Source organism: Lytechinus pictus, chromosome 3 (genome assembly GCF_037042905.1).
Source record: "Lytechinus pictus isolate F3 Inbred chromosome 3, Lp3.0, whole genome shotgun sequence".
NCBI lineage: Eukaryota > Metazoa > Echinodermata > Echinoidea > Temnopleuroida > Toxopneustidae > Lytechinus > Lytechinus pictus.
The window spans coordinates 36,771,736-36,829,123 of record NC_087247.1 but is presented as its reverse complement, the minus strand read 5'-3'; the positions used below and the strand labels follow the sequence as shown (position 1 = coordinate 36,829,123).

General features: G+C 36.2%; 2 protein-coding genes across 3 annotated transcripts; one reads left to right on the top strand and one right to left on the bottom strand.

The window, feature by feature from the left end:
- The first annotated feature begins 8,845 nt into the window (after positions 1-8,845).
- On the top strand, positions 8,846-51,960 carry LOC129257329 (leucine-rich repeats and immunoglobulin-like domains protein 3). 2 transcript variants are annotated; one of them, XM_064096954.1, is made up of 16 exons: positions 8,846-8,911; positions 10,982-11,056; positions 23,067-23,204; positions 25,601-25,744; positions 39,361-39,864; positions 40,065-40,217; positions 40,737-40,808; positions 41,037-41,200; positions 42,579-42,712; positions 43,089-43,269; positions 43,635-44,192; positions 44,547-44,678; positions 45,150-45,260; positions 45,655-45,837; positions 46,035-46,499; positions 46,847-51,960. In XM_064096954.1, the coding sequence occupies exons 5-16, from the start codon at positions 39,464-39,466 to the stop codon at positions 47,395-47,397; spliced, it is 3,105 nt and encodes a 1,034-aa protein (XP_063953024.1). In that variant the 5' UTR covers positions 8,846-8,911; positions 10,982-11,056; positions 23,067-23,204; positions 25,601-25,744; positions 39,361-39,463; the 3' UTR covers positions 47,398-51,960. The 2 variants fall into 2 exon arrangements, with proteins under 2 accessions (XP_063953024.1, XP_054751604.2); XM_054895629.2 differs by lacking the exons at positions 8,846-8,911; positions 10,982-11,056; positions 23,067-23,204; positions 25,601-25,744 and having other exon boundaries at positions 39,308-39,864.
- A 1,578-nt stretch (positions 51,961-53,538) lies between these two features.
- On the bottom strand, positions 53,539-57,172 carry LOC129256342 (dynein light chain Tctex-type 5-like). Its single transcript, XM_054894577.2, has one exon. It carries the CDS (start codon positions 56,561-56,563, stop codon positions 55,835-55,837), a length of 729 nt encoding a protein of 242 aa, XP_054750552.1. The 5' UTR covers positions 56,564-57,172; the 3' UTR covers positions 53,539-55,834.
- Between the last annotated feature and the right edge of the window lie 216 nt (positions 57,173-57,388).

Genomic DNA, 57,388 nt, shown 5'->3' with positions numbered 1-57,388 from the left:
ATGAGAAAATGCCTGAAGAGACACTGGTCAATTACTTAGTCTGAATTGAAGATGGGAGATCATATTCTAACATTTTCTTTAAAAAGTATGTTGGATCCTTCTAGGAAGTAGGACTATGCCAACTTGTTCAATTATGCCTTGCTGGTATACATGTAGGCCTTGAGCACATGGAGGTGTTAGGCCAGCAATCATACACAGGTCTGGAAATTTTAAAGTATCAATATTATGTTTTGATTTAATATATCAAGTCAAAGCTTGCATACCAAAGACAATGAAAGCGACTGCCATGAGTGCCAAGCTCAAGTGCTTTGCAGCAAAGATTGTAAAACCAATATGAATATTATTTAAGTAACAAACCAGTAGGCCTATATTGAGAAAAAAGAAATTCAATTTTTAGATATTCATATGCAGGGCACAACACTGGCACTGGTCCGACAGTCCCAGACCAGTAAAACTTGCTGTCGGGCCAGTAGTTTTTCAGAAATTGCCAGATTTACTGGTCCGACATGACCAGTAAAAATATATCAAACTGACTTGACTTCTACCATAATTTGTAAAACAAGTTTGGTGAGGTTTTCTTTCATAATTTTCCTTTGCTCCATTCTAGAGTGTCATTCACCCAAGTAATTATGTGACAGGTCTTTTTGGTTGGAAAGGGATCAAGGAGGGAAAACAACCCTAATTGAATTAAGAAAGGCGGAGTTACAGGATAACCCCTTGAAAAGGTGACGCTTACACAATTATGAGATTAGCAAGATTGTGAGGATGGGAAAATAAATTCAGGTTGACACGTGTGGACACTCACCCCTCCTTTGCCTCCCTCTCCCAATATTTTTATTCATGAATAAAAAAAAATCTCTACTAAACACCACTGTACATGTTTGGTATAATGATAATTGTAGCTTTTAATAATCCATGTTTAACTTTATAAAACCCTCATTCTTTGTAAGATATCTTCACTTCAATATTATGAAATACTCTCTTTAGATCAAATGTTTAGTTACTGTTTTCCTGCTTTTTAAAAGCGAATTTGAAGTGATTTACATGTACTTCCCAATTTACAATCATTGTATGATTTCTTATCTGTGGTTCATTGTGTTCTTGGGCATGGAAATGAACTTCACTTCAATACCACATGTGAACCTTTCCAAGTTAACTTGTCACCACATTTCTGACTCTGTTGATTCAGGCATACCTCTCTTAATACACAATTCTGTTCCCTGTGCCACAATTTGTGAGAGTAAATGGTTGGCATGCTGTATTTTAGTATTTCTTCTTTTCTTCCTCAACTTCGATCATACTCCACCTTATAATTCTATTCGCCCCTTACCTTTGAAAGGTGTTGTTTACTGCTGATTTGGAAACCTTCATTTTTAGCCATTTAGGGGCGATAATCAAAGCAGCGGTGCATCTTGTACCCCATCAATTGAGTTCTGATCTCTGACTGGTGGACTTTGATGTGAAAGATGAAGAAGGCAGCTTTCTCAGTGGGAAAGGGGTGTATAGTTTCAGTGTTGGTATGTGGAGTCCCACTGGGTCCTTTCACACCTATGGTCTTGAAAGGAGCAATCACTTGCTGTGGTTGAGCCAAGACTCCACTCCATTTCTTATTGAAAATTGTAGATGCCATGTAAGCAAATTTATTATGAACTTGATGTAATTTTGGCCATAATCATACATATTTCTTAATGCAAGAGTATGATGGTATCAAATAATTCACAAAACGTAGGATGTGAGTGTAAAAGCAGTGGACCCAATGTTATAAGAGAAAGCCCACTGCACTTCAACATCCAAAACACTTGAGCTTCCACTGCATTTGTCTGTATATGTGACAGAGCAAGTGATATTTGTGTTTATGAAATAGTGATATCCAAAACAAAGATTTTTAAGGTCGTAGAGTGCACGGTTTACTGTTTTCCCCAAATCCCACTCCATACTGTACATGTACATGTAGCTTAATAATCAAGCAATGGCGATTTTCCAATGAGCATTAAGTACCAATTTTTAGTGCTCACTTTGTTGTGTGGTAGTGTGTTGTCCCCCATTGCTTTCATAAAAAGTAATCCAATTTGATAAACAGTGTTGGCCTATGCCCCCCCCCCCTCCCCCGCCTTCTCCCTCCTCATCATTACATCACTATGTGAAACATGGTTTATGAACGATCATCTGAATGAAATCAGATATATGTGTTCATCATTCGAATGAATTAAATGATTAAGAATGACAGATAAATTCTCCTATGTATATTCATTGTGAATGCGGATAGGGATTTAGAGGACATGGAAATGGCATTTTGTTTGTTTCGATAGTGAAATCACCAGCTACAGGAGGCTTTTGTGTAGGATCTGGCAAGGCTCATAATACCTGAAGACACTGTGTGTACCATGGAAAATATGATTTGATCATGCAGCTATTTAATTCACTGAGATTTTATTTTTGTTGAAAGGGCTACACACTGTCATTGGGTAATCCCAGCTATGTGCTGAATAATGTCACCAGGACAGCATCTCTCGCATTCATGTTCTCCAACTACCACTATGTTTGGCCAACACTTTTCCGTCACTCAGCAGTCACCCTGCCGCTCAGTGCCAACATCTCAACCCTAATTCAAGTTGCTTATTTACTGCACCTGTGATGAACCCTTCCAAAACTTGTCAGCGGTGACACCTTTTGTGTTTGTACTTTGTGGCAAGGCATCCAGAGCAAGAACAAGGAAAAGGAAAGTGGAGTTATGCTTCTAAACAATATCTAATCCGTCAATTTCTTTGACTGTTTTTCTGGTACAGGACTATTTGGTTCTAAGTTTTAGGGAATTTTGTGGGGCTGGATCGGGCCACACAGCATGGCGGGGGTTGCATAAACACCATGCAGTAATCCATCTCTGGTTAATATGATTTTGGCAAGTGTCGGAGGAGGAGAGGGCTCTGCACTGAACTGTCGTCAAATTCAATTTGTTGAATGCCAGAAAAGTGATTATGAGGGACCCACGCTATCTGCATGAAAAGTGACAACAATTCTATTTCCCAGCAGTGCAAAATATCAAACTCTTTGTCTCTTTCTCTTTGCATACATATTTTTATCAGACAAAAATTCCACATTCCACATGTTAAGAGTTGGTAACAAGATACAAAATTAAATGAAATTTCAAAAGCAAAGGTATTTAAATTTCTAATGGGTTAATGGGTTTGTTTTTAATTATCGGGTGATGATTTAATCAGACATCAGATAACCGGCACTTTGTAGCCAATTTTCATCACAGCCGCCCCCTCCCAACTTCCTTTCTACAGCTTTGCTCATCCACAGCAATGACTACCTTTATACCCATGTAATCTGTGCATCGAATCTAATTCACAAGATTTATTCCTCTCTTTTTACTATATTTTTTTCTTGGTCTGAAGACTAGTGTAAAGCCACATTGTGTGAAGCCAGTTTATTTCACATTCTCCCTGAGGGAAACTCCTTTGTGTCGTTTGATCTCTTTCGCACCCCTCAGCAGGGCCCGCCTTTGTTGGGCCATGCTCCATGAAAGGAGTGCTTTAGAGAAGAGCCACAATAGGTGTTGTGAAAGAGAGTTCCCCTATTGTCAGCAAGCACTCGACTCTGATGGAATGTGATGGGAGGGAAAAGAGCGAATTGCAAGGGAGAGAGAGGAACGAGGAGAGGCGCGAGTGAGTGTGCCCAATCCAGGAATGGATGGTGTTAGTGGTGGGTGCTTAGAGTAATGAGGCATTTTCAATAGATTTGGGGACTGCGAGATGTGATAAGAAAGGTTGGTTGGTAGAGGAGAAAAAGAAATCAATTGTGTTTTAGATTGGAAGGGACAATGGACAGGCCCACTTTGAACAGGGAACACAGCTGTGTGTTGTGATCAGAGGATAGCCATAAAACAGCACGGGTGCATTCAAATAAAAGCGCACTCTCTGCTAATCATTTAGGCCTAAATTCTAAATTGAGCTGTCAGTAATTTAGAAGAAATAATTGCGACAAGCCTAATCTAATTCCCTTTGATTTACCATTTATTTTGATTTTTTCCTGTCTTTTTTTTAAAGATAAATACCAGTTTTGGTAATTATCTCAAAATGAGTTCGAACAGAATCCAATAAAATTACCATCCAAGTGTTTGTATGTAATACGTGCCAAGTGGCTCTGGAAGAAAATGCGTAGTTGCTGAGAAATGAGGAAAATAAGCATGGAATTCCATCAAATGTTGGGTATTTTTCTGAGCAATATTGATACACTTTTCCACATATGCTTTCCTGTGTTAATGATATCAGAATTATCAGTTTTCTGCTAAAATTTCAAGATTTCACAAAGATAAGTTTATTTCTATGTACCAGATCTAGATATAAATGTATGATAATATTGTGGCAATTAACCTTGATTATAAGACTTTCTCATGAAATAATTGTTTGCTGCAACTATTGTCTTTTACCTTTAATTTTGGGTTTTTATGTACAAGACTTACATCATTATATATTCATAGCACACTCTCGTGGTTGAAATGCGTAACACAATTAGATTCCAGTTGCGATATCAACCATAAAATAAAATTGAATAGAATCCATCAAATGACCACCAAATTATTCGTTTTTGAAAACAAAAATGTGTGCCTTGGATATAAGATGCAAACACAATCAAAGGATTCTTTGTTATCTATTCCCTGCCTTTAACAGTTTTCTTCACAAGCAATTGCTTATTTCTACGCATACTGGTTGAAGCACAAGGCTAGCAAAAGGAAGGGATTAAAAAGCAACTGCTACTTATTTTTTGCATTGGACCCAACAGCTTTTCCTTCACAAATGAAGATATACACTTTATAGTCATTTTATAGTGATATATTTTACATAAATTCCATTTGTGGTAACAATCATAAAATGAGTTTGAACTAGTAACTTCGAACAGAATTAGACAAAAGATCATCCAAGTGTTAGTATTGAAAACCCTTTTTTTTTTTTGCTTGTCAAATTTTTTCGGGTACGAAATATCCTTAATTTGTGGTTGAAAACGTTTTTTTTTTTGGCTTGTCAAAATTTTCCTCCAAAAAATTTGCCCCCTCCCCTTTTGGACAAAACTGGATCCGCCCCTGAGTTCAAAAGTAGATGAGTGTGTGCTGAGAAATAAAAACTGAATTCTATTGGATGGACAGTCTTTTGCCAAGCAATAACACATAGCCCCATGTATGCTTATCTGTGTTGGTGGTTTTCATCAAGTAAGGTTACTGTCTAGATTCCATCGTTTCACAGCATTCGGTTTACAGACCAAACTTACCAGATATTTATCTGTCTTTGCTGACAGTTTATCCATGATTTTACAACCCGTCTCGAAATATTTGTTCATTGCTATTACTCTAGTTTGATTTTAAAATTATATTTTAAAACAAAATTTTAAGTATATAGGCTAGGCATTCATTTATTTTATTCAGTATTTTCATGTGGTTCTATGTATAAAAAGATGAGGAGCATTTTGTAGATATATATATATAGATATATACTGTATATAGATAAAATGCATCACATAGCAAAGACATCCCATTATTATGTCTGCGTTCATCTGCGACTTCATGTATGTGTGAGGTAAGGGGAGAAGGGAGAAAAATCCATAATATCTGTTTTCTTCCTCGGGCATTTTGAAATCTGGGTATGCAGCTTGGCATGTATTGAGCAGCATCAGACTAGGCCTATACAGGGGCATTCGATATGCACCAATCCAGTTAGTGGGCTAATGCTTATTAAAGTTCACGCCATGCAGTGGAGCGCTTTATTTTTCTTCTTCTCTTCATTTCCCTGAGGTGCATTTCGCACCTGTCCCTTTGCCTCTTATTAATCTTCCTCTGTGCTCAGCAAGAAGCAAGATGATGTTGAGGGGGGGGGGGGTAGAGTAAGAGAAAAAAAGAAATGAAACGCAGGTATTACACTACGTCAGTCAGCAAGCGAAAGTGGACTAAAGCTGGCTGGGAGGTGCATGCGAAATGTGATCCCCGCGGAATTATTCTTGGTTCTGTTTCCGATCGGTACCAAATTTGCCCAACGCCTACATGTTCCATTCTTCTTTGTCTACCCCTGTTGTGGGGGCCTATGTCCCAGATTCCAATTGAAGATCTTCAATAACTTTTAATATATGCATGTAACAACAATATCAACGGGCTGAATTTGTTTCCACGTACAGGTTTATTGAGAATTTTAAGTGCAGTTACACCTTCATGTACACAAGTATTTTGGGGGGAATAAGATAAAACGATGGAAACAAAAATATTTTTATAGGCGTATGCATAAACTGTTATTCATAGTAAGTTAGTAACGCAATTATATAGGCCTATACAGTAATGCATAAGCTATGAAAAGAGATCAGCCTGTTGCCTCGACTTGTATGTCTACATCTTTATTTTTTCTAAAGTTATCGTTTATATTTTGTTGTAGGTAAGGCAAGGTTCTTAGGGTGGGGTAGTCCCTGTCTTCTCCATCAGGGTTTGCGATAACCAGGTTCTGTCTGGGGTAGGATTACCAACTCCATACAGGCAGGGATTATCGGAGCGTGTTTTTAGAAAGGGGGGTGATGATGTAAATGCCGCTCAGGGTCTATGGTTCCAGTTTGGAAGTGCAAAGCGCAGATTAAGGTTGCTGGGATTAGGGTGGATTCCGCCGACCCTGAACTAGGGGGAAAGAAAAATAAGGCATGGGTTCCCTCCACTAAATGGATTCCCACAAGAAGGTAGTGTTAGAGTGGAGCGAACACGATCGTGATGGGGGTACGGGTGCACCGGAGCTGGGTTGATGACATGCCAGCCATACTCTCCAGTAATCCTCATGCACCATAATCACTACATCATGTGATAGTCATGTAAAAGATGAATGCCAGAAATTGATTGAAAGGTTTAGATTTTACTGGTCAGTTCTGAATATATAGCCTGTTGCATTGTCATTATTTTTATAACTTTCTTCAAACATCTCAGAATGTGTATTCAATTCATACATGAAAAGAAATTACATTCGGTTTCAAAATATAATGATTCCAATCAAGATAATTTGAGATCAGTTACATGAATTGAATATGCTTTAATTACCTGCAGCCTACTGATAATACCTAGAATGCCAGTTATTCGTTTTAAGAAATGTTATATTGAATTCACATAATTTCTCCAAGTGGTTCAATTATCTCCAAGTTAATTTTGTACTGGGTGGGGAGGATGGAAATTTTTGTAAAGGGTTATTGGTTTATTTAGTCAGGTGTGCTGGACTAAGGACCATAGCCTGGTGTGTTTGCTTCCCATTTTAATATCCCGAGATGTATGTGGTGTGACCCTGTCTTGTTATTTGATGTGGAGAAAGACTAGCCTAGTGTGTGCGATGTGATAAAAAAGTGTGAAAATCGTGTGTTGGGTGGCACCTCAGAACAAGGCAAAACTAAGGTCTGTTTTCCAAAATACAATCAGATTAACTGCTGTTTGAACAGTACTTGATATTTGCTCGCCAGTCATGTGACCGGGGTATCTTGATTACTTATTACACATTGAAGGAAGATAGCGACTCTTTACCAAAGCCATTTGTGAGACAGTTATCGAAGAACAGTTGATTATTCAGCTCAGTTCAAATCCCCATTATCACATTTAAAACTTTATTTGAAAATTGTGAAGTAAACTCAAGGACAGTCCGATAAGTTGTTTGGAATCTCTTGAAAATATTTCCTGTCATTGTTGGCAAAAAGTTCAGATGAATTATTCAAGGGGGTCTAATACCCCTTTCATAAACCCATCCTCCAATTATCCGCCTAAGAGTAATGCGGATAATTCAATAAAAATTGCATTCACAAAGTCCGAAAATAATCCGCACTATTTTTTACGAGCGCCCGACCTGAAAAGGGCGGATAATTGTCATGGCAACTGCACACACCCCCTCTGATGGGGTTGTGTTGGAAAAGGGTGACCTTGTGACCGCACCATGGCAATTATCCGCATTACTTTGGAAATGCGTTCATAAAGTCAAAATCTGGTCCCGATGCCGCTATTATGCGGATAATTGCAGCATCGAAATAATGCGGATAACTCTGGTCCCGCTCCGATTTTACGACCCAATTATGCGGATATTATCCGCATAATTGGGTTTATGAAAGGGGTATTATATTTTGACAAGATATAGATCTATTGCCCTGTGCATGAAAATTATGATTTTGCCATTATTTGCATATTAAACAAAATGGCTGTTGACCAGTGTCACAATACAGTTGACGGTAAATTTACCATGACACTAACTTTATGCATAGCTCATCATACATGTATATCAAGCTTGTAAATGAATATGAACTTAATTCATTACAAGATCTCTAGTATGTACAGTAGGCATATGTACATTTATATTACAAATAGTTATCAGTTTTTAGACAAGCACATACAGTAGGCTCTACATTTGAGAGTGATGCATATCATGGAAGTTTACAACTTTTGTAAGTACCTTCTTTCACAGAATATATGCTGTTTCTGCTGGTCAGTGAAAATTTAAAAAAAAGAGAGAGAGAATTTTGGGGGTCGTTTGTACATGTATCAAGCTCGGGACCTCCGCAAAAATGTTTATATTATAAATGACGACTCTCAATGAAATTGATCGGATGAACTATACAAATTATGTGTTTCATTTTGTAAAATTATTAAAAATAATTATGTCAGTTATAAATTCTGTAGAGCTCCTCTCGTATCAAGTGCAGTTTCATGAAATTTAGGCTCAAGATTGGCTTGTAGTGGTTTAGTTGTCTTTGTTCATTTTCTTTATTTGAAAGAGAGGGATGTACAGTTATTTTGAATTTAATTGTTAAATATTATTGGTTTCAATCTCTTTTTTGTTTCTTTCAGGGATCTGAGCTCCAACAAATTAAGACGATTAAATACGAGCATTTTTGATGGCCTGTCAAATCTTCAACAATTGTAAGTAATCAGTAAAATTCCTGTTTGAATACAAAGTCAGGCTTGGCACATACTGGACTAAATTCTGAGTTTAGTCTGAATTTATTCTAGTTTATTTGATTTATCATGTTCTTTTGTAAAAAAAAAAAGTTGAATATTACCATATTACCTTCATGAACCTGCACAACCTATTGTATATGTACACACATGGATATACCTAGTATACCCCCCCTCCAGAAAAAAACTTTACTCAAAGTAGAATAAGCCATATTGCCCATTGTGAGTAATGTGGAGATATTCTTAATGTGAGACAGAAGAGAAGTAAAAAAAATCAGAGAAAGAGAGGCAAATGACTATTGGTATGCTTGGACTCAAACTGTATCAACATTTGTATTGTTTATTATCGTATAACGCACCAGCTTAAATAATTCAACATTTTTTTCTGACAATGATGAATGTCCCGTTTGACCCATGCAATCATGGCCTACAACAAAGTTAACACGCTTTCCCCATTGCGAGACTCGGTTGCTTGTCACTCATTGGTTGTGATCACATATCTGTCGTGTTTGTATTGGGACAGTTCAGGCTGTTGCCCTCTCTTCTCCCCTGTTAGTCATATATCTCTCTTTTATTGCTCTCTCTATCTTTCTTTGTCTAATTGATATGAGAAAAAAAATATTAGGCCTATTCTGAAAGAGCAGCATTCTACATGAACTGTTATAGAAATATAAATAAATGATGAATACACATGAACCAATCAAATAAATATGAATTATAATATATTGATTAAGTGGTGTGTAATTTGTCAACTTCATTTCCTTGGGGGAGGGTTCAACTTGAAAAAAGAAAATCATTAGCAGGCAGCATTAATGTTATTAATTGTTATGTTCTTTCATCAATTATATCTATTATGAAAACAGTTAACATGCCTCTTGATAAAAGACTAAAGTATATATCCATACCCCCCCCCCCCTGATCCCAGCTGATGATACCCCACCCTCTCTGGGCATCCGAGCCATTCTTGTTTTCTCAAGTCCCCTGTTAGCTGGCAGCGGGGGCTTCAAGGTGTGAAAGTAACTCCCCTGGTGAGGAAGATTGCAAGAGGTCAAAGCAACAGGCCTTGTCATCACAGGCATCATTTGAAACCCTGAATTGGAGTTGCCAATCTGATATGCTCTGGCATGCAATTACCTTTGGTTAGCCGGCCATGTCCTCAACCCCAAAAAGAGCTCTCCATGAGCCTTATGTTCTACCATCATGATTTGTTTTGTTTTTTTCTTTTTATTGAGAATTAAACATTTAAAGGAGAATGAAACCCTTGAAACTAGCTGAATCCATATCAAAGAGAAAAATCAAAGAAACATATTGTTGAAAGTTTGAGGAAGATTGAATGAATAATAAGAAAGTTATGAGCATTTGAATATTGAGATCACTAGTGCCATGTAGATCCTCCCATCGGCAATGCGACCAAGATCTGTGATATCACACACGTACAACTCCCTCATTACTTTAGTACTTATTTCACTTATATTCTCACTTTTATAGAGTCTATCACAAGGTTATGTGTTTTCTTTATGAGATGACAAGTACAGAGGTTTCACAACATTATATCATTGATGAATCGTTTGTCATATGATTAGAATGAGCAAAAAGAGATGTTTTGGGGTATATTTTCAGTGTCCGAATGGGAGAGTTGTACGTGTGTGACATCACAGATCTTGGTCGCATTGCCAATGGGAGGATCTCCATAGCATTAGTGATCTCGACATTCAAATGCTCATAACTCTTTTATTGCTAGTCCTATTTTACTCAAAGTTTTGTTGATCTTATTCTTTGATTTTTCTGCTTTCACAAAAGCTAACTTGCTCCAAGAGTTTCATTCTCCTTTAAACCTCAGAGAGATAGGATCCCCTTTAATACATGCTGTGAAAAAGTACTTTGCTGATGATCTACTGATAAGGATATTGTAGGTTACATAAATATTTTTCAAATGTATCATGGGCTAGTTAATCTCCTTTGTTTTTCTTCATGATGTGAACATTTTGAAATATGTTGCATGTGTTTTATCTTTCCAATTGTTTTCTTTTTCAGAAAATTGGCATCCAACAAACTAACATCTGTACCCATCCTTGGACCATCTGCAAGAAACCTGACTCAATTGATATTGTAAGTAGGCCTAAACAGTGAGACATGAACAGATATTGAAGAAGAGTGTCTAACCAAGGAGATAGAGTGATATCTCCTTGGTCTAACAAATATTTTGCAGGTTGTTATACATTTATATATCTTTGTTTAATGGTTAACGCTGGAATGAGGCCAAGATATTTTTTAGGACACTAGGAATGAACTATCATGAACTGCTCATGTGACAAATATCACATGGAGTGCCTTTCTGGAAAAGTGTAAGTAACCTACCTTTTCAAACCAACAAGAAATGAAAGTGAACACCTTTGTTACCTGTACATTTTAAAAGAGATCAAAAAGAGACAATTTCCTGCTTGCTAAGAAGCCACTTGAGACAAAGTGTAGGTAACCTTCTTGCTAGTGATATTCTGTGGGTGTGATATAAACTAGAGAGGAAGTTGACTCTTGATAGCTTTATATAAAGGGGTAATCAATTGTATGTCCCGTCTTTCCTCTTTTTGCCCATTTATACACAGGATGTTTAAATGAAACAGTGCAAACAGGGTTGCAGTTCATGGACATAGTATTGCCATAATAAAATACATTGATTTTCCTTTAGTTCAGAGATAGATTAATAATTAGCAATGAATTTACTGTATATCAGTACAAAGTTCGGTATTTATGGACTAAACACACATTTTCTACTGATTTTCAATATACATGTAATGGAAGATTAACTCTTTCAATTTTAAAGCAATAAGAAAGTGGGTTTTGTCCCCTTTGCAGAAATTAAATGGCAATAGTTTATTCACACATCAAAAGTTGAAATACAACATTGTTGGAGATGATGTAAGAGTTACGTTGATTTGAAACACAACATTAAAAATGAAGATTGTTCTTACATGTACTTTACCTTTGTGCACAATTACATTGTCATATTTATTATTTGGTAGAAATAGTAAAAGGAAGTTCTACCAGAGAAATTAGCAATATTCATAAGGAGAGCAGTCCATACATGTAGATAAAGTGATATCTCTTTCCAGTTCAGCGGTGATAACTCTTTCTTTTCCGAGATGGTTAACTCTTCCTCATTGCTCCTCATGAATGAATTGATGTTGTCTATTAATCATCGTGCAAATCAGGAAACCATCAGTTAGGTCTTTCATCTCCTATCCCAGTCCCTAGGTGCCCATTCATTTAACTGCATAGTACCCAGTTCATACTTATCAGTCCTTGATGAGGTTTGGTAGGGTTTTGCTTTTGCGCCCGCACCTCGTTACGGCTCATAACTAATTGGACAACCCATGGAGAGGGGAATGCAACATCTGAGAGGTGCACTTGCACCCTGCCATTCTATGCACAAAATCTGTTAATGATGTATGAACTCTACTTAAAAAAAAATGCTTGGCTTTGTAGCACCCTGTCTCAATGACAGACAGATTAAGAATTTCATGAATTTCAATTACTAAGCGTGATACTCGCAACAAATATTGGATTCATTCATTCATGCAGCCATGTTGAAATCAATAAATATAGGAGATTGGGTGAATCGGGAAGAAGAGAGATTACTGTTGACCCAGATCCATGCTAAAACTGTATGACCCAGTTGTTATAACCATTATGAAGTGATTAGAATTCATTATTAGATTTGTCTCCATCCATATTTAGCTTCTCTCATGTGATCAATTTTTTTTTTCTTTTTCATTGTAACAAAAATTTTTTTTTGATCATTGTGCTAAACTTTTTTTGCATATAACATTAAGCATATTCCCATATGATAAATTTTGAGCTTTTAATTTGCATTGGTATTTATATACATGTAGGCTCCATAGGGTATAGAAGGCAACATACGCCTATTTGTTCTATCCCCTCTCTGGTCCTCAATGACAAGTACATTACAGGCCTACATCAAATCGTCTTCCTACATGAGAGCAGTGCATGGTCTCTGATCATCCATCTTCAAGGTTTGTAGGCTACTTGGTTAGATGGGGAGATGCAGCCTTGATGCAATATAAATCTTGATCACATCATTACATTCCCAAATTTCCTCACATAAATTCCAGTGGGCAAGACTTCAAAGGCACAGAGTGTTATAAATTGAACATGCAAGGTTTGTTGGGGGTCATAAATGATTTTATATTGCTGTCCTTTCCAGCTGCTACCCCCACCCCATAAGATTTGTCATTAGTATATCTTTCATTTTTTTATTATTTTAATTTTTTACCCCCACTCAAGCACACCTCTTTTTATTAAAGCCATATAGATAGGTGTCTATAATTTCTTTAGCCTTCTACTTCATTGAGCCAGTATTTGCAACTAGGCCCTTTTGATATCAAAGCCTCTTTTCAAAACAAAAATGAACTGAAAAGATTGCAATATGTTGAATATGGATATTTGATGTATGAATTCTGCTCGGGGCTTGAACCAACATTGGTTACCTTGCCCTGCTGCATCATGCACAAGGATGAGGCAAGACCAACTCTAGGTGGTTCTTCATCAGCCCAAGTTGCTTAAATTACAAACTGAGATTAAGCCGGATCAACTTTCAGGATTTGAGAACCCCTTTTCCTATCCACACAAGTTGGAGATATTTTTACTCTAGTGTTTATACTAACTTGGGCTAAGGAGCATTTACTCATTGGGTCCTAGTTTAAATGACACACAAGGGTATGGTATCGTGAATGAACTACCCTAAGCCAAACTGGAGTGTTTTTTTTTTCTCTTGGGAAGTGCTGGATAATTTTACTAATATAGATTTTTCTACCAAAAATCCTGAGTTGACCCTGGAATGTAACTCAGATAAATTCCATGAAAAGCTCCATAATTGTGTCTTCCATTTCAAATAATCTTGAGATGGTCCTAATCAGGATGATCTGGAGACTGATGGAGACGGGCCTACACCTACTGTCACGTGTCAAGGAGTACCTTGGTTTGACCATCAATTAAAATACAGCTTCAGGGTACACTCTAGATTCAAGACTGTCACTCATCTCGTACCCCTTTGACTAAATAACAGGACCCTGTTTGAACTAGGCCCCACTACCCGAATAGAAAATAAAGAATAAGAAACGTTCCTGACCTCCTGTTTCAGGTAAATTTTGTTGTCCTGTCCATTTCTTTCTCAGTTCAGGATTGACCCTGAGGTTGGCAGAAGTTCTGTGCTGTTAGTAGGCTTTCTTTTTGGCAGACTTGTTTATGATGGTGCATTGGAAAAGGGAAATTATGATAAATGGTTCAATATAGATATGTTTTTCAACAAAAGATTAGACATATATTGTGAGTAAAGTTTTAAACAGAGGAACTTCTCTTAATTTCTTCTTGAATTCCCTGTTTAGTCACTTTAAAGTACTGAATCCTGTACTCTTGTAAAATGATAAAATGTGAATACTGAATGGTTTTCATCTAGTTTGATAGCTATCTGTCCCTTGTATATGTTCCTACATGTATTCTTAAAATGGTTTTATTTCTGTTTGAAGGTTAAACAGATAGACCTACTACATGATGTAGGTTTCTCATAATGCAGAAAAGCATGGTGGTAAAATGGTGATAAAATCATAATTTTTTACATGGTATATTTATTTATGAAATTCTTTGAAAGTATGTAGGCCCTATAGGTCTATATCAATTCCCCTCATGAATTATCCAAAAAGTGTCTTGCTATGCAGTCCTTCTTTGACATCTGGTATCTTGTGATCTTCACATAGCAGCAAGGAGTTCCTTTAGGAGTGAATGACCTCCTTATAATTGAAAGTGAAAGGTGTGCTGAGAGGGAAGAAAAACATTCCATATGTGCCGAAAGGAAATTAAATCTTGGCAGTCTTGAAGTGCATGGAGAATACGCCTCTCTTTGATCTCCTACACTGTAGACCGAACCTGGTGTAAAGTGAACACCTGAGCAATCTGGTATCCTCATTAGAGAATGGTTAAGTGATGAAAGGCTTGGAGTGAACTTGTTCCTTGGCAATTTCTGTGTGTGAGAAGAGGGTCATGGCAATGGAAAAAAAAACCCAGACATGCTTATAATTCATAAAACTTTTAATATTAAGAAATCGGGCAAATTGTCAACATAGCTTTTGTTTTAAAAATCTGTTAGTTTGTAAAGTTATCAATGAATTGAGAAGATTAAGTGATTGGAAATTTTAAAAAAATACATGTACAGTAAATGGCAGCATCAGACAGAACATTTTGAAACCTGGACATAGATTTAAATGAAAAATTAATGCTGTGATGTTTTTATTCCCATCTGGAGGGTCCTTAATGCCATTCATTGACAAGTTTAGAGCAGACTCAGCAATGTGATAGGCTCTAGGGCAGTCGGCCATGTTTTCACTCTCGATATCAAATCTAGGAGATTGAAGAGAATCTTACCTTGCGGTAGGAAACAAAAAGGGAGTGATCTCATCCGTGTGATTCCCTTGTTTAGGATGAAAACATACGTTGTTCATTGATACCACATGAAGTCAACAATCTGCAGGTTATCCTAGGGAAAGAAGGTGAGGGGGAAAAATATGGTCATTCAGACTGGCAAGGTTTCTATATATTGAAATAACATTCATATTTAGAAACACTTCTTTGATGTAAACTCCATACATCCTGTTGTAAAAGGAAAAATCTAAATTCAGTTTAAAGAGAAAATACATGTATGTGGCATTACTGTGAAAATTCATAATAAGTTATGACTTGTAAAGTTTTGCTGTATGTCGCAAAATACTTATCTGCAGAACAATAGTAATGATACAAGATGTCATACACTTACAATTTGTATTATGAAATATTTTTCTTTTTGTTGATTTGATAATAAATGGGGCCTAGGCTAATTATAGACTTGTCTCTTTTAGTTACCGGAATCCCAAATGTTCAGGAAAGGTCAAACTATGCTTTACATGTAAGATGGAACCAGTTGAAATATTTTTGTTTTAATATTATGAAATTAAGAAGAATAGTGAGAGTGTGACATCATCGCTTCCCATTTGTATTGCTTTTATGTAATAAACTGAAACCAAAAATAAGCAAAAAATTGGAATGTCATTTGTTTTTGTACATCCAATATTGATAAAGTTTTAAGCGTTATGGTTGGTTAATTCTCCTCTTACTCAATTAATTTTCTGTTTGGGTCAACTGTTCATTAAATATGTCAAGCAAGCATGAGATCATTTAAACAACCATGTGAGGTACTGAGGTTATTTACATGTAAGATTCCACCCCCATCCCCTTCGAATGCCTCAATCTGTACATGTTACGTCTAATTCGTATTTACGGCACAATTTTGGGAACTGCAGAATCCTTGCTTTTGAAGTATGCAAGTTGGATGGTTTCTTCTTATTTGCAATAACATGTAATGAATGCATGTACCTGTAATGTGAGATTAGTAATTGGCATGTTATGAGCAGGATAAAAGGGAGCAAAAGAGGGTGATTTGGGTCCATGTTCTTGCATCCATTCTCAGACTACCTTGCCTTGTGCCTAAAAACTGTGACTAACCTTCGGTCGTTCACTCAGCACTGGTGTTCGCTTCAAGTGCCCTGTTAGGAGTGTGTCATTCAGTGTGGGGATTGAATAATGCATGAGTGCTTCTCAAAAGCACCCCATAACCTCGCGACCTTTGTATTGGCCAATTGGCCAATTGGATGGGGGCTGTGTGAAATTCACAAAAGGTGATTTGCTCCATGGTTCTTCTGAGGTGAGAATGTGGCAGGCTAAATTATGTCTTTGTGCCCCGATCAAAACGTTGGCGATCAAAACAACTGAATAGGGAGTGACCTCTCTCCTTCTAAAGCCTCCCTTTCAGAACCGTTTGAGAAATTGAAAAGTTGTTGTGTGCACTACCTTGAAACAAGCCTGCCTGGGCCCATGGCTGCCATTCTCAACGATTTTATGTCGACATCATAAATTATTCACTCCTTGGAGCAATTTGTCTCATTGACTTTCAAACGACATGTATGTTATGCAGGGCATGGTGCCTGGCTGAATGAAGCAGTGATTACACACCTCTATACATGTAGGTACTTTCAGACAACTACTTGATAATAAAAACACCAAACGTCAATACCATCATGATATCAAAGTATAAATTGTAACATAGCCTACCTGACAAAATTAGTACAAAGGTACATGTAATTTCCAAAATTACAATAATTCTTTAGGGATTTTGCCAATGATATCGCAAGGATATCTAACAAATAAGCAAATTGCAGGAATTTATTAATCGAGTCTTGTGCTGGCTCATAACTGAGAGAACTATCTTGTTCAGTCCAGTGTGAATGCATTGTGTATTTTGAGGCCTGACAGATTTCTTGTATATTGGCCCTACAGGTATTTTCACAATCTGGCCAGTGTGAATGCTCCTTATGTAGGGTCAGTACTTGGACGAGGCACAAGATATTCAAGCAGGCTTCTCAACAACCATGAATAAAACAAAAACAAAACATTACCAGAGAATAAAAAATGTACAAACACATTATCAGACCCCTTTTCATGGGAATGAATGGATATCTTTTTTTCCTGTATTCCTTATTTATTCTGCCAACCTCCTGAGCATTTTTGTACAGGACCTAGGCCCAATTTAGTGTTCAATTTCCATTATGCCCTTAAAGTCTATATAATACTAATTGCTACATTTTACCCATATTTGCTGCATTTAGTACCCTGTATTTAGATACTAAGTACTGTATATAATCATGTATCACCAATAATATGGAGGGGACTCTTATTTAATATCTTAATTCCAGATGTACTTCTGTGAAAAGGCTTATTCAAGCATTCATCGCAGCAAACAATGGTTAATTATCACTACATCATCATCGATCTATAGATCTGGTTCATTTGCATAAACATTTAAGCCAGGCTTTACTATATGAAATCTTGAAATCTAAGCTGAAAATTATCACGCTGAAGATCACCAACAAAGATAATCATACTGGATTATGCATTTATTTTTCTTTTTAAAAAATGAACGCTTCTCTTAAACAAATGTTGTAGTTGCATAGGCCTAAATCTTAAAGGGATGCTCAGGGCAGATGATATATATATCTCAATAAATAGAGTAAAATTCACAGAGCAAAATGCTGAAAATTTGATCAAGATCGGATAACAAACACTTGTTCTTTTGAATTTTGGTTTATTCAAAACTTTCCTTCCTACCAAGAACTAAACGATTGGATTGACAACTGATTATAAAGTGCATTAGTTATTTCTTGCAGCAACTTATTTCATAATAATGGAGACACATCACTTACACATTTATGAAAACAATGAAACAATTATGGTCTCATGTAATAACATAAGAACAAGGAAAGTGGGGATGTGGCATCAACCCACCTAATGAATATTCATGAAGACATGCCTAGGACTGGTTCACCAGAATAATGCAAATCTTTAAAATTCAATGACTTCATTATTTGTTATCCGATTTTGATGAAATTTTCAACATTTTGCTCTGTGAATTTAACCCTATTTATTTAGCTATAAATATTTTCAGCCTGCAGCATTCCTTTAAAGCTACATTCTGTGCCGAGGAAATGGTCTGATAAAAAAAAAAAATAAATAAACCTACACAGTTGTTAAATTTTGGTTGGAATCCCAAACAAAATAATTTTCATGTAATTTGCAAAATGTCCACACCAGAAAAGTTTTAGGACATAAAGGCTTACACATGAATGTATTGTAATGTTACAGTGTAGTCTATAGATCTATGTAAACCGGTTTAGTGACACTTTTGGAAGGATTTACCAAAACTTAATAGGCTGTAAGCTTCAAATCAAAATCCCTACTTCGTAATTACAAATTACGACTTATGATATTAACATTTAAAAAAAAAGTTTATTTCTTCATATTTTATGCAGCATCATCAGGCACTTACGATGTCAAATACGTATAGTTGTGATTTAAAAAAAAAAGGAAAAAAGATGATGCTAGCATGTAGTAAAATTTATGCGTTATCCAGTACTGTTGTTTCATGTACCATTTCCCCTGCGATCTGCTGCTATTGGGTCCCTCTCAATTCCAAATACACTATATCACAATGAACTTTACATTGGAATGGGAGTTTCTACTAAATGGACAAGATCACTCTTCTGTCCTCTTCTCCTCATTTCCTTTCCCAATCTCTGCAACCCCAGCTTTATATTCTGCTCTTGTTTGGGACTCATTTCGCATCCTCCCCATTTTGCTGTTTATTCCGCCCATTGCCTTGACCCAGCTTTTAGTAGGACTCTCCTATTTGTGTTCATTGATGATGCTGATTGATGCTTATTGAAGAAGACTATCTTTTTTAGGGAAGGGTATGTGTTGTTCCTGAGTGCTGATGGTGAGATGTGCTTCATCATTGTGCTTTCTAATACACTTTATATCCAAGTGATAAGGCTTATAAGCCTATTTGATATACAATGTAAAAATTCTCATTAAATTGATCAGAAATATTGAAGAGATTATTAACATGTCCAAGTATAGGTTTTGAGTAAACCTTGAATGTTCATTTGAAATTCTGTCTTTAAAATACCAATTCTTCAATACCCATTTAGTAAAAAATTCTTGAGAATATATCAGGTAATTTGTAGAGTAAGGCTTGGATTAAACTTATTTTGCATTTATTGAGTTGTACTTTAAGCTAAAATACTGTTCAATCATGTGATTAAAAAGTTTTCCCCATTAGGTATTAAAGGGTTTAGATCCATCTAATGGTATTCCCTCACCACGCGGATCTTTATCTGGCCTTGTCAGCTCCGCTGAGTCACACTTCCTGGGCTCTGTGCAGGGGCACCACTATGCTTAAAACCATCTTTAACCCATTCACTCTTTACACACCTCTTTCCATCCTATGTTGTACTCAATCGCATATAAGCTTTATAAAATTGCTTCAAGATAAGAATGAGGCAGGGTTGAATCTTAAAACCACAGACATCTTGTAGGGAAAACTCTTTTTAATTTATTTTGTAATTAGTGATAATTGCTCCTAGATCAAGGTAAGCTTTGATGGTATGTTGTGGCTAGTGTCATTAAGTTTTGAATAATACCATTTCTAGCTAATGCAGTTGATGTTGGAATGATATGTACTTGATCTTCTATAATCGTTAAATTCTCTAAGTTTTGGTTTAAAAATGAAATTTAAAAATACCGGCAGTCACTATCTCAATTTTTTTTTTTACTACACCCTAAAACTGTCGTGGTGTGGATGATATAAAATCAAATTGTTTTAGTGGATATATTTCATTTTACATCAAAATTCATGTAGGGTTTGTGGCTTTCCAATAGGCCCTATTAAATAATCATCAGCTTTATTAGATACATTAAATGTTACGGGTCTTTTTGAAAGGAAAAAAAAATCAGTTCTGATAGAGGGCACAAAGTATCTTCAAATTTTAACAAGGATCATCAGATAGAAAAAAGAAAGATTTATTAGTCACTCCAGATTGGAATGCAAGATAATATTATATATATTTGACATTATTGAAGTTTTACAAAATTCTTCAGACAGGCCTTGAGGTTTTAAACAGTAAATATTGTGACTTGACTTGATAAAATCACAGTTGTAGAGATGGGAGCAATAAATGATGAAGGTTGACAATAGCTTTGAACTTCACATTTGGGAGGGATTTGTGTTTTGTCTGTGGCTGAAGACTAATCTTCAGGTGCAGTGACACACCTTATTAATGACAATCATCTTTCTATTATTCCTGGCGCTTCTCTAAGAGTGATGCAGCAGATTTCGGCGCTTGTGTTAAACAGCAATTAGTGCTGTTGTTACTAGACAGTGTGAAAGTTCAAATATTAACAAAAAGTAAATGCCAGACAACATTCCTGCCGACACGTATTCCCTATGTGATGTATTGTGAACAATTGCATTCCAGGTCTAGAAAAGATGAGATAAATTGATAAGACGCTTGGTTATGATAATAAGTCTCATATATAAATTTACTCAATGGCGTGTGACAAAGTTCACATGCATAGGTCGCACATTCTTTGCAATAGATTCATGAGAAAAGGGAACAAATTGGTTTATATTTAATGTGTATCCTGTCCATGCAAATTGGCAAATGTAACACAGGGAATATTGACACGAGAACAGACATTCCATACTTTGAATCTTTTTGACAACCAAACTTAAAGAAAAAATGCTAATTTTTGTAGGTGTGATAAAGATATGATGATATCTGAAAGGAAATCTTGTAGACAGGGAAGGGGAATGCACTTTGAATGACACTAGAAAAAGCGCCCTCGCCTGTCCAGAACTTGTTATCGGTGATGATGAGCTGGCTTGAAGTAAATGCAAGGAAGCTTAGTCAGATTCAGTTGTCGTCACGTTGTTTACATCAATACAGGAGAGGGTGGAGGTGGTATAGGCCTTTAGTGAAGTAAGATTCTAAAAAAAATGATGGATGGATGCATTGAGTTTCTTGTTTGCTGAAATCATGATATATGGCTTTATTTGTAGTTCCTTTACTTCCTTATGATCTTGATTTCCATGATCTGTCTTCCCTCTTGATTTTCCTGTTATATTCATCATCAGTATTATAGATACATGAAAAGGGAAGGGATGAATGACATGTTTAATTATTTCGAAAAGGAATGTGTTATGAATTACATCACACCAATTACATGCATATATTACTACAAAAAGGGATGGATCTGTGAAAAGGGATGGGGAATGTCATTGGAGTTTGTAGTAAATCAGGTGTTAAACCTTCCATAAAATTAATTACAGGAAAAGGACGATAAATCGAAAATGTAATTTGAGCTAGAATCTTGATGTGTTTTCATTGACACAGTAAGCAAGAAATATGACTAAAGCAGTAACTTTCTGACATCTTTGCATTTGCCATAATTTGAGGGACTATGCAAATACCCTTCTTTAATTATCTAATTTGTAGAAACAATAATTAGTAGAAGATATGTCAACCAAAATTGGAAGAAAGATGAATCTTTCTTTCATCAGAGATTTTTTCTGGATGATCACCTCATATCATTAATTTAGGGATTATAATTTGTCATCCACTGATAAATCAGATGTCTAATCCATTTAATCCCACTGCCATAATTCTGTGATGCACTGAAGGGATTTAGATGTTGCTGCCGATGATAAATACTTTTGAATGAAGTATTCTACGTTGCAAGCTTTCTGAATAGTTATTTAAGTATGCAAACATAATTAATGTAGACTTGTTAATGAGACAACATTAATCACCATCTTTAATACATGTACATATTTTGACATTTTACTTTCAAAATAAATTGATGGTTTCATTTAGGAAGGTAAGAGTTCTTTGAGGCTGTTCTCACTACGTTCCTAAAACTAGTTTAGTGGAAACTAGTTTAACGCGAAGTGAGAATGGTCGAAGCGGTCTTGGAAGCGATCTTCCAAACCAGTTTGGAAAACCACCTCGCGATGTAGTTTTCAAGATCGCTTTGCCTCGTTAAACTGGTTTTAGCGTAAGTGAGGACACAACCTTTCTTCGGGAAGCGATCTTCGCACATTTTGAGCGCGCTACTCCACACGACAGGTGTAGAATGCCTATGCTGCGGTTTCGAATTTCGCTCGAAACGTGTCACCCCACTGAGAGCGTTTCCATAGCAACAAGAGCGCTTTACGTGAAGTGATTTGAAAACCACTTTCGTGTGATCAAGTGGGAACGCTAGCAAAGCGATCTTCCAAAGTGGTTTCCTGAATCGGTTTCCAGTAAACTAGTTTTAGAAAGCGTAATGAGAACGGCCTCTTCGTGTTTCTCTTTGCTAAATAATATTTCAGTGGTGGTTGCGAGGCATACTTAAACAGGGCTCTGTTACTTACAATGTGTAATCAGTTGTACAATTAAGCACAATTATTCTATGAATGTGTACAAAAGTTTAATATTTTTATAACCTCCCCCCCCCCCTTCTGATCTTGATTCCATCATCCATGGTGACAATCAATCTAGAATATAAATATCATACTTGAATATGTGCTTAAGAACATTTTTTGCCAAATTAGAAAAAATTAGTGTACAATTTTTATGCAAAGTCAAGCTGTGAGACAGATAATTATGTTACATATTCTTCCTTTTTAATTTTGTTCTTTCAGACATCACAATCGGATTACAAATATCAGTCCAGCAGCACTTCGTGGCCTGACATCATTACGAACGTTAGATCTCAGCTACAATCGTATTGGCCATCTGCGGACGGACACCTTCCCAACAGACAATCGGCTCCAATTCCTGTAAGCAATATGCGAGGCTTTATTTTTAGCAGAAAATAAATTGCAGAACAGAAATGCAATCATGAAGTGATCCGATTAGAATAAAAAGATGAAAAAGACAGATAAATCAGCACATGTCATGGTCTATAAAATTTACTGAATTGGAGGTGAAGCAATCCTTGTTTCGTGGTGCTTTGTTTGTGCTAAAACCAGGGAAATTCCTAAAAAACCTTCACCTTATATATATAAAAAAAATTTGGGGGTGGCTTTTTTTTTTTTTTTTAAGATTGATAATTATTTGTGGAACAAAGGTAAATTTTAAAAGGTTAAAGAAGAATCCAATTAAATAATCATGAAGTTCTTCCATTTGTAGATAAGCATATAACCTGGGGGTATCTTTCAGCATGTCTCATTTCTTGCTGGCTTCCAATCCATTTTCCTATTTACTCATCTTCACCTTCTCCTGTTCTCATAATTTAAAGTGCTGTTTCTTCCTCTGTTGGGGATTCATAAGCTAACAAAGATTCAGATGCACATCACTGATTTCCGATTCGTAATGGATTAAAACACTCCGCGTGCTGCAATTGTTTGTATAAGACCAGTATTTGGTCACTAGAGTTTTATGTTTTGGCAAGTAGAAATTGTGACCACTGATTTCAGATTAATTCTGGTGCCATTGTTTTCATAATGGATGAAAAATTCTATTCATCCTTCATTAATTCTATTTCACTTATTTGCAGGATATCTTAAAAAAAAAAGAAAATTCAAATTTGAGACTGAAATAAAATAGTTACCTTGTGTGTTTTTTTTTCCTTTGATAATGTTTTGACTACGTTTTGAAATATCAAGAAATTTTAAGAAACTGCAGTGTATATTCGTAGCAGAAAAGCAGAAATAGTCAGTCATGAATATTGTTTTTTAATGTGAAAACAAAAAATAAAATCTTGGTAATTACTTCTCATCATTTTATGAAAGAAAAACAAAAACAGCAAATTTCAATCAGTGGCAGTACCTGCAGTCATTGTTAATTTACCATTGAGAGACAGTTTATAAATATCTCACTCTCCACAACAAAACTAACAAGAAAAATTAATGATATTGGTTATAAAAACTTCTTACCTAAAGTTCTTAAAAATTGCTGGGAGCCTGTTTTTTTATATGATCCTCTGAAGAGCTTTACCAAATTAAGTGTAGTCCAGGGGATAGTATGATTATACTACCTGAGGCTAGCGGTTTAGAAAGCACTGGCGAGATTGATGCTCTCCAAAAAAAAAGCCTTGCCTTTGCTGACAGCAGTGTATCAGGGTAATGTCATAGATGTTTTGGGACAGACAAGTAAAAAAAATGTCTGCCCGTGGTATCTGAATAGCATCCAGGCATCTTTCATTTCTAGAAGATATTTTGAAAATTATCTTCTTATCTTGGATTCTAGTGATTTTTTTAATATAATAGGATGGGATTGCCATATATATTTTAGTGGCTTTTTCACAATATATTGATCGATTCTGTAATTACACTGATTGTTACTTTCTTAATTACTTTTGATTTTACAAGGCAAGAACATATCCTGTATTGCCGCTAATGCTTTCGTCAAACATTAATTTGGAAAGTTGGTATACTGGTTCCCTCATGTTTTTCTTAACATGAAGTGTTTTCGCCCAAAGTTATTAATATATGCGGATGTATATGAGGCCTAAAATACAATGGACACAATTTCTGGAGTTGGGGCTCTTTTTGCTGAACTGTGGATGAGTGATAGGAGTCTTGGACAGGGTGAAGATGATTGTGTCATTGCCCAGTAGTGGTGGAAGAGGGTTGTACATAGCCTAACGTGGGGCAGTGGTGATACTAATTAAAGTGGCTGTTGTGGACATGGAGGTAGAGATGATGATGCAGATGATAATGATGGTGGAAGGGTGCTTCTTGATGGATGATGGAGAGCGATGTGACTAATGGACGATGACAGTAGCTTCATTTCAATGACAGTCCATCAGTGGCCATGTATCTGTCAATGGTTAAATGGTTTGAAATGACTATGTTGACATTGTCCTAATGCTGTGACCGTCAATGACATTTAGATGCACTATTGCTCAAGGGAAAGGGGTGAAAGAGCTTCAGATTGGCTTTTCAGATGAAATAATGTGACTGATATTCATGAAGAAATGTTTTAATTATACGATTATACGTTCCTTTGCACACCCAGCATCTAACATTTTCTGTCAGATGAATGAAAAAAGAAAAGAACACATTGTGCAGAACCTTGAATTATTATCCAACCATAACTCATTTTAGACAGTGGAATCTTGAATCACTTACTTATGTTTCCTGTTTTTATATTATTGCCCCCAATATTCCCTTACCTTTCTCTAAATTAATTTACTCTTCTATTCCATCTGCCTTTTCCTTTGCTATGATAGTTTGTTGGAGAACAACCGAATCGGTACTTTACAGCAGGGATGCCTCAACAATCTTCGTTCATTGGAGATCCTCAAGCTCAACCGTAACCACATTGAATCACTGCCCCGTGATCTCTTCACCCACCTTGAGAGTTTGAACCTTCTGTAAGTACATGTTCCTCTATAGTGATATCGGACCTCGGATTGAAGTGACTTGTGTGAAAGGATAAAAAAACAAAAACAACAGAATGGTGATAGTTTTGAAGAAAACAATCCAATTACTGGCAACTTATCATAGGGCTGGAATTTCTCTGACAAATGGATTTAGTTTGAAAATAGGTTTGATTTTTATTATAATTTCTGTCTAGCATCCTAAATTTCTTTCAAGTATCATTTTGTTAAACCCCATCCGAGCCCATTTTCATAAGCATTATAAATTTAAAACTAAAAAACCTCAGACTATCAGAGACAATATCGACCCTCCAAGATAGGCCAATGTTGTAGTCTTGAATTGGTTAACTTGAAATTTTGTAGTTTCTAAAGCCAGTGAAACAATATCAGCTTTTAGTTTGGCCTTAAGATTTCCCCCCTTTTGGTCATATCTCACTCTGCGTCATTAGATAAAATGTTTATTAAAAGTATTATGTAATTCTCCATGTGATACAGTGATGTTGCTAGATATTGGCATGAATGGCTACTAGTCATCCCTTCAATTACTGATCATCTGTGATGTGTTGAATGATAACTGGAAGCTTGCATTGACCACTGTCATTGGGTGGTTAGACCATGGATACATTATTTGCAAAACAATAATTGATTAGTTTGCTGTAAGTTGTTTTCCTGAAATGCTTATTCACCTCTCCCCCAGCTGTCTATTGTCTAATTAGCTCAGAGTCTTGCCAAACCTATCTAATTATGTTATGCAATTTCTCCTTGTGAAAAACCTGTCATTCTTGGAACACTCTTCACCCTTCATATTGCATAAGAATCTATAAAGCACAATGATATTCATCTTTGGATGATGGAACTATATTGGAAATGTCCCTGAAATGTTTGCACCATTTTTTATCTGAATACTGCTGAAATTAGAAGTCATTTCCAAAGGACAATTTGTGTTGACCTGCTCTTACATTTAAATCTGCAAAAATATTCCAGATCATTAGTGATTGGAATGCTCTCTCCCAAACTTGTCTTGTGAAAATATGTAGGGTATCTCTCATTAGAATAATCATAGAAGTGTTTAGTTATTTAGAGCAAACATATTCCAATCCACCATCTAATATATTTAAACAAAACAAATCAAAGTCAAAGGAAAACATTAAATTCATGCACACAATAGAAGGGATTATGATTTACCATGTATGTCATCACATGGCAGACTTCATGCACCATTAGGACTGAAGAGATGGGAAATTGCTCATGTCTCCCCTGCAATTACTTGTTACATAATATTAAGGAAATGCTTTCATATATATAAGTCATCATTACTTGGGGAGGCTGTAATCCTTCTATGGCCTGAACAGTTCCTGTTTTACAATTTCTTTTGTATGTGTCCCGAAATTTTCCAGTGAGTTCTTAGGATGGAAAGTTATAAAAATGCTCATCATTAATTTCATGGGTCATAGTTTTTATTACCTGATATGTCTAGATACTAAATCTATGTCTTCAAATTGCAAACAAAACTGCCTTTCTGTTGAGTGTATCCCAGAGATATTTGCAGAGTTTCTCAGCATATGAAATGTTTGATATAACAGCTTCGAAAAAAAAGTGTCAATTTCATTCAGGTAAACTGTGCAAGGAAACATAAATGAAATTCTCAATATGATTGCATGCATTGCTCTGTATCCCTTTGAACAAGGGCTGATTTGAAAAATAGTGTGAAACAACAGACGGGAAAGGAAAAATCACTCAACTTGGAGTTCCGATGACAGTTGAAATGTCACGGCTATCGGACATGTCTGTCCCCCTTTTGTTGCTTTTGTTGTTCCCCCATCACTTATTTTGTAAGCCTATACGTAACCATCCCTCTGGAGCACAGGGAAATGAGACTTGTACCATTCCATTTGGCAGTGAACTATACAAGTTGTGAATTCACTTTTCATGACATCATGCCAAGTTGTCATGGTTTCCTCCTGTCCAAATCATTAGTCTGAGATTTAGCCCCACTGGAATTCTTATTCTTGTTTGTCTCTTATAAACATGGTTTCTTACCGTCATATAAAAAAATTAATGCTGTCTAAATTCGATCTTGATACAATTTTTTTATTTAGATTATTAAAGCTTAATAAAAACAGAACGAGACTGCTTTATTTTACATCACATGCTTGGGTACCAAGTTATTCCTCAAGCGCCAGAGTTAATTCAGAGTTTATGGTTATCACACATCCTATTAAAAACTTGTTGTGGGTTATATTCTAAGATTTTATAGGTATCGTTCAGGAAGTTGAAATAAGTAACTCACTTCCAGTGCATGACCACAAAATTTTAGTCTTAGCCACCAAGGCACCCTTACCCTGAATTCCCACCTGAATATAATGGGTAACTTTTGAGATCATCATGAACTATGAGGTAATGCATTCTCATACAAGATTGAAAGATAAAGGAAACTTTCTCTCCATCAAGAGAGTGGCTAACATACGTCGCATCTTACAGTGATTCTTTGACTGTGAGGATCACGGAAGATGTGCACCCAGTTCTCAACTCTGAGGGGGAAATTAAATTTTCAGTGTCTCCATGATGATAAGTTTTAAAATAAGGCATCTGATGAAAAAGGAATCACATGTCTGACACCCTGGTAGTTTAGTGGAGAACCTAATCAAACAGTTTGGAAGGGTTTATTTTCTCAAAAGAGACACTGTCTCTTAATACAAAAAAAAAAACATACATGCAAAAGGAAAAGGAAATATTTTATAAAATTTCTACTTTTTTCCCAACAGTTTGAAAACTGAATTGCTGCATATGTTAGTCTGTATAAACAAGATAGATGGAGCATGTTGCATAATTGGTTTATTTTTATTATTTCATAATGGAATTTGGTAAATAGGGAAATCATGGATTATATTAAAGAAATCATGAGAGAGAAGTGTGTTACCATACACCAAATGACCCACAATTCCTATGGACCTTGCCTCTTTTTGACTTTCCATTCCTCTCACCCGAAGTGTTTCCCAAGTAACATCGTAAAATAGTTTGCCAATTTCCTAGCTACTCTCTTGGAAAAGAATTAGCAGCACATCAGCGAGTAGAATTTCCTGAGGTGTTACGAGGGATGATTGGTTAATTTCAACGGGCTTGATTAAAATCGCAAACAAACTTTTAAAATGTTATCGTAATCTGCTCAGCACACGCAAGAGGAGGGGGGAATCTTCGCTACTCCCATAAGGCCCTGATTGGAACATAAGCCAAAGAATAATGACCTTTGCGACTTTTATGAGATTAATTTGTTTTGATTCATGATACCCCTTTATATAATAGATTCTTGAAATCATGAGGGGTTTGAAACCAATGATAGAGAGCGTCAAAGGTGGCTGACAGAACAAGCTTAGATTGTTTGGTATGAAGTTATCTTAAAACCTGTGCTGTAATCAGTGACATTTGCTTTTGTGGATTTGAAAAAAATGCAATCTTCTCTCATCCTGTTGGTTTCCTATCTCTAAATGTGTCTCATGTCTATTTCAAGTAAATTATTGATCATGTGACTAGAATTTCAAGAGATGGTCATAGCACTTTTGAACTTTTTCATTCATACTTTTTACTTATGATATTTTTGACATCCATCAAATTCTCTTTATAGAAAGCATTTGATTAGAGATAACTATTCCTCCACTCATTCAGAGCAGTAAAATAGAAGAGAAATCACAAATCCCAGTTGTAATTGCATGAAAATTTAAAGTCGATGTGGTGAAACGGAACCTTAAGCATATGCCTTGAGATGCTGTGACTCTTTTACTTGAGGAAGTCATTCCACTTTGTTTTCAAGAGCACTTTGGTTGCAAGTTGATAAAAAAAATTAGTCTTCTTTTTTTTGGCTATAATAAGCAAAAGCTTCCTAATTATTTCTTTGAATTGATGTAGAAAAAAATGAATATTAAATTCATACATTACTAATGAAAGATTTTAATCAAATTTAACAAAAATAAGAAAGCAATTATTATTCACAAGAAACCTGATTAAATTATAGCAATAATTTATTATTTTTCTTGATCACTAATACTCTTCTTGAACTAATTTGTGATGTACAGGCAAGACCTGTTGTACTACCCTCGTACACTCTCCTTTCTTGGTGATTAATCATGTATTGCATAAGTTGTGGAATCATCTTCACCAATTCCCTCACTCTTGTGACAAGCTATCCACCTATAAATTCTCACGTAGAATCGTGAAAATACTTTCTTTGTGATTTTTAGTCCCGTCAGCACCTTTGATTTACCTGTACAAATTTATGGATTGGATATTGTGCATTCGTCTTGCAAGAAATTGCAATTAAATTACATTGAACATCACAGAATACTCTCCTCATTTATCCTGATGATTTGGATTTTATTTTCCCTAGAAAATCAAATTGATTCCCCTCAAGATTCTGCTCGAAGTGCGAGTGACGATGACTTTATATATTCTCAAAATACTCTTCATAACCATGTATAATCTTAGCTAAGATGAAAGTCACCTTAGGGTATTATGGTACCCCTTCTTTCCATTCCCAGTCTTCTCCTTTCAATTATCCTCTTGCATTCTGTAAGCCCAGGCGAGATGCCATGCCTCCGACACCTTATTGAGATACGCAAGCAAAAAAAAATGCATGCATTAGCAATGTGTGAATTTATATTTTCACAGACCGCGTTAGTCACCCAATACGCTTGCACGAGGGCGCTGTGTAGAGCATCATCGATCTGAGCCGTGTTATTGTCCCAAATTATCTGTGCTATTAGGTCAATTGGGGTGTGCAGCTTGTCATAAATTACCAAAGACATTACTGTCTGACAAAGCATTGGCGACAATACGTGAGATGTCATTGCCTGCTTGTATCAAGCACATCCTGAAATTACAGCTTTTTATAAATCCAGAGCAAGCAACGTGCATAAATCAGTCTCATTCTTTTGTGTAAAGAAAATGGAATATGGGAAGCCAAATTCTTGCTAGTCGATAGTTGTTCATAGTACTGGAGTTTATCTCTGATCAACCCCTAATCAGTCCCCTTTTTATTTTCTCATCACTTTCATGGGGAACAGTTGTGAATCACGCATGAAAATGCATCCTTGGAAATGATGTGAATAAAATCAATTTTGCTCCAGGCAGGTTTGTTTGATACATGTCCAATTCCAACACCACTTTACACTTAATACATTCAAGAGGAAGAAGAATGATGTAGATTGAAAAGTTATGAAGCAGTGAGTACCTGCACCTATGCTTTTAATGTCCAGATTTTATACTCATTCTTTATTGAATGAAATCATTTTTCTGAGTGAATCTTAACAGCTACATTTGGTATAGCAATTTCGCATTCCTAATTTGGATAAGATCTTTATTCAAGTGACTCAGCTTCCTTTCCTTTACCAGTGTTATTAAAGTGATCCTTTGAAGATATTTTTTAATGTTAATCCAAACAAAGATACTAGATTGTGCAGAGAGAGTGGAGAGTGATATGGTCCAGTGAATTGTTATAAAGATCATTTTTTGAAAGCGTGAAACACTCAATTTACCTGCAAGACATCAGAATAATTCAAAGAAATTCTAACACTAATACCTCCGTCACATTTGCTCTACAGCGGCCGTATGGCGAGTCAAAAACAGTCGTTTTTAATTTTTTTTGTATTAGCTACAAATAGGTGGTTTAAATAAAAATGAATAAAATGGCTGTTTTCGACTTGCCGTACGGCCGCCGTTGAGCAAATGTGACCGAGGTATAACTGTTGAGTAGACCTATAGGTACTTATCTAATATTATTCTTAAAGAGTTTTACGATTCTTTAAAAAAAAAAAACATTGGATATTTTCATTGGCTTACAGTATTCCCGGGACTGCACATATACATGTACATGGTTTATTGTAACAGCTTTATGTGGTAACAATGCTTTTGTATACCAATTTCTTGGATAACAGAATGAATGATTTTGAAAATCCAATTGATTCTGGATTTCATTCCACCCTGAAGGGGTATTATTCAAAGATTGATAAGACATTAAATAGAGCCGATGTTATTACCTATGATGTCACCATCAGTGAATCAGTAGCAAAAGGAGTTGGCGAATGACTCAATTCTCTTCCCATCTCACCATGATGGTCACCGTCTTAAACCCAGTAAGGCCCCAAAAGACAACGGCTGTGAGAAATAATTTTTGTTACATGGATCATCCGAATGAATAAATTCTCAGCGGAATATGGATTAATTACTTAACTTCCCAGACTTATCCAATTTATGCCCTGTTTGCTGGAGAATGTGTCACTGTCTTGCTGGTATCCAAGGGACACTCTTGACTGACTTTTTATTGAGTTGAAGAATTCTTTGTCTTAGAAGTCAGACTAGAGTAGAATTGAATTCTGGAAGTTACTAGTATTTATTTGTGCTGTTTGTGTTTTGTTTTATTGACAACTATGAAAAGGGGAAATGGGGGGAGACAAAGGTAGCTGAACAAAATATTTTTGTTCAAACTTTTGTAACTAGGAGCCTCTGCCTGGTGCCTAGTAGTAAGTGAGGATATGGGTATAACAAGAACCACAAACTACATCCCTGATATGATATATCACATTCTGAAATGGAACCACCCCAAAAGGAAAGAGGTAAATTTGCAGAGCGAATTATTTTTGACTGGTCATGTCTGACATTCCATGGTGGCAAGAGGTGAGGTTGGCCTGTACTTTTTAATTTGGTCCGGGCACTCCTGATTAAGAGTCCTGATTCATGGGCCAGCTATTTGTGGCCTACCTGAGTGCACCTGGGACGCTGAGGAACCCATTTGCGCGCAACCTGTGCAAATAGCGCACGTCCTGTAAGGAAATTACGGTATCAGGAAGCTTCATTCTTCACCACTCCATCGTACCCCTGCGCTTGATTAGACATGGTTCTCACGCAACTTCCTGAAGACAAAAGAAGCAGTAAAGAATGAGCTAGTCCCCCTGGTAACCCTCTGCTTTCTTTTGTTTGGTTTCATAGGCACTGACCTTCCTTCTAAACAATATAGAAATTCCATTGTCTTGAAATATAAAATGACTGTGCTAAAAACTCAACAGGCCTGAAATTCTTCAGTGAAAGCCATTGGTCTAAATAATATTATTTTGAAAATAAAGTTCCAAAATGTGCAAGTTTACCTACCAAATTATCAAAGGCTTAGAAAAATGTTAAAAACTTTCCACTGAACCAAAAGCATCCTTTTCCTTGCCAGTCCTGAAAATTGCAGTACAAAAGAAAAAAAAAACAATTTATCAGATGGATAAATTTTCCTTTGATGAATCATACCATACTTAGACAATATTTATAATGGGAATAGTTATAATAATATTTTTCAATGACTCATAAAAAAATGTATTGTGATAACTATGAGGGATGCATTTTTCAAATAACAGAAAGAAGTTTTACTTGAAGTAAGTCAACTTCCTCTCATTGAAGTCATGCACATATATATAGAACCATATATGCGTTCTTTGTTATAAAGCTAATATTTCATGATAATTATAGAAATAATGATAAAAATAGTAACCTTAATTGACATGATCATCTACTAATGATACTAACAATAAAATTTTATAAAGGGTTTAGTTCTGGGGTCTGTATATACTTTATTAGTTAATGAGCTATTTCAATTCACTAACACAAAGTTGTTAAAGGGATACTCTGGGCTGAAGTAATAAATAGAGTAAAATTCGCAGAGCAAAATGCTGGAAATTTTATCAACATTTGATAACAAATAATGAAGTTTAAAAATTTGCATTATTCTGGTGAAAAAGTTCTAGACAAATCCTCATTCAGCATTGTGCTCTGTGAATTTTACTCTATTTATTGAGATATATCTTCAGCCCGGAGCATCCCTGAAAACAAACAGATGAAATGATGAAAGGACGACTGAAATAGCAGAATGCACACTACCGTTCTGTTTAGTAAATGCTGATGAATAATAACGCAAGGGGTGTTTTGCAATCTGATGTAAAGAACATCGCTCACTCTGACCTGTAGCTTCTTATACAGTACATCCTCCCTTTTCTCTCATTAGAAATGCCTATTCATATTCTCCTTTCCCCTGCGCAAATCACTATGAGTGCTGAATCTTGGAGTAGTGCAGGTATATCACCTATCCTCAACTGGAGAGGGTATAGTCTTGGCATCACAGAACATTTTTAATATCTTAACTATGTGTGGTGGCTTAGTGATCAAGTTCAATCTTTCAAACATTGCAGACTGTTCCAGAAACCTGCAAGTTTAGGGAATAAATTCTGTTCTACAATTACCGTAGGTACAGTAGAAGGAGTCTGAATAATGATTGCTTTACTGGACATTTACAAGACTATCCATGAATGCTCAGAAAAGGTTTGAAATGTAGAGACTGTGTGTAGTCAGCACTGATGTCCCAATCAAGCTGACAAACAGAGGGCAGCGCTTCTCTGCTGGTTTGATTACGATTATGCGCAGCTTTGTGGCCCTGTACTAGAGGTGACTCAGGCATTGGCCGGTTTTGGTTACCCTCCATGGATGGGACCTACTGTGGCAATCCAGTGTAGCTCATCTTATACGTATAGTTCTTCTCAATTTCATTGTGTATCCACATGCTTATATGCATGTTTTATGCTGCAGAAAATCTCTCCTTTAAACTTTTTTTCCAAAGAGTTAACCCCCCCCCCCCCCCCGTGTTATCTTAATATACAAATAAATCATCTCAGGCCATTGTGAGGGAGATCAGTAAGATATGACTCTTTCTCCAAATCATAGTTTTGTCTTTTTTGTTACAATATTTTATTAAATGAATTTTCAGTTTTGTGAATATGACATTCTTTCAAGTGGCAAGCATTCTGTCTCCATGATAAAAACTCAGTTTCCATTTTTGTAAATTTGCAAAACTTCTGATTTTACTGAATTGCATTTCTGAAATTCGTATACTTTCATTGTAATTCGTAATTAAATGGCTTTATTCGATCAAGAAAAACAGAAAAATTGCAAGAAGCCCTTGTATTCGATATTAAATTGCTGAAATATTGCTCTGGAGAGCACTGAATTTTCAGTGGTTTGTTCTAGTGTGTGTATTTCTCCCGTGTGCAAGTGGTAATCAAGTAATCCATCTAACTCAAGTTTTTCCTCAGGTAACAGAATATCCTGATTTGCAAACTTGTTCTGTAGGTGTAAGGTATGGTTCTCCTATACCAGGCTACCTGGAAATCTCTCCTGAATGTATTTGAATAAGCTTCATCTCCCATCTTGGCATTGCAGAGAGTTGTTTGAGTGTGCTCAAAGCTGTAATGATATTCCTCTTTCTTCCCACTTGTATCCCCATCGCAGGGCCCCCATCCATCCCTCTCGGGCCAATTGTCCACACAATCTTCGCAACACTTTCATAAGGGAATATAAAAGAGAAAACCGAGGGGGAGAGCGCCCGAACGAGAGCGCGCTTGAAACAGGAGCCTACCACTGGCACTCGAGCTCTGTGGTGACTAATAGATGATTAGCGTAGATGACCCATTTATCAGGTTTCGCAAGATAAGAAGTTCTTGGTGCAAGAACAGGGGAAAAAGAAATCCTCTCATTTGCCATCCCAGAAAATTGGTTAGTTTCGCCCAGGATTGAAGCAATTTCATTTGATGTACTCTACAGTTGGATTGGCAGAAAATCTTCAGAAGGACTCTGACATTTCAACCTCTTCTTATTTTCAAGCAGTTGATTAAAAGTTTTTTTTATTTCTTTGATTTGGTTTTGTTATATTTCATTCTCATCCTTCAACCTTTTGCAATGATTTGAGTGTATTTTGGCAATAACCTATAGTATTTTCTTCATCCAAGTTCTTAGTGATTGGTGAATGCGTGCCAGGGACCCATTTTATACAGGATTTACAATCATGCTAAAAAAAAAATTGCCATTATGGTAACTTCCATGTTAAGGGGCGATTCCACTATTTCGATCTTGATACGATTTGGCAAACCTGCAAGATCGGGCAGGATCGGGGGAAAATTAACTTTTTATTGTGATTCAGCGGGAAAATACTTTGCAGGAACAGGATTAAGCAGGGGCTGCTAAATCCACGTGCTGCTGTTGGTACGTCAGGAAAGACCAGGTTATGCTTAACCCTAGACTGCGCTCTGTGCCGTGTATGCTCTTCCCCCTTCCCACGATTCTAAATGGGCGCTTTCTGATCGGCATGAAATTTTTAACATGTTCATAATTTCAGCCCGATCACGGCAATTTGAATAAGTGCCTGTTTTAACCCTTCTTCACTTGGCTGTTGCTATGCTGCTTCCAATTTCAACCGAGATCCTATCCTGCCATCTACCGATCTACTGATCGGGATAGAGCAGGGTTCAGATCATGGTAGTGGAACAACCCCTTTAACAAGACTTGGCACCCCATTCAAAATTAAGTTTTTCATTATATTTATTTTTATGGTTAAGTTACCACAACAATAAATCTTTATAAAGCAAGACCCAGTATAGGCCTATATGAAAAAGAAGTCTTTAACTTAAGTATCTTTTCCCTTTAAAATGTGCATATTACATTGAGATGTCGTTCTTATATTTCATTTGAAATGATAAGATAGAAATAATCATAATTATGTAGATTTTCATAAAGTTCCAGTATGACTTTTCTGAAGCTTATGCTCCAACAAACCTGTAGGCCCTAACATGAAATTGGGATGTTTATCTATCTTTTGATTTAGCTTTTAAAGTTTGCTCAGATTTGCTTCTACTGAATTTTCAAGGTTTTGAAGAAAATATTGGTTTGATTTCTGAAGGAAATTTGCTTCTAAAATAAATCAGCATGAAACCTTGAACACTAATTAAAAGGGAAAGGGATGTAAGCAAGGCAAGGCACTACACCCCATACCTAAGTACATCACACCCTCCCTTGAAAGAAAATGACATATCACATAAATGCCGTGAGGTAGTGAGAATGGTGCAGCCTGACACCCCAAATGAATTTCAAGTGTCCCCAGTATCCTTAAACCGGAGACATCGCCATGGTAACCCCCTGTCACCTGGGGTAAGAAATATCCTACTCCTCGTTGCAATTTTAGATTTGCTCTCTTGCGTGGTACAACCAGGCTTCAATATTCTGCATTGCAGCAGGTACATGCATTATGTCACACAGTCAATGCCCAGTGGCTGTAGCTCATGTAATTAAATCGTTAGCACATTTTTCCTTTTCTCCTTGTCTCTGTCTGTCTAGAGCTGTTGATGGTACCCTTTTCTCTCTTTGTTTTATCGGCTACTTGCTCTGATTTTACCGTCGCCATTACCCATTAGCTTCCAGATTATAGTCATATCCTTTGAGATACCATGGACGTGAGATTTTCATTGTATAGAGGAAAGTAACTCTGTACCCTTGTCTATCTTTGCTAGATATAAAATACACATAGCTGTATCATGACATTTACAAGATGTATATTTTGTTGTAAATATGGCAAATATTCAGTTGAATTATTTTCATATCACCTTGAATAAAATATTCACTGTTCATACGTAAGACATTCAAAATATTTTTTAAAGGTTTAAAAAGATTCATAATTGACCACCCTATTTGCTACAAAGTATGTTTGTATTTTTTTATAGAAAAAATATTGCTTTGGCTGCTCAAGAACTTGCTGTCTTTGCTGTTTTCGCTTATTCTCTCACCTCTGTGCGTAGGCCGATTCTTCTGAGGTACAGTTTCCAACACCTGCTTGCCATGGCTTGGCAAAGACTGCCAAAGGCATGGCTCGTTCTCAAACTGAAATAAATTAAGAGAGATAATCTGTTGGAAGGACACACAGGCCAAGTTTAGCTCACTTGAGCCTCTGCAGCATGGACTCTGCTTACACCGTGGAAAATGACCCTTTTTTTCTTAGGTTTCTTTACACAGGGAGGTGACCTCCTAATTCACCTCTCCTAAATCTCCTCCTGGCATGTTTTCAGAGCCACAGAAAACATGCAAACAATGAACCCACAGGAAAATAATAGAAAATTTTGCCTGTTCTTGTTTCCCTGCGTTTGCTTGCTTTATATTTCTCTCCTTTTATGGAATATTTTTAGGGATAATGTGGTAAAGTTGTTCAAGGTCTTCTGAAATAAGAGAGTGAGAAGTTGTTTTGAATTTCTTGAAGACCTGAAATTAAGTCCACTTTTGTCCTTGGATAAACTTGAAAATTTGATGAAATAATGTAGGCCTACTTCTTTCTCAAGATTTACAGTTTATATTAATAAATTTACACCAAATGGACGATAATACAAAAAAAAAAAAAGAGTGGAAGGTAGAGCTACTTGATGCATGTGCATTGCCTGTGTGTTAAAGTAAAGCAAGAAATCTTGTTTTATATAAAATAGATTACTAATCATTAGTTGAAAAGCTACTGACTTTAATACCAGAAAGTATCAACCAGGCACAAAATCTAATGAATAAATTGACTTTTGCTTAAAACTTTGTGCATTAAACAATAATTGTGTCTGTGGACTAAAACTTTAAGTCCAGGATATCTTCTCGATAATTGTTTTTAAGATATTTCATTTAGGATGTAAGAATTGAGGTTTGATGAAAATGGGGGGGGGGGGGGGTAGTCCTATTTGTATTTGTGCCTGGGTTTAGTTCCTGACCTCCATATTTCTTTTCTTGTCTTCGCACATTCCTTTCACACATGTTTGTAGGATTAGAGACACCACCCCCATTTCACCTGATCTCCAATCTCGATGATAGCTGAGATTCCTCCAAGATATGACTTTGTGACTCAAGTTTCATATTCCTGGTCTTCATATTTTTCACACTGAACAATGTGTCTGCTTCGGTATTCATTCAGTGTTCATTATGTTTGCTACACTGTAACTGTAGAAAGCAGGATAGTCAAAGATGTATTACACATAAATTAAGATCCAAGTTTGATCCTTTCTTCTTTCCCCAACTTAGAAATGTGGCAGCATTTTCAGGAAAAATAATAATTTGCCTTTTTCAAAATTGTATACCTCAAGTTTTGAAAATCTTTGGTTTGGTTGTGATGTGTATTGACTTGAATCTTTATCAGTTGTGTATTGAGAAGCTGTTGGTAAAATATAGGAATATGAAAGATATTAAATTGACTCAAAATGTATTGAACATGGGTGCTAGACTACCTTTATCATTCCAAACAGCCCCATTCCTCTACAATTATTTGAAAAACAGAGTGAGAAACTAAAATTTATGAGTTTTTTTTTCTTTCTTTTTCTTTTTTATTGTGACAACCCAAGTTCACCCTCTGTAGGGGACGGTAATACAAGGTAGTTGATAATCCTCAGGTGCTAATGATGCAGAACAACCCATTTCCCTTACCAGATGGTGTTCCCTTGATTGTAAAGGAACTTTTGTTTTGGCCAACGTTGCAGGAGCCCCTCCAGGAAATCAGCTTGTGGAAGTTAAACTGTATTATTAATAATTGGCCAGTTCTTGGGTTTTCAGTCATGATGCATCAAATTTCAAAATGACTTTGCATAATTTCTAATTTAAGTGTTTTTCTTTCCGTTTTCCTTTTCTCCTTTACAATAATTAATGCAACATATTCTCAGTCTCACTTTATTTTCTGTTTTCACTTTTATGTACATACATAATTACATGTTTTCTTTGTCTTTTTTTCCCCGTTTGATTTATAGTGAACTAAGTCGCAATGAGCTTACCACGGTTGACAGTCTGGTCTTCAGTGGCCTAGAATCTTTAGAGGAACTCAGCCTTAGTCGTAACCAGCTGACTGATTTGATGGATGGTGCTTTCTATGGGCTCAATGCCATCCAACAACTAGAGCTGGATGGCAATGAACTGACCACCATCAGCCGCCGATGGCTCTTCGGTCTCAAGTCCCTGCTCCATCTGACGGTGGCCCACAACCGTATCAACGAGACGGAAGCCTCCGGTTGGGAGTTCTGCCCCAACCTAGAGTACCTAGACCTGTCTCATAACAGGCTCACCACACTGGAGACAGAAGGAGAGACTGTTGGAGAGAGCGGAGGTCCTGCTGCTCAGGGAACCAATGGGGGTGCTGCAGGGTCCGTAGGGGTTCCTCCTTGGCCACCACTATTGAGGGAGCTCTATATCAATCATAACAGGATCACACAAGTGGCCGATGGAGCATTCATCCAGCTAAATCTGCTTCAAGTTCTGTAAGTGTATGTTGGATAATATTAAAGTGTAGAAAGTGTGTTGATAAATGCATATTTTATTTCTAGTTTATTAATTTCACTTGATCATGCTTATCTTCAAAGATTGCCATAATTTAGCAGCATATACATTTTACGAGGTCAGCAGATGGGATGTAATCAAGTGTTGTTTATTCACACACTTCTATCACCTTATATTACAGGGACCTGAGCGATAATGTCATTGCTTGGACAGTAGAGGATATGACTGGTGCCTTTGATGGTCTTGAATCATTACTTCGATTAGGACTGGCCAACAACAACATTAATTCTATTGCCAGAAGAGCATTCACTGGACTCACTAATCTCCAGTCTCTGTAAGTCACATGAATAATGTCTTGCTGCTGTTGCCTGGGGGATGATTGTACATTACTTGCTAGTAATACATCATGTTTTGTAATGGCTTTGCTGGTTTCCTGTGTTTTTTTTCTATTAAATCTTTTTTATAATTCAATAATCATATCAGAAAGTGTCCGTCATATTATTTAATGCTTGTTGTAAAAGAGGTGGATGGTTGGCTGTCATTCGCAAAGCTTTTGGTGTGATGGTGAATCAGAAAGCTGGTCGAAACTTCACGAGACAGAACCATTCTTGATGGGTGAATCATCCCTTGATATCATGTACAGTGTTACCGGTCATAAGTGACTGCACATGTTACAAAGCCTCTTGATTTTTATACTGTGCTATGGTGAACAATAACATGAATGAATCCTTAGCTCTAAAAACTATAAAACTATAAAAAGTGTTAAATTATGGTGCGGTTTTATGTTGGGTTTTTTTTTTTTTAGGAATTCATTGAATTATCAAAATATTCTTCTTGATTTCTGTTTCTACAGGGACTTTGCTGGAAATGCTATCACTACAGTAGAGAACAATGCATTTGAAGGCATGCCCCAACTCAACCAACTGTAAGTATGATCATGACAATCAACGATTTTACATTTTAATTCCATTACTGTATTCATATGAAATAATCTATTAATCTTTATTAGTCTTTTTAATTTTAAATCAAGCTTTGTGATAAGTGATAATCAGGGAGATTGATCAAAAAAATTGTACATAGATTGAAGACTATTATTTCCTGAATTACCATAATCTTGTGCTTTGCTAATATCTGATCCCATTTTATGTAACAGACTGGTGAACAGTTCTAGCATGGTGTGTGACTGCCAGATGGCATGGTTCCCAGTCTGGGTAAAGGAGAACAATCTTGGTGAAGGAGTGGATGGACGCTGCGCCCATCCAGATGATCTCCAGGGCATGGATATCTTCAGTGTTGATCCGGAAGTGTTTACATGTGGTACGTAGCTCCACAGGGGAAATTGTATGTGACGTTGATTATAGTAGGAATCGACCTACTTCTGCTTTGTCTTTTCTCCCCCCCCCCCTGCACCCTTATTCTCCCTTTCCTTTCTCTTCCATGCTTTTATTCTCCTGCGTAATTCCATCATTGTCTTATACACACACACGCACTATCTTTCTCTGTCTCTAACCCCTTTCTTATCTACATTCTTAAACTAGTTTAGTAGAAACCAGTTTAGTGGAAACCTGTTAACATGTAATGAGAACACTCAAAGTGATCCTAGAAGTGTTCTTAGAAGTGTTTTAGAACCCACTTCAGGAGATCATGATGAGAAAACTAACAAAGCAGTCTTCTGAAGTGGTTTTGCCAAGTGGTCTATTGGACATTACTTCAGGAAAGTAGATGAGAATGGGTTAAAGTATGTCTGTGTCTGTCTTTGTATCTCTCTCCCTCTCACTGCCCCTTCTCTTGTTGTCATCTCCCAGTATCTTCCCATTTCCCTCAGCCACCCACCATCCCTATCTTTCTTTGTCCCTTGCTCCCTTAGTTGTATATCTGTGACATTGGCACACATTCCCTTTCCTCTGCCCCTCCCATTCTGTCCTATATCAGCCTGCTCTTTATCTTTCTGTGAGATAACCTACTTTCACTTCAATGAAACTTAAGCCCGATCTGACAAGTTACAAATTGTTGCAACTTGCCCTGCCATGCCCCCACATCCTGTATAAGACATGGGCTTTTTCAGACAAATCTGAGGCAATCTTTCATGTTTGACATTTTCTAGGCAAAGTACTCCCTTACCCACCCTTTTATCACCTCTCTCTTGATGCAGTGTGGCATCTTTCTCTCTTGTTTCCTGTATCTGCTGTCTTTATGCATATGTCTCATTTCTTAGTGTTAGTTTGTCTTCATTTTTCTATCATTCTCTCCTACTCTCCATTTCCCTATCTCTTCTTATCTCTCTCTGTCCCTTATGGATATTTTAAGAAGATATGAAAATATGTCCTGTTTCTTCAAGTGTTTCGTACTCACAGATTCAAATTTACCAATCGACCTGTCACCCTTTTTTCATCCCCTTTTTCAAGAAAAATGACAATATTGGACTTTTATCAATACTTGAACTCAATATTGCTGCAAGTAATTTCATAACTCTTTGACAAATGGCCAATTACCTTGTCATGCTTTTCATCCAGAATTACATGCTAGAGGGTTTTGCAAATGTCAAGACTATCAACACAGGTTTGAAAAGATTGTGTTTGACAGGGAAGTAGAAGGCCTTCAATGTATTTTACTGTAAATTTGTTGTCTTTGCCACAGGAAACACTAATGTTTTGCTTTCATTGTTTAATTATCGAATTGATCTTGTTTGCTGCAGATGATCGTTTGAAACCTTTCATCATCCGCGAGCCTGAGACGACGGTTTCGCTGAAGAATGACAATGTGTCTCTCATATGCACTGCTGGCAGCACAAGCGATGTACCTGTCACATTGCTATGGAAGAAGGATAAGGTATATTATCTTCTTAAATACTAAGTATTTAAACCCATCCCGTTCTTAATTTACAAGTGTCTACTAATCAGTTACTGTGATAGAAATATGTGGAATTTTTGTATTATTCTCATTCAGCTACCTGTGTCAGTTGTAAACAGTTATAGCTGGTTTATATTTCTGCAAATATATATATTTTTTAAATAACTTCAAGAAATCATGAAATGCAGTTGTCAAGATAGTGTGTCTCTCTATGTAGAGAAGTTAAAGTCCAAATTTCCTTTCATGATTCTGTAATCCCAATGTTTAGGTTTAAAGTGATTATTAGAATATTATTAACTTTTAAATTGTATTTCTCTTGATATATTTTTGTCATATTTATTATTCTTGTTATCAGGCAATCATGGAAGATGCAAATGCTATCTACTTTGAGAGACTAAACCCGAATGGTGTTAATGAATATACCTCAGTTCTCAGCCTCTCTCATATCAAGGAGGAAAACCAAGGAAGATACCAATGCATTATCTCTAATGAGTTTGGTGTCACATACTCAAAGAAGGCCAGAGTTACTGTGCATAGTAAGTATCCCACTCTAAACTACTTCTATTCTCATTGTCATGTTGACCTACTAGCTTGGAATTCTTGATTTTGTTAGCTGCAGAGCCATGTTACTAAGGTAATTTATCTTATTATGATTAACAAGTTCATTTTTATGAAACAATCCCTTGGAGTAGAATGTTTGTTCTGATTCAATCATTTCTGCTGATTTTGTTTTTATTTCTATATTCTCAAATGAAAGAGTAAATGTGCTGCTCCTAACTTTTGAGCATCCAAACTAAGAAAAGAATATTCATAAGATTACACAATGAGTCAGAGAGCTTTCGTATGTCATTTTATAATTAATAAAAAAACTAACGTGATTTCACCTTTATTCTCTCTACAGTTTTCCCATCATTCACCGTCACACCAAGCCATGTCAGTGTACGTGTTGGAGGAATCGCTGAACTCCCTTGTGCAGCCACAGGTCATCCCACCCCAAAGATTGCCTGGCAGAAGGATGGAGGCATCAACTTTCCGGCCGCCCGCCAACGCCGCATCAAGGTCAAGACTGAGCTTGCAGAGTTCTACATCGACAACGTCCAGATGAGCGACACTGGTGTGTACACGTGTACTGCCCTCAACGCTGCAGGCACCATCAGCAGCAATGCTACTCTGACTGTTCTTGAGCCACCTCTGTTCACCAGTCAAATGAAGGACCTGACTATTGAGGTTGGAGAACCAGCTGTCATGGAATGTAACGTTGAGGGAAGTCCTCGTCCTAGTATCAGGTGGTTCAAGGATGATGAGCCTTTCACATTATCTGATGGCATGCACCTGACTGACTTTGATCGTTACCTGATCATCATGAATGCAGCAGGCAGGGACGGTGGCAGGTACACATGTGAGGCCACAAATTCTTTAGGCACACGAACAGACAGTGCAAAGCTTGTTGTGACTAAAAGTAAGTTCCCTTCCTTCGATATTGTAATTGGTCTTGTTGTAAATGATTTCGTAACATAGTTGTTAATAGAAACCATCCAGATCAAATGATTGTTACTATATAAGTTCACCCAATATCTTCTGAGTTGTATATTTGAGATTAAAAAAAAACATACATTTTCATTTCAGTCTATTGTTGGTAATTTATCCCAACACAAAACTGTAGTCTCTCATCACTAAATCTAAATTTCGATAAATGCAGAGGTTGGTTTTTTTTTTCACTTGGAGCATATGATGTAATTGGACAGTAGTTATGCCTACCAAGCCTCTTTTGATTATGTTTATTGTAATGACTTTAAAAAATATTTCCATTTAGAATCTGGTACCATATGGAATATGACCACAACCAGTATCATCATTGTAGTCGTCATTTGCTGTATACTGGGTACATCACTCATCTGGGTTGTCATTATCTATCACACTCGCAAACGAACAAGGAGATATAGAGGTAAGTCTACCAGAAGTTGGAAAGAAATAAACACCAAAGATTGTGCAACAAATGTGCAATTTGTCAGGGATATCAAGATGATTGTAATCTACATTTTAAAGCTTACTTTTTGCTCTTGGGTCTGACTTTAATTTTGCTTTTGGTGATTGGTGAATAAGCCGTCAATAGGAGGGGATAGTTGAAAAAGGACATTGACTTAATATTTTCAAATTTTGTGAGAGGATATCCTCTGATTAAAAATTAATATTTGAGATACGATCATGAAATTTTGTGTTGGTAGAAGATATTTAAAATTTCAACTTCGGTTCTCAACACACTGGGAAATTTGCCAAAAAAATTTGGTTATCTACTGCAGCCTGTATCAACGATGTGATCCAAAAGAGCAAGATGTTTTTTTTTTCAATGGATTAATCCACATTACGCCTTGTACTCTCAAGATGTTTTACTTATACCTGTTATCTGTTTTGACAGTTGAAGAATCATCTCATCACGTAGTCCCACCAGAGATTCCTAGCTCCACCCTCAATGGATCCTCAGAAGGTACCATTCATCAAGAGACAAGCAGTGGGGTCTCAAGTGCAGGTATGTAGCAAGAAAGATATGAACAATGTACTGGGTGTTTCATAGACAGCATCATGATGACAGGTTGAGAGAGACACACAGACAGAAACGGAAATAGATTGGAGGTGTATATAAACTGTATAGGAACAGATATGTGTGAGAGAGAGGGGGATTATAAAGTTATGTATGTGAACCGATGTAAATAGAGAATAAAGAAAGAATTTGTTGAAGTGGGAGAGATAAGGTAACATACACATAGCATAAACAATTTCTCAATATGATGGGATACACCATCTATGAATCACAGAGAGAAAGGATTGATCAATGTCATGGGATAATTATTAGAATGTTATGTATGCCGGCCACGCAAGCAACAGTTGTGAATCTAAACTCTTTGTGTTCATTGTATTTATAGCAACAGACAAGTACCAAGATGACAATGCGAGTGACTGCGATTCTCTAGATGGACCAGTGAATAAACTCAGTACCTTCAGGTTTGCCAATCAGGTGCGAATGGCAGCCATCTTTCCTAGTGAGACCAAAGTCATAGAGCCACCTGAAATAGCGCCATGCCCCCCTCATCACTGCAGTATTCAAGGTATGCATGCATCTCCAGAATATTGTATTGCATATGTTAGCACTTGGTTAAAACTCTATAGAGGTTGTTGGTAGTGAGTAGGTATTTCATTAATACTTGAACCTTGCAAGGAATTTGAACTTCTTCATGAACCCAATTTTATGAACAGAACATTTCTTGTCAGCATTATTGAATTGTATATTGGTCTGTACTTTCAGATGGGCCTCATCAAAACGGTATGGAGGGGTACTGCCCCTCGGATTCCATCAGTGAAGCTGATCGCACCACCTTAGAAAGACGCGGTCAGCTTTCTGCCTTACCGTGCTGCAACGCTACAGGCCGCTCATTGGACAGTGCAATCAATAAACACATGTACCTTCACCATGGGGTTGGAGGACGTTTGCATCCCTCCAGGAAAGGGGGAAGTGACGGTGAGGAGGGGGAGATCGAGGAGGAGGACGATGAAGATGTGTTTATGGATGAGGCAACCAGGGATAGGTTGCAGAGAGAAAGACTCTTGACAAACTCGGATGAGGGTCTGGGTAGCCAGACAGCCTCACCGGTCAATAGACACAATTATCGTAGGAGCAATCACCCACCGCCCCAGTGCTGCCATTCCTATACCTCAATGTCATCACCAGAGGGACGATGCACGTCACCTAGCAGCTTTAACTTACCTCATGGTAAGATTGCTTTCTTATTAACCGTCACAATTGAATACAAGTAACTCGGTCAAGGTCAAATCTTTTGGGAATACAATTAAAAATTTAAGGAAATATTTAAGGTAAATAACTCGTGTCTTAGGACTAAAATGTTGATTTATTTCAAAGTGATCAGAGTATCTGGGAAGGTCGACTTAAAAACAATGAACCAAATTGAAATTTGGAATTTCTTTCTATGCATGTCTGTAAATGTATTTTTTCAATATCTCAGAGAGTGATGCCAAGATTCATTCCAACTTTGAAAAGTAGGCTTGTATTTTACCAACTAATTTAACAATCTAATTTTTATTGTTTTTCTTACTTTACAGAAAATGCACAAAAGGGAGATGCATACAGTAGGATGGCAATGTCATCATCTTCACTCCCTTGCAATGGACGGATTCCTAATGTACACCTCTACGAGAATCCCACCAGTTCAGTTCAAGACAGAGACTTGATAGACGGCCATCTATGCCGTAGCCACAATCATGTAAATAATGTCAATGTTAACAACAACGGTAACACCAATCACTCCCCTGTTGCCGATCCCATCAGACAATCACATAGCATTCCCACTGCAATATCTTCCAAGGGCAACATCTCACCCGGAATAGGGGCGCTGCTATCGCCAACAACCCACCAACCGCAAGTGCAAAATGGTCACCTGCACAGCCACCACCGGCCCCACCACCCGAATCATCACATCGATAAACCGACCCACCGAAAGTCGGGTCGCCATCCAGAAAAGCACCACTTGAAAAGCAAAACATCACCCAAATCGGGACAGTCGATACCAAGGACTTCTTATTTACCATCGTCTAATACCCATCCTGCTCATCATGTGACATCACCCACGCTAACGTCGCTAACAGAAGCCTGATTGGGTTTGACTTGGTATATATATATATACTCGGACTATCTAGGGTGATTATGGAAATATGCTCATTGTGTGTGCAAACTACTATGATGTCTAAATGGAATACATTATGTGTAAATGGTTGCTAAATAATAGATGTAACTTTTTACCAATGTGGATGCAAATCTCATTTATTTTCTGCCTGTGTTATTTGAGCTGTATATCAAAGCTGGATGGAACATTTAATTTATATTATATGATACTAAGCACCACCGAAGGCAAGACATCACCTCTTCTATTGCTTTATGTTATCTATGCTTAACAAGATACATCGATGTTGCAGCACCACCGAAAACAACTAGATGTGCCTATGTAGACGCTATGGAGTGCCAAATTATTTTTTCCCCTACTTCTTCACAACTCGATATTGCGACAGTATGATACTGTGTATTTTACTTGTGAGAGCTAGTCATACACCCTTTACAGTGGAAAGGAACACCTAGGACCTGTCTTATGAAGAGTTGTGATTGATGCGATCAATCTTATTTATGGAAGCAAGCAACACCATTATCTAGAAGGCACATGCTTTTTCCAATCATGTCCTATGACAAATACTCCAATATTGTCATCATTTTAGTCTATCTGCATGATCCGTCTGGTTCACAAACAGACAAGTGTGTATGCTTATCAATGGTCAATTATCGTGCTGATGGCTTTCCATAATTGCTTGGACCAATGACACTCTTTTGTAAGACTGCGCCAATGATATATTAGTAGTAGATTTAGCTTTGTATAAATTGTTTTGCATGTCAATAGTTTGAAATCAACTTTGTGTAGGATCTGAAATACTTTGTAAGTGCTTTGGAGGTGTCCCCCCTGTGAATTTTGTGGCGATTTTTGTGAGACGCTCAGCTATCATGTGTGTATGCATCTCATGTACATCCAATAAGAATGTTGCGCATTTCAGACATCTTCGTTTGTTTAGCATTGATAAATCTCACTCTTTTAGATTAGATATATCAGAATCAAATATTAACATTAATATGCAGTTGGCATGAATCTATGCATGAAGATTTTATGTAATGTAATGATTCATTTTGTTCTGTTTGACGGGGGGGGGGGGATTTATCAATGAAAAATAACATTTATTTGAACAGATTAATTTTGATATAAGCAAACCTTTTCATATTTTGGGGTGCCAGTAACATGCCAACGATAATTGAAAGTGGGATCTTTGCAATCAGTTAGATGATTCATTCCATATCGACTATTGGGTAGTTTTTACAAATACCAAAACATTAAGAAATTAGAATTATGTCATAAAGCTAATCATTCAGGAGTAAACTTTATGTTAACAAGAACTATGAATACCATCTAAAGAAGGATATATCTGGTATAAAAGTTAAAGTATGTTTGTGTTTTCTTTTATGTGGTGTGACTGTTCCTGTTATTTTCAAGTGAAGACAAAAAAAAAAGCTTTAAAATCTCTGATCTTTGTCACAATGTTTGCAGCATGTGTTATTATTTTGAAGTGCAATGATGACAATTAGTCATATTATTTTCTATGTCTCTTATTATTTGGTTATGTGATAGTGCTCACCATGTTTCGTTATGTCTGTTTGAACTGAAGAGACAATATTTTTGTTTAAACTTGATATGAAAAACTAAATATGCAGTTAGGTGCATTCATTATATGCTCTTCCCACCGCATTTATTTAATTCAATCATTTGTGTCTTCTTTATTTTTTGATGCATATAACATGATGAAATTCATGAGTTTATTCTATATCTATGCTAATTTATTATGATATTTGATCACTCTAAATGCATGTGAATGCTATTATTTTTCTTCACAAACTCAAGACGTGATTTGATTTTTGTTGATGTAGATGAACAGGGATACGTGATATACTTATAAACGGGTTATGAATTCAATGAAGATTGGAATGAAGTCTTGAATGATGAGACCATTGACATGGTTTCTATGGATGTTGATATAGTAGAAAAGAGCTGTTTCTGACAAAAGAACTGAAAGAATCTAGTCATGAAGTCAGGGATGAGTCGAACATTTTTAATGTAGATCATCCACATAAAAAGAAGGATTTTGAGTGATTCACTTATTGTCATTGGTTTCAAATCAATATAAAGTGATTGGAATTGTTGATTATAATACACTGGAAAAGTAATGAATACTGCAAGGCTTTGGAATCATACCAAAAAAAAGAAAATATCATTGAATTTTTCTGTGAGTCACATTCATATAAGACTGCAAACAAATTTTCAGCCCCAAACATTTCAGATAGGGTTTTCTTTCTTCATATTTTGATATAAGGGAATCCGAATGGCATTCTTTTGCTGTTTACTATTTTACTATACTATTCTTTTAAACAACATAAAAATAACTTAAAAACTTGCAATGATTGTATTCACCCTTTTCCACAGAAAAGTTTCTCAAGTACACTTTCTTTAATTTCAGGTCTTCAAGTTACTAGTTATGATATTAATTACAGGAGAAAAGCATGTTAAATTTGTCCTGCAATTTTAAGGGAACATCGACAGAATATGTGTTATCAAATGATTTTGATATTAAAATAATTGTCCTCGTGAGATGGAAATTTTGATAGACTTATTAACCCTAGTAATATAATAATGCTTAATATAGATAGGCATGTATTATCTCATTTGTCTATTTCATTTCAATGTTTACTTTATCATGTTGATCCACCTTAGGTTCACTTGAAATTAAATTGGTTATTAGGGTGTACATCTCTGACTTCATGACTAGATTAATGGAAATATTATATGATCTGTGACAGTGTTCAGTATGATATGTACATAAAGAGAAGACTATGGATAAGTGAAATACAATATGTGATACAATCTATGTGGTTTGTATGTTGTTCATGGAAGGAGGTGCGTAATATTCAACTCCGATGAAAGTCTATTGAATTTTGTGTATTTTTATTCTACCTCTGTATGTGTAAGTTTGCAAGTGAGTGCTAACTTGCCAATTAATATAAAGAAGAAAAGGAAAATCATGAAAAAACAAAAATCTAAATAGTATGCCAGTTTCTCAAGAGTGTAAATGAAAAAAAAAAATCTCTCTTGGAGTGATTGAGCATAGTGTATATTATAGAAAGTAGGTGTATAGCTATAACCAAAGCAGTGCAGTTGTAATGAAAGCAACAAGTAATAGATATATCTATCTGTGGGATTCCTTTTAAGTTAAACAATATTGCTTTACAGGGAGAGTAGCACTGTGCACATTGCTTTTTTTATTTTAAATAATTTTGCATTTTCCCAATTTACCTGCCTTTTCTACCTTGTCTCACCAATGTAGGATACTTGAAAGAAGTACACTATTAGCCTTTTGAATAAGGATTAATATAAAATGCATCCTTGCACAAGTCTTGTGAGTTCATTCATTATGGTACCCCTATTAAAGAATGTCCATTCTGCAGTAATTTGCCAAATAATTTTCTGCCAATTTTGTTCAGAGATGTGCCAATTTTTTTTATTCTAATTTCTCCCATTTTTTTTCCAAAAGAGATAATGCATTTTCATTGAACCAAGATGTAATTAAATACAGACGTTTTTTTTTTAATGAAACGTTGCTTGATAATTTTATGCTATAACTGTCCATGTTGAACAATATGTTCTGGTCATTTTTTATTAAATCTTAACTCTAATACTAACATTTATTTTCTTAGCATCCTATTCTCCATTTCATAGGCCTCCCCACCGTTTGTAATTCTTTGGCCTCTCTTTTTCTCTCTTTAATTTTTTGTAGATAAGAGATTCAAGTCTTGGTCACTGCCTATGTTTTCTTATGAAAAGGAATTATTCATTAAAAATTATGCAAATGTGTTGGAAGGCTTTTTCTATGATTTTCTCTTTGTTAATCTCTTTATTTGCCAAAGTATATGATATTTATATTTCCTTTATGTCACTCAGTATTTGTATTTTCCTGTAATGTTTTCTATTTTTGTTATGAGAAACCCCTTCATCTTATGCAATAAAGTATTTATGTTCATATTTTTAATAGTGTAAAAGGCAACATGTATGTAGTGTCACATACAGTTTTCTTAATTTATTTTCAGCATATACCACAAAATATATGGTTTGAATAAAGTTAAATACTATAAAATTATAGAATCTATTGCCTTTGCAATGTACATATAGACACAAGTTGAATTGTATTTATTCCATTCATATTGTTTGACAATCCAGTGACTGCATATCCTGACACAAATCTCCACTTCATAAATAAAAATGATGTTATTTTTCAACATATTCTGTTCCCTTTGATAAGTCCACATTTTCTTATTTAGCTAAATGGTAGTGCCAAAACAAATTAACATGCATGCATTGGTTCTATCTCTTTAATGTTACAAACATATAAGTGTTATGTGAGTAATATATTTTTTTTCTTCAGAAAATATTGTTAATTTCCATTATAAAAATGGAATGGTTGTAAAAGTTGCAAATATTGGGAACAGTTGAATTCTGTTATTTGCTAAATATTATTTGTACAGTGTTGTGTATATGAAAAAGATGCTATCATTATTAAATGCAAGAAAACCATAATTTTTAAGTAGTATGTTCTATCTTTAGTTGTGAAGTGAATAATAACTGAATTAGCTGATTGTGTGCGATGTGACTTATAAGCCATTTCCAAGTATGAATATTTATGTGTACAGTGTATCACAGCAACAGACCCCCCCCCCAAAAAAAAAAAAAAAAACATGCACAAGAGAAATATGGTTGATGATAATGATGACAAAACTAATGATGGTGATAATAAAGAGAATGAAGGTAAAGATTATATGAGTGGTGAAAATGAAGTTGACAATCATGATCATGAGAATTTTTCATTGAAAGGACAATAATTTTGCATGAAAGAAAAGATGGTAAAATAAAATGAGGAAAATCAATGTTATCTATATTCAAAGTATATTTTAATGCACATAGTGACAGTAATTGACACTTTTCCAATTGATTGCTGCTTTTTCCTATACCTATTCCCTCCGAGTCTGTCTAGTAACCAACAGATAGTACATGTGTTGATTGTTAAAGGTCCGGCAGATTATAACCTATTCGTAATAATTTTAACAAAATTTATTTGAATTTAAATGCTGTGTATTGGAAAAAGTGTAAGGCTATCCTGGATTACGTGACGGTTTCATCTGTGTATGTATCATATGTCCTCTATTTTCCTCTTTTGGTCAGTGTCGTTCCTAGAAATCCTCATCTGGGCCCCGTTGCATAAAAGTTACTAATATAGTAACTTTGCCATCCAATGGTATCTACCATGAAATACTTGATTCTGATTGGCTGCTTAGCATTATCACCATTGATTGAGTTCCGGTCTTGTAATATTACTAATTTTATTCAACTGACAAAGTAAATGACTTAAAGTTTGTGTCATTTTGACCCTCCCCTCTATCAAAATACCAAGGCACCACCCAATCCAAATTACATAATGCAGGTGCGATGACGATTAAATCAAAACGATATGTCGGCAATGGCTGTTTATTGGACAAAATAATGAAAGCATTCTGAGTTCTCTCCTATCCCTTTCAGTCAAATCTGTAATTTTTTATTGTGACAGCTATTTTTTGTCATTTTCATTCTCAACCAGCGTAACTCTTTTTTTTTCTTTTCATGTTTTGCAAATGTTTGTTGTAACCATATCACGTTTCCCACGTTTAATATCATCAATTATCATTTGTCCTTCAGAAGCCCATTTATTTCCCGCCTTTATAGAATTGAGCAGCACGTGCAGTATTAAGCAGGTCATTAGTTTTATGACCTATTCACGCAATTAGACATCGTAACGTGAAAAATATCGATACAATTCATGAAAGGGTATTCTAAATTTCCTTCTGTATAAATTATACCATATTTCGATTTCAACGAACATGAATGATATAAATAAGAGCTCGGAGAGATTGAAAGACAGAGGTAGAACCTGAAGAGTTGGAGAGGAGGGTTCGAGGGAGGGGGGGGGGGGGTACGCACACATTAAAGTAGAAGTTGAATAATAACCGGATGAAGGACAAATCTTGATGTAGGTAACCCATCAAACTCAGTAATATTTGAATCATTAAAAAAACGTACACTTCTTATAAAATCTCACAAAAGAGTTAATAAGAATACGTTTATTTTAGGTGTTATAATGATATGTTTTATTCATTGACTGAGTAATTGGTGCATTATCATGTATTATTACATATATAATCATAAATAAAAGTCATATAACAAATCTAAATTTCTGAACTTAATCGGTAATATGTGGTCAAATACTGTTTCGCAAGTACACTACGAAGCTTGAATTCTCTGTCAACACACTTGGTAAGACAATTAGATAAGATTACAAAGAGAAGACTTGTTCTAAAGAGTTACATGATATTTTACAAGATCCGATGATTATTTTAACGATTTCGTTTACCAACATTTACTTACTTTATCACATGATCAAACGAAATCTTACGTAACAGTATTATGTGTAAATTAAAACTACATGTATGTAGTTGGTTAAGCCTGACCAAACTGTCAGGCGACATGGTGATAACAAATATAATGAGAGAAAATAACTACGAATCAGTTTCAGTGAATGTAGCTGACTCATCATGGATATCGTCAGTCCTCTGGATACATACGGGGAATTGTGCGTGTATGTCTCTCTTCTACACTTTCTCATCTTTTACATCTTAAAAGAATCTAAACAATCTTAATTCTCCCTTCTTCATACTTTTTCTTTAAAAGTCCTTTCAAATAAAGAAAAAGAAAAGATTTAACGTAGGTATGTTCATAATAATCGCTCAACTAGGTCTTCATACTCAGACACATCTCTTCTTTTTCAAGGAAACAAATATTCGAAATTTACATGCCCTCTCTGTCAAAATCTGGGAGATCCCCCCCTTCGCTCGAGACACTCTTAGAATTCTTACAAATTAAACAAATCTGATAATTTCATCGATTTAATTGCAAACCATCTAAATGATAACTCCATGATGCAATCTAGGATGGGTATAGACACCATGAATTTATTATGATTATACAATACACAATCTTCGTAAAAATACAGCAACTTCTTGAAGTTACCGTTTGTTACCGTGCAGTAAGGTGTTCAAGTAGAGGGTTTGTCTTTTGTTCTTTGAAATGAAATGTATGAGGCCGAGACAATGACGAACAAATATTTGGCTAAACAATGAACATGTACGACATTGGGTACCCAACATTTCCTTAGTTAATGAAATATAAAATTGATTTATATTCTAGTAAGAGATTTCTGCTTTCTTCGATAATAAAGAGCTCACCTTCCTATAAATGAGCCGCCCATATGCCGCTTTATGGACACCCGATTGCACTGTTACTAATTGTATTCGATAAGTCGACTAGTTATTCATTTATTCAATTGCCAAAGCAACTAACTGACCAGTATTTGTGTGTAAGAATACAGATCAACATTTTTTTGGGGCGGGCACCACATTTTATGATGATACACTGTCTTCTGTTTAGGGTACTTCCGACTGATACATTTTACCTATAACCTAATTTTATTTTGTTTGTGTTATGACTTTATCTCCGTGAATTTTCAGTCAATTCTATAATGAACTAAGCAATATACTCATTTATACAGGAACAAACATTAAAAAGAAATATACAACACATTTCTTTTGCTTCCTAAATAATATAGTAATGAAATAGTGGCAGTATTTCCCCCTTGTGTTGTTGGTTCTAAGACTTCCAGTATTTTTCTTCCTCGGGGACAAATGTATTGTACCAAAATATTGCAAAACGAAAAACGTTCAGACAGACAATTTTGTTCGTATATTAAGGACGAGATATGTTTGTAATCATCATGTTAAAAAATTTGCGATAAGATATCAGTAATAAGTTAGATTTTCAAATATTTTGAGGAACTGGCCCATGCCGGAAACATACAATGCCATACAATTTGGGTGTTTTTTCATCATAATTATATAGTATCTATACATTCAAGATTCGTCAACACTTTGTCTCGTTTGTGATTTTTCAATTGCCTTGCTATAAGCATAGTGTAGTCTAGAGCGTAAACTCAAGCGAATATAACAGAACAATACTCTTGACCATTTATCATAGTTGTGTTATGAATATGCACTGTATAAAATGAAAATATTGACGCATACTATTCAATTAACTCTTTATAGTAACATAGCAAACATTACGTTTCACAGGTACTAAAATCGATACTTCGGTATTGAAAATGTCAAGACGCCTCGACACATTTCTGGTCAAATCAAATTAACCTGAAAAGTGCAGTGTCAATAAAAGCTTTTTTCGTATTATGAAATATACATCAATTCGTTTCTCTAGACTTTTAATATCTAAAATCTTCTTTAATGACAATGCAACAATGACCTTCCTTAATCTCATTTCCAAACATTGAAGGTATCGTCTTTTTGCATGGATTAGTTTAATCCATGTAAACAGCATACACTGTAACAACACTATACATGGTTCTATTCTGACTGGACACCGTTGCAAACCCATCAGTGTCTGTATTCCAAAGATATCGACTTGCAATTACCACTTCTTGACCAGGTACTCTTGATCCGATATCGACATTGACCACCAAACGGTACCGATCAAAACCGCATAACATTTTCACCTTCTGTTTAACCGCGTCTGATATAGCCGCTGCCAAGATCGCCGCCCTCTTTGGGTCGTACACCTCATTCTCAAATATATACCCTAGAACCTCTCGAATGCATTCCTCAACTTTTCCTGGCGCGAATTTGTGACCTGATTTCGGTTCAAGCTGGTACGAGTTTTCATATTCTAGTGCCCCGCCATGCCCGCCGCCGTGATCACCCCGTAGTGCGTCAATGCCGCCATGGATCTGTCTGTATTTCCACCACATGGACGTCGTGATATCTTTGCCGAAGTAGAGTGAAGCACCTCGCTTCAAGTTCATGAGGCTCGCAGCACGATCTCGTTGAGGCGCCGGCCGTCGACGTTGCGTCGACGTCGAAGCTTCGCTTTCGCGATCGCTGGCGACATCGCTGAATGTCAATGTTCGACCTCTTGTTGATGTCAAGGAAAGATTGGCTTCAATGAGTTGACTGACCTTGCGAGGTTTAGCGACCACTTTCTCTCTGATTCGAGATCCACCATCTACTGAAACACTGTCTCCTTTCTTCATGATGATCGAAAAAAAAAAATTCTCAAACTTTTGTATCACTTTGTCATCCACTGCAGCTCTGAAGTGTCGAAAATTTTGATTCAATCACAAGTTGACGTCTTAAACTTGTACAGTGTTCATTAAAAGTGCGTTAATAATTGATTTCATCAGTTTTTCTTTAATATTAGCCAATCACTATTCACGGAGCTACGACCCTTACATTGAGTGATTTGCGGGTAGAGACTTTTCCTGGTATGATCTGATCGATGTTTCTCCAGCGGGATCAGGCGCCAAAATGACTCCAAGTAGTGTGCTCGTCATGGCACGACACTATAGTAAATGCTGTCATTCATATTGATATCGTCCCAGTAGTTGAAAATAACTATCTTAAACAGTTTTCGTTAAATCAAACCGAAATGCAGTCGTCATACCTGCCATGAAACAGAATGTGCAGTTTACTGATCTCCTTTTCTCTAATTATGACGCACTCGTCGACGGAAACCCAACTTTACAACCCCTAAACCTTGTAGCAATAACTGCATCTTTTATGGTCATCACCGATGTGTTTCCACCGAGTATATTTGAACAGTTCTTAGCAAGAATATTCGGAATGGTTTAATCGGACACTTGAGCCCAGTTGGTTACGTTGTGGTGCATACGTTTAGGCTGATTACGATCAAGAATAAACAATTAGCTTGACTTGGCTCGAAGAATAAACACACTATGCTTTCGACTTGTATCCAAGATACAATTGCAGTTTCGAACACAGTAGAACTAGTATTATGGGATACTTGAATTGACTTTTACAAACATTCATTGTTATTGGATATAAAGTATTATTTCCAA

What these genes read in the sequence shown, in the direction of transcription:
- LOC129257329 (XM_054895629.2), top strand. Translation starts at nt 39,323, where the DNA reads ATGTTTTCTTTGTCTTTTTTTCCCCGTTTGATTTATAGTGAACTAAGT. An exon ending in ACGAACAAGGAGATATAGAG is followed by an intron (nt 44,679 to 45,149) that starts GTAAGTCTACCA and finishes CTGTTTTGACAG; the next exon opens with TTGAAGAATCATCTCATCAC. An exon ending in CAGTGGGGTCTCAAGTGCAG is followed by an intron (nt 45,261 to 45,654) that starts GTATGTAGCAAG and finishes TTGTATTTATAG; the next exon opens with CAACAGACAAGTACCAAGAT.
- LOC129256342 (XM_054894577.2), bottom strand. Translation starts at nt 56,563, where the DNA reads ATGAAGAAAGGAGACAGTGTTTCAGTAGATGGTGGATCTCGAATCAGA.